Below are 71,691 nucleotides of genomic sequence, written 5' to 3'. Positions count from 1 at the left end.
CAATGTTACAGTACCCCTTTCTTCACAATGCTCCATGCCGCTGGTCACCACAATGCTCCATGACTTCTGTCATCACAATGCTCCATGTCCCTTGTCATTAAAATGCTCCATGGCCCCTGTCATCACAATGCTGCAGGATCCTTATAATCTCAATGCTCTATGGTCCTCGTCATCACAAATCTCCACGCATTTGTCATCACAATGCTCCATGACCCCTGTCATCCCAATGCTCCATAGCATTTTTTATCACAATGCTACATGACCACTTTTATCAAAATGTTCCATGACCACTTTAATCACAGTGCTCCATGACCACTTTCATCACAATGCCCCATGACCCCTGTAATCAAAATGCTCCATGGCCCTTGTCGCCACAATGCTCCAGGACCCGTCATCACAATTCTCCATGGCCCTTGTCATCACAATGCTCCATGGCGCTTGTCATCACAATGATCCAGAGCCTTAGTGCTTGAGTTGGGAGTAGTGTCATTGCCTCAGTTAGGGACACTGTCATTGCCTGAATTGGGAGTAGTGTCAGAGCCTTAGTTAGGGACAGCACCAGTGCTTGCGTTGGGAGTAGTGTCAGGGCCATAGTTAGGGACAGTGTCAGTGGCTGAGATGGGAATAGTGTCAGGGCCTTAGTTACGGACATTGTCAGTGCCTAAGTTGGGATTTTTGTCAGGGTCTTTATTATGGACAGTGTCAGGGCCTGAGTTAAGACTAGTGTCAAGGCCTTAATTTGGAAGAGTGTCAGTGTCTCAGTTTGGAGTAGTGTCAGACCATTAGTTAGGAACAGCGTCAGTGCCTGAGTTGGGAGTAGTGACATGGCCTAAGTTATGGACAGTGTCAGTGTCTGAGTTAGGAATAGTCTCAGGACCTTAGTTAGGGACAGTGTCAGTGACTGTGTTAGGAGTAGTGCCAGGGCCTAAGTTAGGAGTAGTCTGAGACCGGTAGTTAGGAACAGTGTCAGGGCCTGAGTTGTGAGTAGTTTCAGGGCCTTAGTTAGAGAAAGTGTCAGTGCCGGAGTTGGGAGTTATGTCAGGGCCTTAGTTAGGGACAGTGTCAGTGCCTGAGTTGGGAATAGTGTCAGGGCCTAGTTAGGCACAGGATCAGTGCCTGAGTTGGGAGTAGCTTCAGGGCCTTAGTTAGAGAAAGTGTCAGTGCCGGAGTTGGGAGTTATGTCAGGACCTTAGTTAGGGACAGTGTGAGTGCCTGAGTTGGGGGTAGTGTCAGGGCCTAGTTAGGGAGAGTGTCAGTGCCTGAGTTGGAAGTAGTGTCAGGGCATTAGGGACAGTGTCAGTGGCTGAGATGGGAGTAGTGTCAGGGTCTTAGTTAGGGAGAGTGTCAGTGCCTGAGTTGGAAATAGTCTCAGGGTCTTTTTCGGGGACAGCATCAGGGCATGAGTTAAAAGTAGTGTCAAGGCCTTAGTTAGGGAGAGTGTCAGTGCCTGTGTTGGGAGTAATATCAAGCCCTTCGTTAGGGACAGTGTCAGAGTGTGAGGTAGAAATAGTCTCAGGGCCTTAGTTAGGTAGCGTGTCAGTGCCTAAGTAAGTAGTAGTGTGAGGGCCTTAGTTAGGGACAGTGTCAATGCCTGTGTTTGGAGTAGTGTCAGAGACTTAGTAAGGGACAGCATCAGTGCCTGATTTGGGAGTAGTGTCAGAGCCTTAGTTAGGGACAGCGTCAGTGCGTGTGTTGGGAGTAGTGTGAGGGCCTTACTTAGGGATAGCGTCAGTGCCTGAGTTAGGAGTAGTGTGATGGCCGTACTTAGGGACAGTCACAGTGCCAGAGTTGGGGGTAGTGGCAGGTCTTTGTTAGGGACTGTGCAAGGGCCTGAGTTAAGAGTAGTGTCAAGTCCTTAGTTAGGGACAGTGTTAGTGCCTGAGTTGAGAGTAATGTCATGGCCTTAGTTAGGGACAATGTCAGTGCCTAGTTTGGGAGTAGTGTCAGGGCCTTAGTTAGGGACAGTGTCAGTGCCTGAGTTGGGAGTACTGTCAGGGCGTATTTCGGGACAGTCTCAATGCCTATTTTGGGAGTAGTGTCACGGCCTTAGTTAGTGACATTATCAGTGCCTGAGTAAGGAGTAGTGTCCGGGCCTTAGTTAGGGACAGTGTCAGTTGCTTAGTTAGGAGTAGCGTCACGGCCTAAGTTAGGGCCAGTGTCAGTGACTGAGTCAGGAGTAGAGTCAGGGCCTAAGTTAGGGACAGTGTCATTGCTTGAGATAGGAGTAGTGTCAGGGCCTTAGTTAGGGACATTGTCAGGGCATGGTTTAGGAGTTGTGTTAGGGCGTGAGCTATGAATAGTGTCAGGGTCTTAGTTAGTGACAGTGTCAGTGCTGAGTTTGGAGTAGTATCAGGGCCTTAGTTAGAGACAGTGTCAGGGCCTGAGTTAGGTGTATGTCAGGGCCTTAGTTAGGGACAGTGTCAGTGCCTGATTTAGGAGTAGTGTCAGAGGCTTTGTTAGGGACAGTGTCAGGGCCTGAGTTAAGAGTAGTGTCACAGCTTTAGTTAGGACCAGTGTCAGGGCCTTAGTTAAGTCCAACATCAGCGCCTATGATAGGAATCAGATCAGGACCTGTGTTACAGGTAATGTCAGGACCTTATTTAAGAACAGTGTCAGGGCCTGAGTCCTGACTTACTCCTTACTCTCCTCACGAAGGACTTTGGACACTACTGCTAATTCAGGCCCTGATAATGTCCCTAACTAAGGCCCTGACACTTTCCCTGGCTAAGGCCCTGAACTTTTCCTAAGTCAGGCCCTGATACTGTCCCTAACAATGGCCCTGACACTACACCTAACTGAGGCCCCGACATGATACCTAACAAAGGCTTTGTTGCTAGTCCCAACTAAAGCCCTAAAATTGGCCCTAAATAAGGCCTTGACACTAATCCTAACTCAGGCCCTAAAACTGTCCCTAACTAAGGCCCTGATAGTATGCCTAACTCAGGCCCTCATACGATTCCTAACAATGGCTCTGATGCTAGTCCAAACTAAGGCCCTGAAATTGGTCCTAACTAAGGCCTTGACACTAATCCTAACTCAGGCCCTAGCACTGTCCCTAACTAGGTCTCAGACAGTACACCTAAATCAGACTCTGACACTGTCCCTAAGCAAGGCCCTGACACTACTCCTAACTCAGTCCCTTACACGGTACCTAACAAAGTCTCTGATGCTAGGCCTAACTCAGGCCCTGAAACCGTCTGTAACTGAGGCCCTGCTGCCATCACTATCAAAAGTCCTGACATTATTCTGAGCTAATATCCTGACCTATGTCTTTCCAAGGTCCGGAAACTGTCCCAAAGTAAGCCCTGACGCTGTCCCTAAGTGAAGACCTGAGGCTGTCCCTAACTCAGGCCCTGAAGCTTTCCTGAACTGAAGCCTTGAAGCTGTGACGAATTCAGGCCCTGATCATGTACCTAACGAAGACCTTAATGCTGATCCAGCAAAGAGGCTGATGCTGCTCCAAAGTCATGCCCTGACAGTGTGCCCAGCTAAGGGCCTGATGCTAAGCCTCACTCAGGCCCTGTCGCTCTCCCAAAGTCAGGCCCTGACACTGTTACTAACTAAGGCCCTGACTCTACTCCTAATTCTGCCCCGTACATTGTATCTAACAAAGACTCTGATGCTAGTCGTAACTCAGGGCCTGACACTGTCTCTAACTAAGGGCTGCTGCCATCAACATCTAAAGTCCTGACATTATCCGGAGCTAATACCCTGATCCATGTCTTACCAAGGTCCTGAAACTGTTCCAAAGTAAGCCCTGACGCTGTCCCTAAGTGAGGCCCTGAAGCTTTCCCTAACTAACTCAGGCCTTGATGCTGTGACTAACTCAGACCCTGATCATGTCTTTAACTAAGACCCTAAGGCTGATCCAACAGAGGCCCTGATGCTGCTCCTAAGTCATGCCCTGATAGTGTCCCCCACTAAGTGTCTGATGCTAGGCCTCACTCAGACCCTTACGATCTCCCTAAGTCAGGCTCTGCTGCTGTCCCTACCTGAAGCCCTAACACTGGTTCTGAATAAGGCCCTGAGAGTCTCTGTAACAAAGGTCTTCACACTCTCCTTAGGTCATTTCCTGACACTATCCCTAGATGTTAAACTGACACGGCCACTAGATAATGTCCTGCCTCTTATGATAACTGAAGTCCTTAGGCTGTGCCTACCTCAGGCACTGAATTTAGTCCCAAGACCATGAAACTGTCCAGAACTGAGGCCTAGATGCTCGCCCTACATCCGGCCCTGACACTGTCCCTAACTAAGGCCCTAACACTATTGCTAACTGAGGATCTGACACTGGACCGATCAGAGGCCCGCTACTCTTAACTAACGCCTTGAAACTTTCCCTAACGTAGGCGATGCTACCATCAATATCTAAAGTCCTGACATTATCCTGAGCTAATATCCTGACCCACGTCTTACCAAGGTCCTGAAACTCTCCATCGTTAGCCCTGACAATGTCCCTAAGTGAGGCCCTGAGGCTGTCCCTCACAGAGTTCCTGATAATGTCTTTAACTAAACTCTAATGCTGATCTTACAGAGACCCTTATGTTGATCCTATGTCATGCCCTGACGCTGTCCGTAGCTAAGGCCCTGACTCTAGGCATCACTCAGGCCCTGTCGCTCTCCCTAAGTCAGGCTAAGACTCTGTCCCTACCTGAAGCCCTGACACTGGGCCTAAATTAGGCACTGATGCTCTAATTAGCTATGGTCCTGACACTATCCCTAGGTCATTTCCTGACACTATCCCTAGATCTTAACCTAAACTTGTCTTTAGCTATTGTCGAGCCTCTTATGCTAACTAAATCCCTGATGCTGTCTCTAACTAAGAGCCTGAAATTAGTCCCGAGGCCGTCAACCTGTCCCTGACTGAGGTTGGAGGCTCATCCTAACTGAGGCGCTGACACTGTCCCTAACTAAAGCCCTGACACTGTACTTTACAAGGGCTCTGATGCTAGTCCTAACTCAGGCCCTGACACTGTCTCTAAGTAAGGCTCAGAATTTGCCCCTAATATAGGCCCTGCTGTCAGCAATAACTAAAAACTGGACACTAGCCTGAGTTAATATCCTGACATATTTCTAACCAAGGTCCTGACACTGCCCCTAAGAAAGCCCTGTCGCTGTCCCTGTGTTAAGAACTGAGGCTGTCCCTAACTCAGTCCCTGAAGCTTTCCCTGAGGCCTTGAAGCTGTGACTAAGTCAGGCCCTGATCATATCTGTAACAAAGACGCTAAGGCTGATCCAACAGAGGCGCTGATTCTGTTCCTAAGTCATGCCCTGACAGTGTCCTCAGCTAAGGGCCTGACGCTAGGCCTCACTCAGGCCCTGTCACTCTCCCTAAGTCAGGCTCTGATGCTGTCCCTACCTGAAGCCCTGACACTGGTTCTAAATAAGGATCTGATACTCTCTGTAACTAAGGTTTTGACACTATGCTTAGGTCCTTTCCTGACACTATCCCTAGACCATAACCTGACCCTGTCCCTAGCAAATGTCGTGCCTCTTATGCTAACTACAGCCCTGCTGCTGTCCTTAACTAAGGGCCTAAAATTACTCTCGAGGCTGTGACCCTGTCCGTACCTAAGGCCTCGATGTTCGTCCTAATTCAGGACCTGACACTGTCCCTAACTAAGGCCCTGCTGCCGTCAATATCTGAAGTCCTGACACTATCCTGAGCTAATTTCTTGACCCATCTCTTACCAAGGTCCTGAAACTGTCCCTAAGGAAGCCCTGATGCTGTCTCTAAGTGAGGCCTTGAGGCTGTCCCTAACCGAGGCCCTGATAATATCTTTAACATAGCCCCTGAGGCTGATCCTACCGTGGCTCTTATGCTGCTCTTAAGTCATGCCCTGACACTGTCTCTAGCTAAGGCCCTGACGCTAGGCCTCACTCAGGCCCTGTCCCACTCCCTAAGTCAGGCTCCTAGGCTGTAACTACCCGAAGCCCTGACACTCACTGCTCCTAAATTAGGTCCTGATGTGTTAAGTAACTAAGGTCTTGACACTATCCCTAGGTCATTTCCTGACACACTCCCTAGAATTTAACCTAACCTTCTCTTTAGCTAATGTCGAGATTAGCTAAAGAGATTCTTTAGAACGAGATTCTTTCATCTTCTGAATATAGTTTTCTTCAAAACATGATTTTTATAGTGTTACTAACTTTAAACAAAATGTACTCAACTGCTGTGGAATATTCCTTCATAGGAGCGTGCATGGTTCACTTCTGCATCTGCTTGTGGTGGTGTTCAGGTTGCTTTCAGCTGTAGATCCCCTTATGCTAGCTAAATCCCTGATTCTGTCCCTAAATGAGGCCCTGAATTTAGGTCTGAGGCCGTGAACCTGTCCCTAACTGAGGCCTGGAGGCTCGTCCTAATGCAGGCCCTGACACTGTCCCTAACTAAGGCTCTGACACTACACCTAACTCAGTCACTGACACTGTACCTAACAAAGGCTCTGATGCTAGTCCTAACTTAGGCCCTGACACTGCCTCTAACTAAGGCCCTGCTGCCGTCAATATCTGAACACCTGATATTATCCTGAGCTAATAGCCTGACCCATGTCTTACCAAGGTCCTGAAACTTTCCCAAAGTAAGCCCTGACGCTGTCCCTAAGTGAGGCCTTGAGGCTATCCCTAACGGAGGCCCTGATAATAGCTTTAACGAAGACCCTAATGCTGATCCTACAGAGGCCTTTATGTTGCTCCTAAGTCATGCCCTGATACTGTCCCTTACTCAGGCCCAAAAGATAGGCCTCACTTAGGCCCTGTTGCTGTACCTTAGTTAGGCTCTGACGTTGTCCGTACATCAAGCCTTGTCGCTGGTCCTGATTAAGGCGCTCATGCTGCTGCTAACTAAGGCCCTGATGCTCTCAATAACTAAGGTCTTCTCGTTATCCTTTGGTCATTTCCTTTCACTATCTCTGGCCTGGGACCTGACTCTGTCCCGAGATAATCTCCTGCATCTTATGCTAACTGAAACCCTAATGCTCTCCCTAACTAAGGACCTGACTACTCCTAACTAAGGCCATGACACTAATTCTAACAAAGGCCCGGAATCTCTCCTTAATATAGGCCCTGCTGCCAGCAAGAACTAAAATCCTGACACTCTCCTGAGCTAATATCCTGACTCATTTCTAACCAAGGTCCTGACACTGTCCCTAAGAAAGCCCTGTCGCTGTCTTTAAGTAAAGACCTGAGGCTGTCTGTAACTCAGACCCTGAAGCTTTCCCTAACTGAGGCCTTGACGCTGTGACTAACTTGGGCTCCGGTCATGTCTTTAACTAAGAGCCTAAAGGTGATCCAACAAAGGCACTGATGCTGCTCCTAAGTCATTCCCTGACAGTGTCCCCAGCTAAGGGCCTGACATTAGGCCTCACTCAGGCCCTGTCGCTCTCCCTAAGTCAGGCCCTGATGCTGTGCCTACCTGAAGCCCTAACGCTGCTTCTGAATAAGTCCCTGAGAGTCTCAGTAACAAAGGTCTTCACACTATCCTTAGGTCATTTCTTGACACGATTCCAAGCCTTTACCCTAACCCTGTCCCGAGCTAATGTCCTACCTCTTATGCTAACTAAAGACCTTATGCTGTGCCTAATTCAGGCACTGAATTTAGTCCCAAGGCCGCTAGACTGTCCCTAACTCGGCTCGATGCCCTTATCGTCACAATGTTCCATGACCACTGTCGTCACAATGTTCCATGACCACTATCATCACAATGCCCCACGCCCTTGTCATCACAATGCTCCATAACCCCTGTCATCACAATGCTCCATGACCTTTGTCATCGCAATGTTACATGCCATTGTCATCACAATGCTCCATGCCCTTATCATCACAATGCTCCATGACCCCTTTTATCACAATGCTCCATGACCCTTGTCTAAAATGCTACATGTCTGTGAAATCACAAAGCTCCATGCCCCCTGTCATCACAAGTCTCCATGACTCTTGTACTCACAATGCTCCATGACACTTGTCATCACAATGCTCCATGATCCTTGTAATCAAAATGCTCCTTGACCCTTTCTTCACAATGTTACTGTACCCCTTTCTTCACAATGCTCCATGCCGCTGGTCACCACAAAGCTCCATGACTTCTGTCATCACAATGCTCCATGTCCCTTGTCATTAAAATGCTCCATGGCCCCTGTCATCACAATGCTGCAGGATCCTTATAATCTCAATGCTCTATGGTCCTCGTCATCACAAATCTACACGCATTTGTCATCACAATGCTCCATGACCCCTGTCATCCCAATGCTCCATAGCATTTTTTATCACAATGCTACATGACCACTTTTATCAAAATGTTCCATGACCACTTTAATCACAGTGCTCCATGACCACTTTCATCACAATGCCCCATGACCCCTGTAATCAAAATGCTCCATGGCCCTTGTCACCACAATGCTCCAGGACCCGTCATCACAATTCTCCATGGCCCTTGTTATCACAATGCTCCATGGCGCTTGTCATCACAATGATCCAGCGCCTTAGTGCTTGAGTTGGGAGTAGTGTCATTGCCTCAGTTAGGGACACTGTCATTGCCTGAATTGGGAGTAGTGTCAGAGCCTTAGTTAGGGACAGCACCAGTGCTTGCGTTGGGAGTAGTGTCAGGGCCATAGTTAGGGACAGTGTCAGTGGCTGAGATGGGAATAGTGTCAGGGCCTTAGTTACGGACATTGTCAGTGCCTAAGTTGGGATTTTTGTCAGGGTCTTTATTGTGGACAGTGTCAGGCCCTGAGTTAAGAGTAGTGTCAAGGCCTTAATTTGGAAGAGTGTCAGTGTCTCAGTTTGGAGTAGTGTCAGACCCTTAGTTAGAAACAGCGTCAGTGCCTGAGTTGGGAGTAGTGACATGGCCTAAGTTATGGACAGTGTCAGTGTCTGAGTTAGGAATAGTCTCAGGACCTTAGTTAGGGACAGTGTCAGTGACTGTGTTAGGAATAGTGTCAGGGCCTAAGTTAGGAGTAGTCTGAGACCGGTAGTTAGGAACAGTGTCAGGGCCTGAGTTGTGAGTAGTTTCAGGACCTTAGTTAGAGAAAGTGTCAGTGCCGGGTTTGGGAGTTATGTCAGGGCCTTAGTTAGGGACAGTGTCAGTGCCTGAGTTGGGAGTAGTGTCAGGGCCTAGTTAGGGACAGGGTCAGTGCATGAGTTGGGAGTAGTTTCAGGGCCTTAGTTAGAGAAAGTGTCAGTGCCGGAGTTGGGAGTTATGTCAGGGCCTTAGTTAGGTACAGGGTCAGTGCCTGAGTTGGGAGTAGTGTCAGGGCCTAGTTAGGGACAGTGTCAGTGCCTGAGTTGGAAGTAGTGTCAGGGCATTAGGGACAGTGTCAGTGGCTGAGATGGGAGTACTGTCAGGGTCTTAGTTAAGGAGAGTGTCAGTGCCTGAGTTGGGAATAGTGTCAGGGTCTTTTCTGGGGACAGCATCAGGGCATGAGTTAAAAGTAGTGTCAAGGCCTTAGTTAGGGAGAGTGTCAGTGCCTGTGTTGGGAGTAATATCAAGCCCTTCGTTAGGGACAGTGTCAGGGTCTGAGGTAGAAGTAGTCTCAGGGCCTTAGTTAGGTAGCGTGTCAGTGCCTAAGTAAGTAGTAGTGTGAGGGCCTTAGTTAGGGACAGTGTCAATGCCTGTGTTGGGAGTTGTGTCAGAGACTTAGTAAGGGACAACGTCAGTGCCTGCGTTGGGAGTAGTGTCAGGGCCTTACTTAGGGACAGCGTCAGTGCCTGAGTTAGGAGTAGTGTGATGGCCGTAGTTAGGGACACTCTCAGTGCCAGAGTTGGGGGTAGTGGCAGGCCTTTGTTAGGGACTGTGCCAGGGCCTGAGTTAAGAGTAGTGTCAAGTCCTTAGTTAGGGACAGTGTTAGTGCCTGAGTTGAGAGTAATGTCAGGGCCTTAGTTAGGGACAATGTCAGTGCCTAGTTTGGGAGTAGTGTCAGGGCCGTAGTTAGGGACAGTGTCAGTGCCTGAGTTGGGAGTACTGTCAGGGCGTATTTCGGGACAGTCTCAATGCCTATTTTGGGAGTAGTGTCACGGCCTTAGTGACATTATCAGTGCCTGAGTAGGGAGTAGTGTCCGGGCCTTAGTTAGGGACAGTGTCAGTTGCTTAGTTAGGAGTAGCGTCACAGCCTAAGTTAGGGCCAGTGTCAGTGCCTGAGTCAGGAGTAGAGTCAGGGCCTAAGTTAGGGACAGTGTCATTGCTTGAGATAGGAGTAGTGTCAGGGCCTTAGTTACGGACATTGTCATGGCATGATTTAGGAGTTGTGTTAGGGCGTGAGCTATGAATAGTGTCAGGGCCTTAGTTAGTGACAGTGTCAGTGCTGAGTTTGGAGTAGTATCAGGGCCTTAGTTAGAGACAGTGTCAGGGCCTGAGTTAGGTGTATGTCAGGGCCTTAGTTAGGGACAGCGTCAGTGCCTGATTTAGGAGTAGTGTCAGAGGCTTTGTTAGGGAGAGTGTCAGGGCCTGAGTTAAGAGTAGTGTCACAGCTTTAGTTAGGACCAGTGTCAGGGCCTTAGCTAAGTCAGTCCAACATCAGCGCCTATGATAGGAATCAGATCAGGACCTGTGTTACAGGTAATGTCAGGGCCTTATTTAAGAACAGTGTCAGGGCCTGAGTCCTGACTTACTCCTTACTCTCCTCACTAAGGACTTTGGACACTACTGCTAATTCAGGCCCTGATAATGTCCCTAACTAATTTCCTGACACTTTCCCTGGCTAAGGCCCTGAACTTCTCCTACGTCAGGCACTGATACTGTCCCTAACAATGGCCCTGACACTACACCTAACTGAGGCCCCGACATGATACCTTACAAAGGCTTTGTTGCTAGTCCAAACTAAAGCCCTAAAATTGGTCCTAAATAAGGCCTTGACACTAATCCTAACTCAGGCCCTAAAACTGTCCCTAACTAAGGCCCTGATAGTGTGCCTAACTCAGGCCCTCATACGATTCCTAACAATGGCTCTGATGCTAGTCCAAACTAAGGCCCTGAAATTGGTCCTAAATAAGGCCTTGACACTAATCCTAACTCAGGCCCTAGCACTGTCCCTAACTAGGCCTCAGACAGTACACTTAAATCAGACCCTGACACTGTCCCTAAGCAAGGCCCTGACACTACTCCTAACTCAGTCCCTTACACTGTACCTAACAAAGTCTCTGATGCTAGGCCTAACTCAGGCCCTGAAACCGTCTGTAACTGAGGCCCTGCTGCCATCACTATCAAAAGTCCTGACATTATTCTGAGCTAATATCCTGACCTATGTCTTTCCAAGGTCCGGAAACTGTCCCAAAGTAAGCCCTGACGCTGTCCCTAAGTGAAGACCTGAGGCTGTCCCTAACTCAGGCCCTGAAGCTTTCCTGAACTGAAGCCTTAAAGCTGTGACTAATTCAGGCCCTGATCATGTACCTAACGAAGACCTTAATGCTGATCCAGCAAAGAGGCTGATGCTGCTCCAAAGTCATGCCCTGACAGTGTGCCCAGCTAAGGGCCTGATGCTAAGCCTCACTCAGGCCCTGTCGCTCTCCCTAAGTCAGGCCCTGACACTGTCACTAACTAAGGCCCTGACTCTACTCCTAATTCAGTCCCGTACATTGTATCTAACAAAGACTCTGATGCTAGTCGTAACTCAGGGCCTGACACTGTCTCTAACTAAGGGCTGCTGCCATCAACATCTAAAGTCCTGACATTATCTGGAGCTAATACCCTGACCCATGTCTTACCAAGGTCCTGAAACTGTCCCAAAGTAAGCCCTGACGCTGTCCCTAAGTGAGGCCCTGAAGCTTTCCCTAACTAACTCAGGCCTTGATGCTGTGACTAACTCAGACCCTGATCATGTCTTTAACTAAGACCCGAAGGCTGATCCAACAGAGGCCCTGATGCTGCTCCTAAGTCATGCCCCGATAGTGTCCCCCACTAAGTGTCTGATGCTAGGCCTCACTCAGACCCTAACGCTCTCCCTAAGTCAGGCTCTGATGCTGTCCCTACCTGAAGCCCTAACACTGGTTCTGAATAAGGCCGTGAGAGTCTCCGTAACAAAGGTCTTCACACTATCCTTAGGTCATTTCCTGACACTATCCCTAGATGTTAAACTGACACGGCCACTAGCTAATGTCCTGCCTCTTATGCTAACTGAAGTCCTTAGGCTGTGCCTACCTCAGGCACTGAATTTAGTCCCAAGACCATGAAACTGTCCCGAACTAAGGCCTAGATGCTCGCCCTACATCCGGCCCTGACACTGTCCCTAACTAAGGCCCTAACACTATTGCTAACTGAGGATCTGACACTGGACCTATCAGAGGCCCGCTACTCCTAACTAACGCCTTGGAACTTTCCCTAACGTAGGCGCTGCTACCATCAATATCTAAAGTCCTGACATTATCCTGAGCTAATATCCTGACCCATGTCTTACCAAGGTCCTGAAACTCTCCCAACGTTAGCCCTGACACTGTCCCTAAGGGAGGCCCTGAGGCTGTCCCTCACAGAGGTCCTGATAATGTCTTTAACTAAACTCTAATGCTGATCTTACAGAGACCATTATGTTGATCCTATGTCATGCCCTGACGCTGTCCGTAGCTAAGGCCCTGACTCTAGGCATCACTCAGGCCCTGTCGCTCTCCCTAAGTCAGGCTAAGACTCTGTCCCTACCTGAAGCCCTGACACTGGGCCTAAATTAGGCACTGATGCTCTAATTAGCTATGGTCTTGACACTATCCCTAGGTCATTTCCTGACACTATCCCTAGATCTTAACCTAAACTTGTCTTTAGCTATTGTCGAGCCTCTTATGCTAACTAAATCTCTGATGCTGTCTCTAACTATGTGCCTGAAATTAGTCCCGAGGCCGTCAACCTGTCCCTAACTGAGGTTGGAGGCTCATCCTAACTGCGGCGCTGACACTGTCCCTAACTAAAGCCCTGACACCCTACTTTACAAGGGCTCTGATGCTAGTCCTAACTCAGGCCCTGAAACTGTCTCTAAGTAAGGCTCAGAATTTGCCCCTAATATAGGCCCTGCTGTCAGCAATAACTAAAAACTGGACACTAGCCTGTGTTAATATCCTGACATATTTCTAACCAAGGTCCTGACACTGTCCCTAAGAAAGCCCTGTCGCTGTCCCTATGTTAAGAAATGAGGCTGCCCCTAACTCAGGCCCTGAAGCTTTCCCTAACTGAGGCCTTGACGCTGTGACTAAGTCAGGCCCTGATCATATCTGTAACAAAGACGCTAAGTTTGATCCAACAGAGGCGCTGATTCTGTTCCTAAGTCATGCCCTGACAGTGTCCTCAGCTAAGGGCCTGACGCTAGGCCTCACTCAGACCCTGTCGCTCTCCCTAAGTCAGGCTCTGATGCTGTCCCTACCCGAAGCCCTGACACTGGTTCTAAATAAGGATCTGATAGTCTCAGTAACTAAGGTTTTGACACTATGCTTAGGTCCTTTCCTGACACTATCCCTAGACCATAACCTGACCCTGTCCCTAGCAAATGTCGTGCCTCTTATGCTAACTACAGCCCTGCTGCTGTCCTTAACTAAGGGCCTAAAATTACTCTCGAGGCTGTGACCCTGTCCGTACCTAAGGCCTCGATGTTCGTCCTAATTCAGGGCCTGACACTGTCCCTAACTAAGGCCCTGCTGTCGACAATATCTAAAGTCCTGACACTATCCTGAGCTAATTTCTTTTTTTTTTTAATTTTATTTGTTTATTTATTTATTTATTTATTTATTTATTTATGGCTCTGTTGCGTCTTGGTTTCTGTGTGATGGCTTTCTCTAGTTGCGGCAAGTGGGGACCACTCTTCATCGCGGTTCGCGGCCCTCTCACTATCGTGGCCTCTCCCGTTGCGGAGCACAGGCTCCAGACGCGCAGGCTCAGCAATTGTGGCTCACGGGCTTAGTCGCTCCGTGGCATGTGGGATCTTCCCAGACCAGGGGTCGAACCCGTGTCCCCTGCATTGGCAGGCAGATTCTCAACCACTGTGCCACCTGGGAAGCCCCTGAGCTAATTTCTTGACCCATCTCTTACCAAGGTCCTGAAACTGTCCCTAAGAAAGCCCTGATGCTGTCTCTAAGTGAGGCCTTGAGGCTGTCCCTACCAGAGGCCCTGATAATATCTTTAACATAGCCCCTGAGACTGATCCTACCGTGGCTCTTATGCTGCTCCTAAGTCATGCCCTGACACTGTCTCTAGCTAAGGCCCTGACGCTAGGCCTCACTCAGGCCCTGTCCCACTCCCTAAGTCAGGCTCTGACGTTGTTCCTATCCGAAGCCCTGACACTCACTGCTCCTAAATTAGGTCCTGATGTGCTAAATAACTAAGGTCTTGACACTATCCCTAGGTCATTTCCTGACACTCTCCCTAGACCTTAACCTAACCTTCTCTTTAGCTAATGTCGAGATTAGCTAAAGAGATTCTTTAGAACGAGATTCTTTCATCTTCTGAATAGAGTTTTCTTCAAAACATAATTTTTTTAGTGTTACTAACTTTAAACAAAATGTACTCAACTGCTGTGGAATATTCCTTCATAGGAGCGTGCATGGTTCTCTTCTGCATCTGCTTGTGGTGGTGTTCAGGTTGCTTTCAGCTGTCGATCCCCTTATGCTAGCTAATTCCCTGATTCTGTCCCTAAATGAGGCCCTGAATTTAGGTCCGAGGCCGTGAACGTGTGAACGTGTCCCTAACTGAGGCCTGGAAGCTCGTCTTAATGCAGGCCCTGACACTGTCCCTAACTAAGGCTCTGACACTACACCTAACTCAGTCACTGACACTGTACCTAACAAAGGCTCTGATGCTAGTCCTAACTTAGGCCCTGACACTGCCTCTAACTAAGGCCCTGCTGCCGTCAATATCTGAACACCTGATATTATCCTGAGCTAATAGCCTGACCCATGTCTTACCAAGGACCTGAAACCTTCCCAAAGTAAGCCCTGACGCTGTCCCTAAGTGAGGCCTTGAGGCTATCCCTAACGGAGGCCCTGATAATAGCTTTAACGAAGACCCTAATGCTGATCCTACAGAGGCCTTTATGCTGCTCCTAAGTCATGCCCTGATACTGTCCCTTACTCAGGCCCTAAAGATAGGCCTCACTTAGGCCCTGTTGCTGTACCTTAGTTAGGCTCTGACGCTGTCCGTACATCAAGCCCTGGCGCTGGTCCTGATTAAGGCGCTCATGCTGCTGCTAACTAAGGCCCTGATGCTCTCAATAACTAAGGTCTTCTCGTTATCCCTTGGTCATTTCCTTTCACTATCTCTGGCCTGGGACCTGACTCTGTCCCGAGATAATCTCCTGCATCTTATGCCAACTGAAACCCTAATGGTCTCCCTAACAAAGGCCCTGACTACTCCTAACTAAGGCCATGACACTGAATCTAACAAAGGCCCGGAATCTGTCCTTAATATAGGCCCTGCTGCCAGCAAGAACTAAAATCCTGACACTCTCCTGAGCTAATATCCTGACTCATTTCTAACCAAGGTCCTGACACTGTCCCTAAGAAAGCCCTGTCGCTGTCTTTAAGTGAAAACTTGAGGCTGTCTGTAACTCAGACCCTGAAGCTTTCCCTAACTGAGGCCTTGACGCTGTGACTAACTAGGGCTCCGGTCATGTCTTTAACTAAGAGCCTAAAGCTGATCCAAAAAAGGCACTGATGCTGCTCCTAAGTCATTCCCTGACAGTGTCCCCAGCTAAGGGCCTGACATTAGGCCTCACTCAGGCCCTGTCGCTCTCCCTAAGTCAGGCCCTGATGCTGTGCCTACCTGAAGCCCTAACGCTGCTTCTGAATAAGTCCCTGAAAGTCTCAGTAACAAAGGTCTTCACACTATCCTTAGGTCATTTCCTGACACGATTCCAAGCCTTTACCCTAACCCTGTCCCGAGCTAGTGTCCTACCTCTTATGCTAACTAAAGACCTTATGCTGTGCCTAATTCAGGCACTGAATTTAGTCCCAAGGCCACTAGACTGTCCCTAACTCGGCTCGATGCCCTTATCGTCACAATGTTCCATGACCACTGTCATCACAATGCTCCACGCCCTTGTCATCACAATGCTCCATAACCCCTGTCATCACAATGCTCCATGACCTTTGTCATCGCAATGCTACATGCCACTGTCATCACAATCCTCCATGCCCTTATCATCACAATGCTCCATGACCCCTTTAATGACAATGCTCCATGACCCTTGTCTAAAATGCTACATGTCTGTGAAATCACAAAGCTCCATGCCCCCTGTCCTCACAAGTCTCCATGACTCTTGTCATCACAATGCTCCATGACCCTTGTCATCACAATGCTCCATGATCCTTGTAATCAAAATGCTCCTTGACCCTTTCTTCACAATGTTACAGTACTCCTTTCTTCACAATGCTCCATGCCGCTGGTCTCCACAATGCTCCATGTCCCTTGTCATTAAAATGCTCCATGGCCCCTGTCATCACAATGCTGCAGGATCCTTATAATCTCAATGCTCCATGGTCCCCATCATCACAAATCTCCACGCATTTGTCATCACAATGCTCCATGACCCCTGTCATCCCAATGCTCCATAGCACTTTTCATCACAATGCTACATGACCACTTTTACCAAAATATTCCATGACCACTTTAATCACAGTGCTCCATGACCACTTTCATCACAATGCCCCATGACCCCTGTAATCAAAATGCTCCATGGCCCTTGTCACCACAATGCAGCAGGACCCATCATCCCAATTCTCCATGTCCCTTGTCATCACAATGCTCCATGGCGCTTGTCATCACAATGATCCAGAGCCTTAGTGCTTGAGTTGGGAGTAGTGTCATTGCCTCATTTAGGGACACTGTCATTGCCTGAATTGGGTGTAGTGTCAGAGCCTTAGTTAGGGACAGCGCCAGGGCGAGTTGGGAGTAGTGCCAGTGCCTTAGTTAGGGACAGCACCAGTGCTTGCGTTGGGAGTAGTGTCAGGGCCATAGTTATGGTCAGTGTCAGTGGCTGAGATTGGAATAGTGTCAGGGCCTTAGTTACGGACATTGTCAGTGCCTAAGTTGGGATTTTTGTCAGGGTCTTTATTGTGGACAGTGTCAGGCCCTGAGTTAAGAGTAGTGTCAAGGCCTTAATTTGGAAGAGTGTCAGTGTCTCAGTTTGGAGTAGTGTCAGACCCTTAGTTAGAAACAGCGTCAGTGCCTGAGTTGGGAGCAGTGACATGGCCTAAGTTATGGACAGTGTCAGTGTCTGAGTTAGGAATAGTCTCAGGACCTTAGTTAGGGACAGTGTCAGTGACTGTGTTAGGAATAGTGACAGGGCCTAAGTTAGGAGTAGTCTGAGACCGGTAGTTAGGAACAGTGTCAGGGCCTGAGATGTGAGTAATTTCAAGACCTTAGTTAGAGAAAGTGTCAGTGCCGGGTTTGGGAGTTATGTCAGGGCCTTAGTTGGGGACAGTGTCAGTGCCTGTGTTGGGAGTAGTGTCAGGGCCTAGTTAGGGACAGCGTCAGTGCCTGCGTTGGGAGTAGTGTCAGGGCCTTACTTAGGGACAGCGTCAGTGCCTGAGTTAGGAGTAGTGTGAAGGCCGTAGTTAGGGACACTCTCAGTGCCAGAGTTGGGGGTAGTGGCAGGCCTTTTTTAGGGACTGTGCCAGGGCCTGAGTTAAGAGTAGTGTCAAGTCCTTAGTTAGGGACAGTGTTAGTGCCGGAGTTGAGAGTAATGTCAGGGCCTTAGTTAGGGACAATGTCAGTGCCTAGTTTGGGAGTAGTGTCAGGGCCTTAGTTAGGGACAGTGTCAGTGCCTGAGTTGGGAGTACTGTCAGGGCGTATTTAGGGACAGTCTCAATGCCTATTTTGGGAGTAGTGTCACGGCCTTAGTGACATTATCAGTGCCTGAGTAGGGAGTAGTGTCCGGGCCTTAGTTAGGGACAGTGTCAGTTGCTTAGTTAGGAGTAGCGTCACGGCCTAAGTTAGGGCCAGTGTCAGTGCCTGAGTCAGGAGTAGAGTCAGGGCCTAAGTTAGGGACAGTGTCATTGCTTGAGATAGGAGTAGTGTCAGGGCCTTAGTTACGGACATTGTCATGCCATGATTTAGGAGTTGTGTTAGGGCGTGAGCTATGAATAGTGTCAGGGCCTTAGTTAGTGACAGTGTCAGTGCTGAGTTTGGAGTAGTATCAGGGCCTTAGTTAGAGACAGTGTCAGGGCCTGAGTTAGGTGTATGTCAGGGCCTTAGTTAGGGACAGCGTCAGTGCCTGATTTAGGAGTAGTGTCAGAGGCTTTGTTAGGGAGAGTGTCAGGGCCTGAGTTAAGAGTAGTGTCACAGCTTTAGTTAGGACCAGTGTCAGGGCCTTAGTTAAGTCAGTCCAACATCAGCGCCTATGATAGGAGTCAGATCAGGACCTGTGTTACAGGTAATGTCAGGGCCTTATTTAAGAACAGTGTCAGGGCCTGAGTCCTGACTTACTCCTTACTCTCCTCACTAAAGACGTTGGACACTACTGCTAATTCAGGCCCTGATAATGTCCCTAACTAATTCCCTGACACTTTCCCTGGCTAAGGCCCTGAACTTCTCCTACGTCAGGCACTGATACTGTCCCTAACAATGGCCCTGACACTACACCTAACTGAGGCCCCGACATGATACCTTACAAAGGCTTTGTTGCTAGTCCAAACTAAAGCCCTAAAATTGGTCCTAAATAAGGCCTTGACACTAATCCTAACTCAGGCCCTAAAACTGTCCCTAACTAAGGCCCTGATAGTATGCCTAACTCAGGCCCTCATACGATTCCTAACAATGGCTCTGATGCTAGTCCAAACTAAGGCCCTGAAATTGGTCCTAACTAAGGCCTTGACACTAATCCTAACTCAGGCCCTAGCACTGTCCCTAACTAGGTCTCAGACAGTACACTTAAATCAGACCCTGACACTGTCCCTAAGCAAGGCCCTGACACTACTCCTAACTCAGTCCCTTACACTGTACCTAACAAAGTCTCTGATGCTAGGCCTAACTCAGGCCCTGAAACCGTCTGTAACGAAGGCCCTGCTGCCATCACTATCAAAAGTCCTGACATTATTCTGAGCTAATATCCTGACCTATGTCTTTCCAAGTTCCGGAAACTGTCCCAAAGTAAGCCCTGACGCTGTCCCTAAGTGAAGACCTGAGGCTGTCCCTAACTCAGGCCCTGAAGCTTTCCTGAACTGAAGCCTTGAAGCTGTGACTAATTCAGGCCCTGATCAGGTACCTAACGAAGACCTTAATGCTGATCCAGCAAAGAGGCTGATGCTGCTCCAAAGTCATGCCCTGTCAGTGTGCCCAGCTAAGGGCCTGATGCTAAGCCTCACTCAGGCCCTGTCGCTCTCCCTAAGTCAGGCCCTGACACTGTCACTAACTAAGGCCTTGACTCTACTCCTAATTCAGTCCCGTACATTGTATCTAACAAAGACTCTGATGCTAGTCGTAACTCAGGGCCTGACACTGTCTCTAAGGGCTGCTGCCATCAACATCTAAAGTCCTGACATTATCTGGAGCTAATACCCTGACCCATGTCTTACCAAGGTCCTGAAACTGTCCCAAAGTAAGCCCTGACGCTGTCCCTAAGTGAGGCCCTGAAGCTTTCCCTAACTAACTCAGGCCTTGATGCTGTGACTAACTCAGACCCTGATCATGTCTTTAACTAAGACCCTAAGGCTGATCCAACAGAGGCCCTGATGCTGCTCCTAAGTCATGCCCCGATAGTGTCCCCCACTAAGTGTCTGATGCTAGGCCTCACTCAGACCCTAACGCTCTCCCTAAGTCAGGCTCTGATGCTGTCCCTACCTGAAGCCCTAACACTGGTTCTGAATAAGGCCGTGAGAGTCTCTGTAACAAAGGTCTTCACACTATCCTTAGGTCATTTCCTGACACTATCCCTAGATGTTAAACTGACACGGCCACTAGATAATGTCCTGCCTCTTATGCTAACTGAAGTCCTTAGGCTGTGCCTACCTCAGGCACTGAATTTAGTCCCAAGACCATGAAACTGTCCCGAACTAAGGCCTAGATGCTCGCCCTACATCCGGCCCTGACACTGTCCCTAACTAAGGCCCTAACACTATTGCTAACTGAGGATCTGACACTGGACCTATCAGAGGCCCGCTACTCCTAACTAACGCCTTGGAACTTTCCCTAACGTAGGCGCTGCTACCATCAATATCTAAAGTCCTGACATTATCCTGAGCTAATATCCTGACCCATGTCTTACCAAGGTCCTGAAACTCTCCCAACGTTTGCCCTGACACTGTCCCTAAGTGAGGCCCTGAGGCTGTCCCTCACAGAGGTCCTTATAATGTCTTTAAATAAACTCTAATGCTGACCTTACAGAGACCATTATGTTGATCCTATGTCATGCCCTGACACTGTCCGTAGCTAAGGCCCTGACTCTAGGCATCACTCAGGCCCTGTCGCTCTCCCTAAGTCAGGCTAAGACTCTGTCCCTACCTGAAGCCCTGACACTTGGCCTAAATTAGGCACTGATGCTCTAATTAGCTATGGTCTTGACACTATCCCTAGGTCATTTCCTGACACTATCCCTAGATCTTAACCTAAACTTGCCTTTAGCTATTGTCGAGCCTCTTATGCTAACTAAATCTCTGATGCTGTCTCTAACTAAGAGCCTGAAACTAGTCCCGATGCCGTCCACCTGTCCCTAACTGAGATTGGAGGCTCATCCTAACTGAGGCGCTGACACTGTCCCTAACTAAAGCCCTGACACTGTACTTTACAAGGGCTCTGATGCTAGTCCTAACTCAGGCCCTGACACTGTCTCTAAGTAAGGCTCAGAATTTGCCCCTAATATAGGCCCTGCTGTCAGCAATAACTAAAAACTGGACACTAGCCTGAGTTAATATCCTGACATATTTCTAACCAAGGTCCTGACACTGTCCCTAAGAAAGCCCTGTCGCTGTCCCTATGTTAAGAACTGAGGCTGCCCCTAACTCAGGCCCTGAAGCTTTCCCTAACTGAGGCCTTGATGCTGTGACTAAGTCAGGCCCTGATCATATCTGTAACAAAGACGCTAAGGTTGATCCAACAGAGGGGCTGATTCTGTTCCTAAGTCATGCCCTGACAGTGTCCTCAGCTACGGGCCTGACGCTAGGACTCACTCAGGCCCTGTCGCTCTCCCTAAGTCAGGCTCTGATGCTGTCCCTACCTGAAGCCCTGACACTGGTTGTAAATAAGGATCTGATAGTCTCAGTAACTAAGGTTTTGACACTATGCTTAGGTCCTTTCCTGACACTATCCCTAGACCATAACCTGACCCTGTCCCTAGCAAATGTCGTGCCTCTTATGCTAACTACAGCCCTGCTGCTGTCCTTAACTAAGGGCCTAAAATTACTCTCGAGGCTGTGACCCTGTCCGTACCTAAGGCCTCGATGTTCGTCCTAATTCAGGACCTGACACTGTCCCTAACTAAGGCCCTGCTGTCGACAATATCTAAAGTCCTGACACTATCCTGAGCTAATTTCTTTTTTTTTTTAATTTTATTTATTTATTTATTTATTTATTTATTTATTTATTTATGTATGTATGTATTTATGGCTCTGTTGGGTCTTGGTTTCTGTGTGAGGGCTTTCTCTAGTTGCGGCAAGTGGGGACCACTCTTCATCGCGGTTCGCGGGCCTCTCACTATCGTGGCCTCTCCCGTTGCGGAGCACAGGCTCCAGACGCGCAGGCTCAGCAATTGTGTCTCACGGGCTTAGTCGCTCCGCGGCATGTGGGATCTTCCCAGACCAGGGCTCGAACCCGTGTCCCCTGCATTGGCAGGCAGATTCTCCACCACTGCGCCACCTGGGAAGCCCCTGAGCTAATTTCTTGACCCATCTCTTACCAAGGTCCTGAAACTGTCCCTACGAAAGCCCTGATGCTGTCTCTAAGTGAGGCCTTGAGGCTGTCCCTAAAAGAGGCCCTGATAATATCTTTAACATACACCCTGAGGCTGATCCTACCGTGGCTCTTATGCTGCTCCTAAGTCATGCCCTGACACTGTCTCTAGCTAAGGCCCTGACGCTAGGCCTCACTCAGGCCCTGTCCCACTCCCTAAGTCAGGCTTTGACGTTGTTCCTATCCGAAGCCCTGACACTCACTGCTCCTAAATTAGGTCCTGATGTGCTAAATAACTAAGGTCTTGACACTATCCCTAGGTCATTTCCTGACACTCTCAATAGACCTTAACCTAACCTTCTCTTTAGCTAATGTCGAGATTAGCTAAAGAGATTCTTTAGAACGAGATTCTTTCATCTTCTGAATAGAGTTTTCTTCAAAACATAATTTTTATAGTGTTACTAACTTTAAACAAAATGTACTCAACTGCTGTGGAATATTCCTTCATAGGAGCGTGCATGGTTCTCTTCTGCATCTGCTTGTGGTGGTGTTCAGGTTGCTTTCAGCTGTAGATCCCCTTATGCTAGCTAATTCCCTGATTCTGTCCCTAAATGAGGCCCTGAATTTAGGTCCGAGGCCGTGAACGTGTGAACGTGTCCCTAACTGAGGCCTGGAAGCTCGTCCTAATGCAGGCCCTGACACTGTCCCTAACTAAGGCTCTGACACTACACCTAACTCAGTCACTGACACTGTACCTAACAAAGGCTCTGATGCTAGTCCTAACTTAGGCCCTGACACTGCCTCTAACTAAGGCCCTGCTGCCATCAATATCTGAACACCTGATATTATCCTGAGCTAATAGCCTGACCCATGTCTTACCAAGGACCTGAAACTTTCCCAAAGTAAGCCCTGACGCTGTCCCTAAGTGAGGCCTTGAGGCTATCCCTAACGGAGGCCCTGATAATAGCTTTAACGAAGACCCTAATGCTGATCCTACAGAGGCCTTTATGCTGCTCCTAAGTCATGCCCTGATACTGTCCCTTACTCAGGCCCTAAAGATAGGCCTCACTTAGGCCCTGTTGCTGTACCTTAGTTAGGCTCTGACGCTGTCCGTACATCAAGCCCTGGCGCTGGTCCTGATTAAGGCGCTCATGCTGCTGCTAACTAAGGCCCTGATGCTCTCAATAACTAAGGTCTTCTCGTTATCCCTTGGTCATTTCCTTTCACTATCTCTGGCCTGGGACCTGACTCTGTCCCGAGATAATCTCCTGCATCTTATGCCAACTGAAACCCTAATGCTCTCCCTAACAAAGGCCCTGACTACTCCTAACTAAGGCCATGACACTGAATCTAACAAAGGCCCGGAATCTGTCCTTAATATAGGCCCTGCTGCCAGCAAGAACTAAAATCCTGACACTCTCCTGAGCTAATATCCTGACTCATTTCTAACCAAGGTCCTGACACTGTCCCTAAGAAAGCCCTGTCGCTGTCTTTAAGTGAAAACTTGAGGCTGTCTGTAACTCAGACCCTGAATCTTTCCCTAACTGAGGCCTTGACGCTGTGACTAACTAGGGCTCCGGTCATGTCTTTAACTAAGTGCCTAAAGCTGATCCAAAAAAGGCACTGATGCTGCTCCTAAGTCATTCCCTGATAGTGTCCCCAGCTAAGGGCCTGACATTAGGCCTCACTCAGGCCCTGTCGCTCTCCCTAAGTCAGGCCCTGATGCTGTGCCTACCTGAAGCCCTAACGCTGCTTCTGAATAAGTCCCTGAAAGTCTCAGTAACAAAGGTCTTCACACTATCCTTAGGTCATTTCCTGACACGATTCCAAGCCTTTACCCTAACCCTGTCCCGAGCTAGTGTCCTACCTCTTATGCTAACTAAAGACCTTATGCTGTGCCTAATTCAGGCACTGAATTTAGTCCCAAGGCCACTAGACTGTCCCTAACTCGGCTCGATTCCCTTATCGTCACAATGTTCCATGACCACTGTCATCACAATGCTCCACGCCCTTGTCATCACAATGCTCCATAACCCCTGTCATCACAATGCTCCATGACCTTTGTCATCGCAATGCTACATGCCACTGTCATCACAATGCTCCATGCCCTTATCATCACAATGCTCCATGACCCCTTTCATGACAATGCTCCATGACCCTTGTCTAAAATGCTACATGTCTGTGAAATCACAAAGCTCCATGCCCCCTGTCCTCACAAGTCTCCATGACTCTTGTCATCACAATGCTCCATGACCCTTGTCATCACAATGCTCCATGATCCTTGTAATCAAAATGCTCCTCGACCCTTTCTTCACAATGTTACAGTACTCCTTTCTTCACAATGCTCCATGCCGCTGGTCTCCACAATGCTCCATGACTTCTGTCATCACAATGCTCCATGTCCCTTGTCATTAAAATGCTCCATGGCCCCTGTCATCGCAATGCTGCAGGATCCTTATAATCTCAATGCTCCATGGTCCCCATCATCACAAACCTCCACACATTTGTCATCACAATGCTCCATGACCCCTGTCATCCCAATGCTCCATAGCACTTTTCATCACAATGCTACATGACCACTTTTACCAAAATATTCCATGACCACTTTAATCACAGTGCTCCATGAACACTTTCATCACAATGCCCCATGACCCCTGTAATCAAAATGCTCCATGGCCCTTGTCACCACAATGCAGCAGGACCCATCATCCCAATTCTCCATGGCCCTTGTCATCACAATGCTCCATGGCGCTTGTCATCACAATGATCCAGAGCCTTAGTGCTTGAGTTGGGAGTAGTGTCATTGCCTCAGTTAGGGACACTGTCATTGCCTGAATTGGGAGTAGTGTCAGAGCCTTAGTTAGGGACAGCGCCAGGGCGAGTTGGGAGTAGTGCCAGTGCCTTAGTTAGGGACAGCACCAGTGCTTGCGTTGGGAGTAGTGTCAGGGCCATAGTTAGGGACAGTGTCAGTGGCTGAGATGGGAATAGTGTCAGGGCCTTAGTTACGGACATTGTCAGTGCCTAAGTTGGGATTTTTGTCAGGGTCTTTATTGTGGACAGTGTCAGGCCCTGAGTTAAGAGTAGTGTCAAGGCCTTAATTTGGAAGAGTGTCAGTGTCTCAGTTTGGAGTAGTGTCAGACCCTTAGTTAGAAACAGCGTCAGTGCCTGAGTTGGGAGTAGTGACATGGCCTAAGTTATGGACAGTGTCAGTGTCTGAGTTAGGAATAGTCTCAGGACCTTAGTTAGGGACAGTGTCAGTTAATGTGTTAGGAATAGTGTCAGGGCCTAAGTTAGGAGTAGTCTGAGACCGGTGGTTAGGAACAGTGTCAGGGCCTGAGTTGGGAGTAGTTTCAGGGCCTTAGTTAGAGAAAGTGTCAGTGCCGGGTTTGGGAGTTATGTCAGGGCCTTAGTTAGGGACAGTGTGAGTGCCTGAGTTGGGAGTAGTGTCAGGGCCTAGTTAGGGACAGGGTCAGTGTCTGAGTTGGGAGTAGTTTCAGGGCCTTAGTTAGAGAAAGTGTCAGTGCCGGAGTTGGGAGTTATGTCAGGGCCTTAGTTAGGGAGAGGGTCAGTGCCTGAGTTGGGAGTAGTGTCAGGGCCTAGTTAGGGACAGTGTCAGTGCCTGAGTTGGAAGTAGTGTCAGGGCATTAGGGACAGTGTCAGTGGCTGAGATGGGAGTAGTGTCAGGGTCTTAGTTAGGGAGAGTGTCAGTGCCTGAGTTGGGAATAGTGTCAGGGTCTTTTCTGGGGACAGCATCAGGGCATGAGTTAAAAGTAGTGTCAAGGCCTTAGTTAGGGAGAGTGTCAGTGCCTGTGTTGGGAGTAATATCAAGCCCTTCTTTAGGGACAGTGTCAGGGTCTGAGGTAGAAGTAGTCTCAGGGCCTTAGTTAGGTAGCGTGTCAGTGCCTAAGTAAGTAGTAGTGTGAGGGCCTAAGTTAGGGACAGTGTCAATGCCTGTGTTGGGAGTTGTGTCAGAGACTTAGTAAGGGACAGCGTCAGTGCCTGCGTTTGGAGTAGTGTCAGGGCCTTACTTAGGGACAGCGTCAGTGCCTGAGTTAGGAGTAGTGTGATGGCCGTAGTTAGGGACACTCTCAGTGCCAGAGTTGGGGGTAGTGGCAGGCCTTTGTTAGGGACTGTGCCAGGGCCTGAGTTAAGAGTAGTGTCAAGGCCTTAATTTGGAAGAGTGTCAGTGTCTCAGTTTGGAGTAGTGTCAGACCCTTAGTTAGAAACAGCGTCAGTGCCTGAGTTGGGAGTAGTGACATGGCCTAAGTTATGGACAGTGTCAGTGTCTGAGTTAGGAATAGTCTCAGGACCTTAGTTAGGGACAGTGTCAGTGACTGTGTTAGGAATAGTGTCAGGGCCTAAGTTAGGAGTAGTCTGAGACCGGTAGTTAGGAACAGTGTCAGAGCCTGAGTTGTGAGTAGTTTCAGGACCTTAGTTAGAGAAAGTGTCAGTGCCGCGTTTGGGAGTTATGTCAGGGCCTTAGTTAGGGACAGTGTCAGTGCCTGAGTTGGGAGTAGTGTCAGGGCCTAGTTAGGGACAGGGTCAGTGTCTGAGTTGGGAGTAGTTTCAGGGCCTTAGTTAGAGAAAGTGTCAGTGCCGGAGTTCGGAGTTATGTCAGGGCCTTAGTTAGGGACAGGGTCAGTGCCTGAGTTGGGAGTAGTGTCAGGGCCTAGTTAGGGACAGTGTCAGTGCCTGAGTTGGAAGTAGTGTCAGGGCATTAGGGACAGTGTCAGTGGCTGAGATGGGAGTAGTGTCAGGGTCTTAGTTAGGGAGAGTGTCAGTGCCTGATTTGGGAATAGTGTCAGGGTCTTTTCTGGGGACAGCATCAGGGCATGAGTTAAAAGTAGTGTCAAGGCCTTAGTTAGGGAGAGTGTCAGTGCCTGTGTTGGGAGTAATATCAAGCCCTTCGTTAGGGACAGTGTCAGGGTCTGAGGTAGAAGTAGTCTCAGGGCCTTAGTTAGGTAGCGTGTCAGTGCCTAAGTAAGTAGTAGTGTGAGGGCCTTAGGTAGGGACAGTGTCAATGCCTGTGTTGGGAGTTGTGTCAGAGACTTAGTAAGGGACAGCGTCAGTGCCTGCGTTGGGAGTAGTGTCAGGGCCTTACTTAGGGACAGCGTCAGTGCCTGAGTTAGGAGTAGTGTGATGGCCGTAGTTAGGGACACTCTCAGTGCCAGAGTTGGGGGTAGTGGCAGACCTTTGTTAGGGACTGTGCCAGGGCCTGAGTTAAGAGTAGTGTCAAGTCCTTAGTTAGGGACAGTGTTAGTGCCTGAGTTGAGAGTAATGTCAGGGCCTTAGTTAGGGACAATGTCAGTGCCTAGTTTGGGAGTAGTGTCAGGGCCGTAGTTAGGGACAGTGTCAGTGCCTGAGTTGGGAGTACTGTCAGGGCGTATTTCGGGACAGTCTCAATGCCTATTTTGGGAGTAGTGTCACGGCCTTAGTGACATTATCAGTGCCTGAGTAGGGAGTAGTGTCCGGGCCTTAGTTAGGGACAGTGTCAGTTGCTTAGTTAGGAGTAGCGTCACGGCCTAAGTTAGGGCCAGTGTCAGTGCCTGAGTCAGGAGTAGAGTCAGGGCCTAAGTTAGGGACAGTGTCATTGCTTGAGATAGGAGTAGTGTCAGGGCCTTAGTTACGGACATTGTCATGCCATGATTTAGGAGTTGTGTTAGGGCGTGAGCTATGAATAGTGTCAGGGCCTTAGTTAGTGACAGTGTCAGTGCTGAGTTTGGAGTAGTATCAGGGCCTTAGATAGAGACAGTGTCAGGGCCTGAGTTAGGTGTATGTCAGGGCCTTAGTTAGGGACAGCGTCAGTGCCTGATTTAGGAGTAGTGTCAGAGGCTTTGTTAGGGACAGTGTCAGGGCCTGAGTTAAGAGTACTGTCACAGCTTTAGTTAGGACCAGTGTCAGGGCCTTAGTTAAGTCAGTCCAACATCAGCGCCTATGATAGGAATCAGATCAGGACCTGTGTTACAGGTAATGTCAGGGCCTTATTTAAGAACAGTGTCAGGGCCTGAGTCCTGACTTACTCCTTACTCTCCTCACTAAGGACTTTGGACACTACTGCTAATTCAGGCCCTGATAATGTCCCTAACTAATTCCCTGACACTTTCCCTGGCTAAGGCCCTGAACTTCTCCTACGTCAGGCACTGATACTGTCCCTAACAATGGCCCTGACACTACACCTAACTGAGGCCCCGACATGATACCTTACAAAGGCTTTGTTGCTAGTCCAAACTAAAGCCCTAAAATTGGTCCTAAATAAGGCCTTGACACTAATCCTAACTCAGGCCCTAAAACTGTCCCTAACTAAGGCCCTGATAGTGTGCCTAACTCAGGCCCTCATACGATTCCTATCAATGGCTCTGATGCTAGTCCAAACTAAGGCCCTGAAATTGGTCCTAAATAAGGCCTTGACACTAATCCTAACTCAGGCCCTAGCACTGTCCCTAACTAGGTCTCAGACAGTACACTTAAATCAGACCCTGACACTGTCCCTAAGCAAGGCCCTGACACTACTCCTAACTCAGTCCCTTACACTGTACCTAACAAAGTCTCTGATGCTAGGCCTAACTCAGGCCCTGAAACCGTCTGTAACGAAGGCCCTGCTGCCATCACTATCAACAGTCCTGACATTATTCTGAGCTAATATCCTGACCTATGTCTTTCCAAGGTCCGGAAACTGTCCCAAAGTAAGCCCTGACGCTGTCCCTAAGTGAAGACCTGAGGCTGTCCCTAACTCAGACCCTGAAGCTTTCCTGAACTGAAGCCTTGAAGCTGTGACTAATTCAGGCCCTGATCAGGTACCTAACGAAGACCTTAATGCTGATCCAGCAAAGAGGCTGATGCTGCTCCAAAGTCATGCCCTGACAGTGTGCCCAGCTAAGGGCCTGATGCTAAGCCTCACTCAGGCCCTGTCGCTCTCCCTAAGTCAGGCCCTGACACTGTCACTAACTAAGGCCCTGACTCTACTCCTAATTCAGTCCCGTACATTGTATCTAACAAAGACTCTGATGCTAGTCGTAACTCAGGGCCTGACACTGTCTCTAACTAAGGGCTGCTGCCATCAACATCTAAAGTCCTGACATTATCTGGAGCTAATACCCTGACCCATGTCTTACCAAGGTCCTGAAACTGTCCCAAAGTAAGCCCTGACGCTGTCCCTAAGTGAGGCCCTGAAGCTTTCCCTAACTAACTCAGGCCTTGATGCTGTGACTAACTCAGACCCTGATCATGTCTTTAACTAAGACCCTAAGGCTGATCCAACAGAGGCCCTGATGCTGCTCCTAAGTCATGCCCCGATAGTGTCCCCCACTAAGTGTCTGATGCTAGGCCTCACTCAGACCCTAACGCTCTCCCTAAGTCAGGCTCTGATGCTGTCCCTACCTGAAGCCCTAACACTGGTTCTGAATAAGGCCCTGAGAGTCTCCGTAACAAAGGTCTTCACACTATCCTTAGGTCATTTCCTGACACTATCCCTAGATGTTAAACTGACACGGCCACTAGATAATGTCCTGCCTCTTATGCTAACTGAAGTCCTTAGGCTGTGCCTACCTCAGGCACTGAATTTAGTCCCAAGACCATGAAACTGTCCCGAACTAAGGCCTAGATGCTCGCCCTACATCCGGCCCTGACACTGTCCCTAACTAAGGCCCTAACACTATTGCTAACTGAGGATCTGACACTGGACCTATCAGAGGCCCGCTACTCCTAACTAACGCCTTGGAACTTTCCCTAACGTAGGCGCTGCTACCATCAATATCTAAAGTCCTGACATTATCCTGAGCTAATATCCTGACCCATGTCTTACCAAGGTCCTGAAACTCTCCCAACGTTAGCCCTGACACTGTCCCTAAGTGAGGCCCTGAGGCTGTCCCTCACAGAGGTCCTGATAATGTCTTTAACTAAACTCTAATGCTGATCTTACAGAGACCATTATGTTGATCCTATGTCATGCCCTGACGCTGTCCGTAGCTAAGGCCCTGACTCTAGGCATCACTCAGGCCCTGTCGCTCTCCCTAAGTCAGGCTAAGACTCTGTCCCTACCTGAAGCCCTGACACTGGGCCTAAATTAGGCACTGATGCTCTAATTAGCTATGGTCTTGACACTATCCCTAGGTCATTTCCTGACACTATCCCTAGATCTTAACCTATACTTGTCTTTAGCTATTGTCGAGCCTCTTATGCTAACTAAATCTCTGATGCTGTCTCTAACTATGTGCCTGAAATTAGTCCCGAGGCCGTCAACCTGTCCCTAACTGTGGTTGGAGGCTCATCCTAACTGAGGCGCTGACACTGTCCCTAACTAAAGCCCTGACACCGTACTTTACAAGGACTCTGATGCTAGTGCTAACTCAGGCCCTGACACTGTCTCTAAGTAAGGCTCAGAATTTGCCCCTAATATAGGCCCTGCTGTCAGCAATAACTCAAAACTGGACACTAGCCTGTGTTAATATCCTGACATATTTCTAACCAAGGTCCTGACACTGTCCCTAAGAAAGCCCTGTCGCTGTCCCTATGTTAAGAACTGAGGCTGCCCCTAACTCAGGCCCTGAAGCTTTCCCTAACTGAGGCCTTGACGTTGTGACTAAGTCAGGCCCTGATCATATCTGTAACAAAGACGCTAAGTTTGATCCAACAGGGGCGCTGATTCTGTTCCTAAGTCATGCCCTGACAGTGTCCTCAGCTAAGGGCCTGACGCTAGGCCTCACTCAGGCCCTGTCGCTCTCCCTAAGTCAGGCTCTGATGCTGTCCCTACCTGAAGCCCTGACACTGGTTCTATATAAGGATCTGATAGTCTCAGTAACTAAGGTTTTGACACTATGCTTAGGTCCTTTCCTGACACTATCCCTAGACCATAACCTGACCCTGTCCCTAGCAAATGTCGTGCCTCTTATGCTAACTACAGCCCTGCTGCTGTCCTTAACTAAGGGCCTAAAATTACTCTCGAGGCTGTGACCCTGTCCGTACCTAAGGCCTCGATGTTCGTCCTAATTCAGGGCCTGACACTGTCCCTAACTAAGGCCCTGCTGTCGACAATATCTAAAGTCCTGACACTATCCTGAGCTAATTTCTTTTTTTTTTTTAATTTTATTTATTTATTTATTTATTTATTTATTTATTTATGGCTCTGTTGGGTCTTGGTTTCTGTGTGAGGGCTTTCTCTAGTTGCGGCAAGTGGGGACCACTCTTCATCGCGGTTCGCGGGCCTCTCACTATCGTGGCCTCTCCCGTTGCGGAGCACAGGCTCCAGACGCGCAGGCTCAGCAATTGTGGCTCACGGGCTTAGTCGCTCCGCGGCATGTGGGATCTTCCCAGACCAGGGCTCGAACCCGTGTCCCCTGCATTGGCAGGCAGATTCTCAACCACTGCGCCACCTGGGAAGCCCCTGAGCTAATTTCTTGACCCATCTCTTACCAAGGTCCTGAAACTGTCCCCAAGAATGCCCTGATGCTGTCTTTAAGTGAGGCCTTGAGGCTGTCCCTACCAGAGGCCCTGATAATATCTTTAACATAGCCCCTGAGGCTGATCCTTCCGTGGCTCTTATGCTGCTCCTAAGTCATGCCCTGACACTGTCTCTAGCTAAGGCCCTGACGCTAGGCCTCACTCAGGCCCTGTCTCACTTCCTAAGTCAGGCTCTGACGCTGTTCCTACCCGAAGCCCTGACACTCACTGCTCCTAAATTAGGTCCTGATGTGCTAAGTAACTAAGGTCTTGACACTATCCCTAGGTCATTTCCTGACACTCTCCCTAGACCTTAACCTAACCTTCTCTTTAGCTAATGTCGAGATTAGCTAAAGAGATTCTTTAGAACGAGATTCTTTCATCTTCTGAATAGAGTTTTCTTCAAAACATAATTTTTATAGTGTTACTAACTTTAAACAAAATGTACTCAACTGCTGTGGAATATTCCTTCATAGGAGCGTGCATGGTTCACTTCTGCATCTGCTTGTGGTGGTGTTCAGGTTGCTTTCAGCTGGAGATCCCCTTATGCTAGCTAAATCCCTGATTCTGTCCCTAAATGAGGCCCTGAATTCAGGTCCGAGGCCGTGAACCTGTCCCTAACTGAGGCCTGGAAGCTCGTCCTAATGCAGGCCCTGACACTGTCCCTAACTAAGGCTCTGACACTACACCTAACTCAGTCACTGACACTGTACCTAACAAAGGCTCTGATGCTAGTCCTAACTTAGGCCCTGACACTGCCTCTAACTAAGGCCCTGCTGCCGTCAATATCTGAACACCTGATATTATCCTGAGCTAATAGCCTGACCCATGTCTTACCAAGGTCCTGAAACTTTCCCAAAGTAAGCCCTGACGCTGTCCCTAAGTGAGGCCTTGAGGCTATCCCTAACGGAGGCCCTGATAATAGCTTTAACGAAGACCCTAATGCTGATCCTACAGAGGCCTTTATGCTGCTCCTAAGTCATGCCCTGATACTGTCCCTTACTCAGGCCCTAAAGATAGGCCCCACTTAGGCCCTGTTGCTGTACCTTAGTTAGGCTCTGACGCTGTCCGTACATCAAGCCCTGGCGCTGGTCCTGATTAAGGCGCTCATGCTGCTGCTAACTAAGGCCCTGATGCTCTCAATAACTAAGGTCTTCTCGTTATCCCTTGGTCATTTCCTTTCACTATCTCTGGCCTGGGACCTGACTCTGTCCCGAGATAATCTCCTGCATCTTATGCTAACTGAAACCCTAATGCTCTCCCTAACTAAGGCCCTGTCTACTCCTAACTAAGGCCATGACACTGAATCTAACAAAGGCCCGGAATCTGTCCTTAATATAGGCCCTGCTGCCAGCAAGAAGTAAAATCCTGACACTCTCCTGACCTAATATCCTGACTCATTTCTAACCAAGGTCCTGACACTGTCCCTAAGAAAGCCCTGTCGCTGTCTTTAAGTGAAAACTTGAGGCTGTCTGTAACTCAGACCCTGAATCTTTCCCTAACTGAGGCCTTGATGCTGTGACTAACTAGGGCTCCGGTCATGTCTTTAACTAAGAGCCTAAAGCTGATCCAAAAAAGGCACTGATGCTGCTCCTAAATCATTCCCTGACAGTGTCCCCAGCTAAGGGCCTGACATTAGGCCTCACTCAGGCCCTGTCGCTCTCCCTAAGTCAGGCCCTGATGCTGTGCCTACCTGAAGCCCTAACGCTGCTTCTGAATAAGTCCCTGAAAGTCTCAGTAACAAAGGTCTTCACACTATCCTTAGGTCATTTCCTGACACGATTCCAAGCCTTTACCCTAACCCTATCCCGAGCTAATGTCCTACCTCTTATGCTAACTAAAGACCTTATGCTGTGCCTAATTCAGGCACTGAATTTATTCCCAAGGCCGCTAGACTGTCCCTAACTCGGCTCGATGCCCTTATCGTCACAATGTTCCATGACCACTGTCATCACAATGCTCCACGCCCTTGTCATCACAATGCTCCATAACCCCTGTCATCACAATGCTCCATGACCTTTGTCATCGCAATGCTCCATGCCACTGTCATCACAATGCTCCATGACCCCTTTCATGACCATGCTCCATGACCATTTTCTAAAATGCTACATGTCTGTGAAATCACAAAGCTCCATGCCCCCTGTCCTCACAAGTCTCCATGACTCTTGTCATCACAATGCTCCATGACCCTTGTCATCACAATGCTCCATGATCCTTGTAATCAAAATGCTCCTTGACCCTTTCTTCAAATTGTTACAGTACTCCTTTCTTCACAATGCTCCATGCCGCTGGTCACCACAATGCTCCATGACTTCTGTCATCACAATGCTCCATGTCCCTTGTCATTAAAATGTTCCATGGCCCCTGTCATCACAATGCTGCAGGATCCTTATAATCTCAATGCTCCATGGTCCCCATCATCACAAATCTCCACGCATTTGTCATCACAATGCTCCATGACCCCTGTCATCCCAATGCTCCATGTCCCTTGTCATTAAAATGCTCCATGACCCCTGTCATACCAATGCTCCATAGCACTTTTCATCACAATGCTACATGACCACTTTTACCAAAATATTCCATGACCACTTTAATCACTGTGCTCAATGACCACTTTCATCACAATGCCCCATGACCCCTGTAATCAAAATGCTCCATGGCCCTTGTCACCACAATGCACCAGGACCCGTCATCCCAATTCTCCATGGCCCTTGTCATCACAATGCTCCATGGCGCTTGTCATCACAATGATCCAGAGCCTTAGTGCTTGAGTTGGGAGTAGTGTCATTGCCTCAGTTAGGGACACTGTCATTGCCTGAATTGGGAGTAGTGTCAGAGCCTTAGTTAGGGACAGCGCCAGGGCGAGTTGGGAGTAGTGCCAGTGCCTTAGTTAGGGACAGCACCAGTGCTTGCGTTGGGAGTAGTGTCAGGGCCATAGTTAGGGACAGTGTCAGTGGCTGAGATGGGAATAGTGTCAGGGCCTTAGTTACGGACATTGTCAGTGCCTAAGTTGGGATTTTTGTCAGGGTCTTTATTGTGGACAGTGTCAGGCCCTGAGTTAAGAGTAGTGTCAAGGCCTTAATTTGGAAGAGTGTCAGTGTCTCAGTTTGGAGTAGTGTCAGACCCTTAGTTAGAAACAGCGTCAGTGCCTGAGTTGGGAGTAGTGACATGGCCTAAGTTATGGACAGTGTCAGTGTCTGAGTTAGGAATAGTCTCAGGACCTTAGTTAGGGACAGTGTCAGTGACTGTGTTAGGAACAGTGTCAGGGCCTGAGTTGTGAGTAGTTTCAGGACCTTAGTTAGAGAAAGTGTCAGTGCCTGGTTTGGGAGTTATGTCAGGGCCTTAGTTAGGGACAGTGTCAGTGCCTGAGTTGGGAGTAGTGTCAGGGCCTAGTTAGGGACAGGGTCAGTGTCTGAGTTGGGAGTAGTTTCAGGGCCTTAGTTAGAGAAAGTGTCAGTGCCAGAGTTGGGAGTTATGTCAGGGCCTTAGTTAGGGACAGGGTCAGTGCCTGAGTTGGGAGTAGTGTCAGGGCCTAGTTAGGGACTGTGTCAGTGCCTGAGTTGGAATTAGTGTCAGGGCATTAGGGACAGTGTCAGTGGCTGAGATGGGAGTAGTGTCAGGGTTTTAGTTAGGGAGAGTGTCAGTGCCTGAGTTGGGAATAGTGTCAGGGTCTTTTCTGGGGACAGCATCAGGGCATGAGTTAAAAGTAGTGTCAAGGCCTTAGTTAGGGAGAGTGTCAGTGCCTGTGTTGAGAGTAATATCAAGCCCTTCGTTAGGGACAGTGTCAGGGTCTGAGGTAGAAGTAGTCTCAGGGCCTTAGTTAGGTAGCGTGTCAGTGCCTAAGTAAGTAGTAGTGTGAGGGCCTTAGTTAGGACAGTGTCAATGCCTGTGTTGGGAGTTGTGTCAGAGACTTAGTAAGGGACAGCGTCAGTGCCTGCGTTGGGAGTAGTGTCAGGGCCTTACTTAGGGACAGCGTCAGTGCCTGAGTTAGGAGTAGTGTGATGGCCGTAGTTAGGGACACTCTCAGTGCCAGAATTGGGGGTAGTGGCAGGCCTTTGTTAGGGACTGTGCCAGGGCCTGAGTTAAGAGTAGTGTCAAGTCCTTAGTTAGGGACAGTGTCAGTGCCTGAGTTGGGATTACTGTCAGGGCGTATTTAGGGACAGTCTCAATGCCTATTTTGGGAGTAGTGTCACGGCCTTAGTGACATTATCAGTGCCTGAGTAGGGAGTAGTGTCCGGGCCTTAGTTAGGGACAGTGTCAGTTGCTTAGTTAGGAGTAGCGTCACGGCCTAAGTTAGGGCCAGTGTCAGTGCCTGAGTCAGGAGTAGAGTCAGGGCCTAAGTTAGGGACAGTGTCATTGCTTGAGATAGGAGTAGTGTCAAGGCCTTAGTTACGGACATTGTCATGGCATGATTTAGGAGTTGTGTTAGGGCGTGAGCTATGAATAGTGTCAGGGCCTTAGTTAGTGACAGTGTCAGTGCTGAGTTTGGAGTAGTATCAGGGCCTTAGTTAGAGACAGTGTCAGGGCCTGAGTTAGGTGTATGTTAGGGCCTTAGTTAGGGACAGCGTCAGTGCCTGATTTAGGAGTAGTGTCAGAGGCTTTGTTAGGGACAGTGTCAGGGCCTGAGTTAAGAGTAGTGTCACAGCTTTAGTTAGGACCAGTGTCAGGGCCTTAGTTATGTCAGTCCAACATCAGTGCCTATGATAGGAATCAGATCAGGACCTGTGTTACAGGTAATGTCAGGGCCTTATTTAAGAACAGTGTCAGGGCCTGAGTCCTGACTTACTCCTTACTCTCCTCACTAAGGACTTAGGACACTACTGCTAATTCAGGCCCTGATAATGTCCCTAACTAATTCCCTGACACTTTCAATGGCTAAGGCCCTGAACTTCTCCTACGTCAGGCACTGATACTGTCCCTAACAATGGCCCTGACACTACACCTAACTGAGGCCCCGACATGATACCTTACAAAGGCTTTGTTGCTAGTCCAAACTAAAGCCCTAAAATTGGTCCTAAATAAGGCCTTGACACTAATCCTAACTCAGGCCCTAGCACTGTCCCTAACTAGGTCTCAGACAGTACACTTAAATCAGACCCTGACACTGTCCCTAAGCAAGGCCCTGACACTACTCCTAACTCAGTCCCTTACACTGTACCTAACAAAGTCTCTGATGCTAGGCCTAACTCAGGCCCTGAAACCGTCTGTAACGAAGGCCCTGCTGCCATCACTATCAAAAGTCCTGACATTATTCTGAGCTAATATCCTGACCTATGTCTTTCCAAGGTCCGGAAACTGTCCCAAAGTAAGCCCTGACGCTGTCCCTAAGTGAAGACCTGAGGCTGTCCCTAACTCAGGCCCTGAAGCTTTCCTGAACTGAAGCCTTGAAGCTGTGACTAATTCAGGCCCTGATCATGTACCTAACGAAGACCTTAATGCTGATCCAGCAAAGAGGCTGCTGCTGCTCAAAAGTCATGCCCTGACAGTGTGCCCAGCTAAGGGCCTGATGCTAAGCCTCACTCAGGCCCTGTCGCTCTCCCTAAGTCAGGCCCTGACACTGTCACTAACTAAGGCCCTGACTCTACTCCTAATTCAGTCCCGTACATTGTATCTAACAAAGACTCTGATGCTAGTCGTAACTCAGGGCCTGACACTGTCTCTAACTAAGGGCTGCTGCCATCAACATCTAAAGTCCTGACATTATCTGGAGCTAATACCCTGACCCATGTCTTACCAAGGTCCTGAAACTGTCCCAAAGTAAGCCCTGACGCTGTCCCTAAGTGAGGCCCTGAAGCTTTCCCTAACTAACTCAGGCCTTGATGCTGTGACTAACTCAGACCCTGATCATGTCTTTAACTAAGACCCTAAGGCTGATCCAACAGAGGCCCTAATGCTGCTCCTAAGTCATGCCCTGATAGTGTCCCCCACTAAGTGTCTGATGCTAGGCCTCACTCAGACCCTAACGCTCTCCCTAAGTCAGGCTCTGATGCTGTCCCTACCTGAAGCCCTAACACTGGTTCTGAATAAGGCCCTGAGAGTCTCCGTAACAAAGGTCTTCACACTATCCTTAGGTCATTTCCTGACACTATCCCTAGATGTTAAACTGACACGGCCACTAGATAATGTCCTGCCTCTTATGCTAACTGAAGTCCTTAGGCTGTGCCTACCTCAGGCACTGAATTTAGTCCCAAGACCATGAAACTGTCCCGAACTAAGGCCTAGATGCTCGCCCTACATCCGGCCCTGACACTGTCCCTAACTAAGGCCCTAACACTATTGCTAACTGAGGATCTGACACTGGACCTATCAGAGGCCCGCTACTCCTAACTAACGCCTTGAAACTTTCCCTAACGTAGGCGCTGCTACCATCAATATCTAAAGTCCTGACATTTTCCTGAGCTAATATCCTGACCCATGTCTTACCAAGGTCCTGAAACTCTCCCAACGTTAGCCCTGACACTGTCCCTAAGTGAGGCCCTGAGGCTGTCCCTCACAGAGGTCCTGATAATGTCTTTAACTAAACTCTAATGCTGATCTTACAGAGACCATTATGTTGATCCTATGTCATGCCCTGAGGCTGTCCGTAGCTAAGGCCCTGACTCTAGGCATCACTCAGGCCCTGTCGCTCTCCGTAAGTCAGGCTAAGACTCTGTCCCTACCTGAAGCCCTGACACTGGGCCTAAAATAGGCACTGATGCTCTAATTAGCTATGGTCTTGACACTATCCCTAGGTCATTTCCTGACACTATCCCTAGATCTTAACCTAAACTTGTCTTTAGCTATTGTCGAGCCTCTTATGCTAACTAAATCTCTGATGTTGTCTCTAACTATGTGCCTGAAATTAGTCCCGAGGCCGTCAACCTGTCCCTAACTGAGGTTGGAGGCTCATCCTAACTGAGGCGCTGACACTGTCCCTAACTAAAGCCCTGACACCGTACTTTACAAGGGCTCTGATGCTAGTCCTAACTCAGGCCCTGACACTGTCTCTAAGTAAGGCTCAGAATTTGCCCCTAATATAGGCCCTGCTGTCAGCAATAACTCAAAACTGGACACTAGCCTGAGTTAATATCCTGACATATTTCTAACCAAGGTCCTGACACTGTCCCTAAGAAAGCCCTGTTGCTGTCCCTATGTTAAGAACTGAGGCTGCCCCTAACTCAGGCCCTGAAGATTTCCCTAACTGAGGCCTTGAAGCTGTGACTAAGTCAGGCCCTGATCATATCTGTAACAAAGACGCTAAGGCTGATCCAACAGAGGCGCTGATTCTGTTCCTAAGACATGCCCTGACAGTGTCCTCAGCTAAGGGCCTGACGCTAGGCCTCACTCAGGCCCTGTCGCTCTCCCTAAGTCAGGCTCTGATGCTGTCCCTACCCAAAGCCCTGACACTGGTTGTAAATAAGGATCTGATAGTCTCAGTAACTAAGGTTTTGACACTATGCTTAGGTCCTTTCCTGACACTATCCCTAGACCATAACCTGACCCTGTCCCTAGCAAATGTCGTGCCTCTTATGCTAACTACAGCCCTGCTGCTGTCCTTAACTAAGGGCCTAAAATTACTCTCGAGGCTGTGACCCTGTCCGTACCTAAGGCCTCGATGTTCGTCCTAATTCAGGGCCTGACACTGTCCCTAACTAAGGCCCTGCTGTCGACAATATCTAAAGGCCTGACACTATCCTGAGCTAATTTCTTTTTTTTTTTAATTTTATTTATTTATTTATTTATTTATTTATGTATTTATGGCTCTGTTGGGTCTTGGTTTCTGTGTGAGGGCTTTCTCTAGTTGCGGCAAGTGGGGACCACTCTTCATCGCGGTTCGCGGCCCTCTCACTATCGTGGCCTCTCCCGTTGTGGAGCACAGGCTCCAGACGCGCAGGCTCAGCAATTGTGGCTCACGGGCTTAGTCGCTCCGCGGCATGTGGGATCTTCCCAGACCAGGGCTCGAACCCGTGTCCCCTGCATTGGCAGGCAGATTCTCAACCACTGCGCCACCTGGGAAGCCCCTGAGCTAATTTCTTGACCCATCTCTTACCAAGGTCCTGAAACTGTCCCCAAGAATGCCCTGATGCTGTCTTTAAGTGAGGCCTTGAGGCTGTCCCTAACAGAGGCCCTGATAATATCTTTAACATAGCCCCTGAGGCTGATCCTTCCCTGGCTCTTATGCTGCTCCTAAGTCATGCCCTGACACTGTCTCTAGCTAAGGCCCTGACGCTAGCCCTCACTCAGGCCCTGTCTCACTTCCTAAGTCAGGCTCTGACGCTGTTCCTACCCGAAGCCCTGACACTCACTGCTCCTAAATTAGGTCCTGATGTGCTAAGTAACTAAGGTCTTGACACTATCCCTAGGTCATTTCCTGACACTCTCCCTAGACCTTAACCTAACCTTCTCTTTAGCTAATGTCGAGATTAGCTAAAGAGATTCTTTAGAACGAGATTCTTTCATCTTCTGAATAGAGTTTTCTTCAAAACATAATTTTTATAGTGTTACTAACTTTAAACAAAATGTACTCAACTGCTGTGGAATATTCCTTCATAGGAGCGTGCATGGTTCACTTCTGCATCTGCTTGTGGTGGTGTTCAGGTTGCTTTCAGCTGGAGATCCCCTTATGCTAGCTAAATCCCTGATTCTGTCCCTAAATGAGGCCCTGAATTTAGGTCCGAGGCCGTGAACCTGTCCCTAACTGAGGCCTGGAAGCTCGTCCTAATGCAGGCCCTGACACTGTCCCTAACTAAGGCTCTGACACTACACCTAACTCAGTCACTGACACTGTACCTAACAAAGGCTCTGATGCTAGTCCTAACTTAGGCCCTGACACTGCCTCTAACTAAGGCCCTGCTGCCGTCAATATCTGAACACCTGATATTATCCTGAGCTAATAGCCTGACCCATGTCTTACCAAGGTCCTGAAACTTTCCCAAAGTAAGCCCTGACGCTGTCCCTAAGTGAGGCCTTGAGGCTATCCCTAACGGAGGCCCTGATAATAGCTTTAACGAAGACCCTAATGCTGATCCTACAGAGGCCTTTATGCTGCTCCTAAGTCATGCCCTGATACTGTCCCTTACTCAGGCCCTAAGGATAGGCCCCACTTAGGCCCTGTTGCTGTACCTTAGTTAGGCTCTGACGCTGTCCGTACATCAAGCCCTGGCGCTGGTCCTGATTAAGGCGCTCATGCTGCTGCTAACTAAGGCCCTGATGCTCTCAATAACTAAGGTCTTCTCGTTATCCCTTGGTCATTTCCTTTCACTATCTCTGGCCTGGGACCTGACTCTGTCCCGAGATAATCTCCTGCATCTTATGCCAACTGAAACCCTAATGCTCTCCCTAACTAAGGCCCTGTCTACTCCTAACTAAGGCCATGACACTGAATCTAACAAAGGCCCGGAATCTGTCCTTAATATAGGCCCTGCTGCCAGCAAGAACTAAAATCCTGACACTCTCCTGACCTAATATCCTGACTCATTTCTAACCAAGGTCCTGACACTGTCCCTAAGAAAGCCCTGTCGCTGTCTTTAAGTGAAAACTTGAGGCTGTCTGTAACTCAGACCCTGAAGCTTTCCCTAACTGAGGCCTTGAGGCTGTGACTAACTAGGGCTCTGGTCATGTCTTTAATTAAGAGCCTAAAGCTGATCCAAAAAAGGCACTGATGCTGCTCCTAAGTCATTCCCTGACAGTGTCCCCAGCTAAGGGCCTGACATTAGGCCTCACTCAGGCCCTGTCGCTCTCCCTAAGTCAGGCCCTGATGCTGTGCCTACCTGAAGCCCTAACGCTGCTTCTGAATAAGTCCCTGAAAGTCTCAGTAACAAAGGTCTTCACACTATCCTTAGGTCATTTCCTGACACGATTCCAAGCCTTTACCCTAACCCTGTCCCGAGCTAATGTCCTACCTCTTATGCTAACTAAAGACCTTATGCTGTGCCTAATTCAGGCACTGAATTTACTCCCAAGGCCGCTAGACTGTCCCTAACTCGGCTCGATGCCCTTATCGTCACAATGTTCCATGACCACTGTCATCACAATGCTCCACGCCCTTGTCATCACAATGCTCCATAACCCCTGTCATCACAATGCTCCATGACCTTTGTCATCGCAATGCTACATGCCACTGTCATCACAATGCTCCATGCCCTTATCATCACAATGCTCCATGACCCCTTTCATGACCATGCTCCATGACCCTTTTCTAAAATGCTACATGTCTGTGAAATCACAAAGCTCCATGCCCCCTGTCCTCACAAGTCTCCATGTCTCTTGTCATCACAATGCTCCATGACCCTTGTCATCACAATGCTCCATGATCCTTGTAATCAAAATGCTCCTTGACCCTTTCTTCACAATGTTACAGTACTCCTTTCTTCACAATGCTCCATGCCGCTGGTCACCACAATGCTCCATGACTTCTGTCATCACAATGCTCCATGTCCCTTGTCATTAAAATGCCCCATGACCCCTGTCATCCCAATGCTCCATAGCACTTTTCATCACAATGCTACATGACCACTTTTACCAAAATATTCCATGACCACTTTCATCCCAATGCCCCATGACCCCTGTAATCAAAATGCTCCATGGCCCTTGTCACCACAATGCACCAGGACCCGTCATCCCAATTCTCCATGGCCCTTGTCATCACAATGCTCCATGGCCCTTGTCATCACAATGATCCAGAGCCTTAGTGCTTGAGTTGGGAGTAGTGTCATTGCCTCAGTTAGGGACACTGTCATTGCCTGAATTGGGAGTAGTGTCAGAGCCTTAGTTAGGGACAGCGCCAGGGCGAGTTGGGAGTAGTGCCAGTGCCTTAGTTAGGGACAGCACCAGTGCTTGCGTTGGGAGTAGTGTCAGGGCCATAGTTAGGGACAGTGTCAGTGGCTGAGATGGGATTAGTGTCAGGGCCTTAGTTACGGACATTCTCAGTGCCTAAGTTGGGATTTTTGTCAGGGTCTTTATTGTGGACAGTGTCAGGCCCTGAGTTAAGAGTAGTGTCAAGACCTTAATTTGGAAGAGTGTCAGTGTCTCAGTTTGGAGTAGTGTCAGACCCTTAGTTAGAAACAGCGTCAGTGCCTGAGTTGGGAGTAGTGACATGGCCTAAGTTATGGACAGTGTCAGTGTCTGAGTTAGGAATAGTCTCAGGACCTTAGTTAGGGACAGTGTCAGTTAATGTGTTAGGAATAGTGTCAGGGCCTAAGTTAGGAGTAGTCTGAGACCGGTAGTTAGGAACAGTGTCAGGGCCTGAGTTGTGAGTAGTTTCAGGGCCTTAGTTAGAGAAAGTGTCAGTGCCGGGTTTGGGAGTTATGTCAGGGCCTTAGTTAGGGACAGTGTCAGTGCCTGAGTTGGGAGTAGTGTCAGGGCCTAGTTAGGGACAGGGTCAGTGTCTGAGTTGGGAGTAGTTTCAGGGCCTTAGTTAGAGAAAGTGTCAGTGCCGGAGTTGGGAGTTATGTCAGGGCCTTAGTTAGGGACAGGGTCAGTGCCTGAGTTGGGAGTAGTGTCAGGGCCTAGTTAGGGACAGTGTCAGTGCCTGAGTTGGAAGTAGTGTCAGGGCATTAGGGACAGTGTCAGTGGCTGAGATGGGAGTAGTGTCAGGGTCTTAGTTAGGGAGAGTGTCAGTGCCTGAGTTGGGAATAGTGTCAGGGTCTTTTCTGGGGACAGCATCAGGGCATGAGTTAAAAGTAGTGTCAAGGCCTTAGTTAGGGAGAGTGTCAGTGCCTGTGTTGGGAGTAATATCAAGCCCTTCGTTAGGGACAGTGTCAGGGTCTGAGGTAGAAGTAGTCTCAGGGCCTTAGTTAGGTAGCGTGTCAGTGCCTAAGTAAGTAGTAGTGTGAGGGCCTTAGGTAGGGACAGTGTCAATGCCTGTGTTGGGAGTTGTGTCAGAGACTTAGTAAGGGACAGCGTCAGTGCCTGCGTTGGGAGTAGTGTCAGGGCCTTACTTAGGGACAGCGTCAGTGCCTGAGTTAGGAGTAGTGTGATGGCCGTAGTTAGGGACACTCTCAGTGCCAGAGTTGGGGGTAGTGGCAGGCCTTTGTTAGGGACTGTGCCAGGGCCTGAGTTAAGAGTAGTGTCAAGTCCTTAGTTAGGGACAGTGTTAGTGCCTGAGTTGAGAGTAATGTCAGGGCCTTAGTTAGGGACAATGTCAGTGCCTAGTTTGGGAGTAGTGTCAGGGCCTTAGTTAGGGACAGTGTCAGTGCCTGAGTTGGGAGTACTGTCAGGGCGTATTTAGGGACAGTCTCAATGCCTATTTTGGGAGTAGTGTCACGGCCTTAGTGACATTATCAGTGCCTGAGTAGGGAGTAGTGTCCGGGCCTTAGTTAGGGACAGTGTCAGTTGCTTAGTTAGGAGTAGCGTCACAGCCTAAGTTAGGGCCAGTGTCAGTGCCTGAGTCAGGAGTAGAGTCAGGGCCTAAGTTAGGGACAGTGTCATTGCTTGAGATAGGAGTAGTGTCAGGGCCTTAGTTACGGACATTGTCATGCCATGATTTAGGAGTTGTGTTAGGGCGTGAGCTATGAATAGTGTCAGGGCCTTAGTTAGTGACAGTGTCAGTGCTGAGTTTGGAGTAGTATCAGGGCCTTAGTTAGAGACAGTGTCAGGGCCTGAGTTAGGTGTATGTCAGGGCCTTAGTTAGGGACAGCGTCAGTGCCTGATTTAGGAGTAGTGTCACAGGCTTTGTTAGGGACAGTGTCAGGGCCTGAGTTAAGAGTAGTGTCACAGCTTTAGTTAGGACCAGTGTCAGGGCCTTAGTTAAGTCAGTCCAACATCAGCGCCTATGATAGGAATCAGATCAGGACCTGTGTTACAGGTAATGTCAGGGCCTTATTTAAGAACAGTGTCAGGGCCTGAGTCCTGACTTACTCCTTACTCTCCTCACTAAGGACTTTGGACACTACTGCTAATTCAGGCCCTGATAATGTCCCTAACTAATTTCCTGACACTTTCCCTGGCTAAGGCCCTGAACTTCTCCTACGTCAGGCACTGATACTGTCCCTAACAATGGCCCTGACACTACACCTAACTGAGGCCCCGACATGATACCTTACAAAGGCTTTGTTGCTAGTCCAAACTAAAGCCCTAAAATTGGTCCTAAATAAGGCCTTGACACTAATCCTAACTCAGGCCCTAAAACTGTCCCTAACTAAGGCCCTGACAGTGTGCCTAACTCAGGCCCTCATACGATTCCTAACAATGGCTCTGATGCTAGTCCAAACTAAGGCCCTGAAATTGGTCCTAAATAAGGCCTTGACACTAATCCTAACTCAGGCCCTAGCACTGTCCCTAACTAGGTCTCAGACAGTACACTGAAATCAGACCCTGACACTGTCCCTAAGCAAGGCCCTGACACTACTCCTAACTCAGTCCCTTACACTGTACCTAACAAAGTCTCTGATGCTAGGCCTAACTCAGGCCCTGAAACCGTCTGTAACGAAGGCCCTGCTGCCATCACTATCAAAAGTCCTGACATTATTCTGAGCTAATATCCTGACCTTTGTCTTTCCAAGGTCCTGAAACTGTCCCAAAGTAAGCCCTGACGCTGTCCCTAAGTGAAGACCTGAGGCTGTCCCTAACTCAGGCCCTGAAGCTTTCCTGAACTGAAGCCTTGAAGCTGTGACTAATTCAGGCCCTGATCATGTACCTAACGAATACCTTAATGCTGATCCAGCAAAGAGGCTGATGCTGCTCCAAAGTCATGCCCTGACAGTGTGCCCAGCTAAGGGCCTGATGCTAAGCCTCACTCAGGCCCTGTCGCTCTCCCTAAGTCAGGCCCTGACACTGTCACTAACTAAGGCCCTGACTCTACTCCTAATTCAGTCCCGTACATTGTATCTAACAAAGACTCTGATGCTAGTCGTAACTCAGGGCCTGACACTGTCTCTAACTAAGGGCTGCTGCCATCAACATCTAAAGTCCTGACATTATCTGGAGCTAATACCCTGACCCATGTCTTACCAAGGTCCTGAAACTGTCCCAAAGTAAGCCCTGACGCTGTCCCTAAGTGAGGCCCTGAAGCTTTCCCTAACTAACTCAGGCCTTGATGCTGTGACTAAATCAGACCCTGATCATGTCTTTAACTAAGACCCTAAGGCTGATCCAACAGAGGCCCTGATGCTGCTCCTAAGTCATGCCCTGATAGTGTCCCCCACTAAGTGTCTGATGCTAGGCCTCACTCAGACCCTAACGCTCTCCTTAAGTCAGGCTCTGATGCTGTCCCTACCTGAAGCCCTAACACTGGTTCTGAATAAGGCCCTGAGAGTCTCCGTAACAAAGGTCTTCACACTATCCTTAGGTCATTTCCTGACACTATCCCTAGACCATAACCTGACCCTGTCCCTAGCAAATGTCGTGCCTCTTATGCTAACTACAGCCCTGCTGCTGTCCTTAACTAAGGGCCTAAAATTACTCTCGAGGCTGTGACCCTGTCCGTACCTAAGGCCTCGATGTTCGTCCTAATTCAGGGCCTGACACTGTCCCTAACTAAGGCCCTGCTGTCGACAATATCTAAAGGCCTGACACTATCCTGAGCTAATTTCTTTTTTTTTTTAATTTTATTTATTTATTTATTTATTTATTTATGTATTTATGGCTCTGTTGGGTCTTGGTTTCTGTGTGAGGGCTTTCTCTAGTTGCGGCAAGTGGGGACCACTCTTCATCGCGGTTCGCGGCCCTCTCACTATCGTGGCCTCTCCCGTTGTGGAGCACAGGCTCCAGACGCGCAGGCTCAGCAATTGTGGCTCACGGGCTTAGTCGCTCCGCGGCATGTGGGATCTTCCCAGACCAGGGCTCGAACCCGTGTCCCCTGCATTGGCAGGCAGATTCTCAACCACTGCGCCACCTGGGAAGCCCCTGAGCTAATTTCTTGACCCATCTCTTACCAAGGTCCTGAAACTGTCCCCAAGAATGCCCTGATGCTGTCTTTAAGTGAGGCCTTGAGGCTGTCCCTAACAGAGGCCCTGATAATATCTTTAACATAGCCCCTGAGGCTGATCCTTCCCTGGCTCTTATGCTGCTCCTAAGTCATGCCCTGACACTGTCTCTAGCTAAGGCCCTGACGCTAGGCCTCACTCAGGCCCTGTCTCACTTCCTAAGTCAGGCTCTGACGCTGTTCCTACCCGAAGCCCTGACACTCACTGCTCCTAAATTAGGTCCTGATGTGCTAAGTAACTAAGGTCTTGACACTATCCCTAGGTCATTTCCTGACACTCTCCCTAGACCTTAACCTAACCTTCTCTTTAGCTAATGTCGAGATTAGCTAAAGAGATTCTTTAGAACGAGATTCTTTCATCTTCTGAATAGAGTTTTCTTCAAAACATAATTTTTATAGTGTTACTAACTTTAAACAAAATGTACTCAACTGCTGTGGAATATTCCTTCATAGGAGCGTGCATGGTTCACTTCTGCATCTGCTTGTGGTGGTGTTCAGGTTGCTTTCAGCTGGAGATCCCCTTATGCTAGCTAAATCCCTGATTCTGTCCCTAAATGAGGCCCTGAATTTAGGTCCGAGGCCGTGAACCTGTCCCTAACTGAGGCCTGGAAGCTCGTCCTAATGCAGGCCCTGACACTGTCCCTAACTAAGGCTCTGACACTACACCTAACTCAGTCACTGACACTGTACCTAACAAAGGCTCTGATGCTAGTCCTAACTTAGGCCCTGACACTGCCTCTAACTAAGGCCCTGCTGCCGTCAATATCTGAACACCTGATATTATCCTGAGCTAATAGCCTGACCCATGTCTTACCAAGGTCCTGAAACTTTCCCAAAGTAAGCCCTGACGCTGTCCCTAAGTGAGGCCTTGAGGCTATCCCTAACGGAGGCCCTGATAATAGCTTTAACGAAGACCCTAATGCTGATCCTACAGAGGCCTTTATGCTGCTCCTAAGTCATGCCCTGATACTGTCCCTTACTCAGGCCCTAAGGATAGGCCCCACTTAGGCCCTGTTGCTGTACCTTAGTTAGGCTCTGACGCTGTCCGTACATCAAGCCCTGGCGCTGGTCCTGATTAAGGCGCTCATGCTGCTGCTAACTAAGGCCCTGATGCTCTCAATAACTAAGGTCTTCTCGTTATCCCTTGGTCATTTCCTTTCACTATCTCTGGCCTGGGACCTGACTCTGTCCCGAGATAATCTCCTGCATCTTATGCCAACTGAAACCCTAATGCTCTCCCTAACTAAGGCCCTGTCTACTCCTAACTAAGGCCATGACACTGAATCTAACAAAGGCCCGGAATCTGTCCTTAATATAGGCCCTGCTGCCAGCAAGAACTAAAATCCTGACACTCTCCTGACCTAATATCCTGACTCATTTCTAACCAAGGTCCTGACACTGTCCCTAAGAAAGCCCTGTCGCTGTCTTTAAGTGAAAACTTGAGGCTGTCTGTAACTCAGACCCTGAAGCTTTCCCTAACTGAGGCCTTGAGGCTGTGACTAACTAGGGCTCTGGTCATGTCTTTAATTAAGAGCCTAAAGCTGATCCAAAAAAGGCACTGATGCTGCTCCTAAGTCATTCCCTGACAGTGTCCCCAGCTAAGGGCCTGACATTAGGCCTCACTCAGGCCCTGTCGCTCTCCCTAAGTCAGGCCCTGATGCTGTGCCTACCTGAAGCCCTAACGCTGCTTCTGAATAAGTCCCTGAAAGTCTCAGTAACAAAGGTCTTCACACTATCCTTAGGTCATTTCCTGACACGATTCCAAGCCTTTACCCTAACCCTGTCCCGAGCTAATGTCCTACCTCTTATGCTAACTAAAGACCTTATGCTGTGCCTAATTCAGGCACTGAATTTACTCCCAAGGCCGCTAGACTGTCCCTAACTCGGCTCGATGCCCTTATCGTCACAATGTTCCATGACCACTGTCATCACAATGCTCCACGCCCTTGTCATCACAATGCTCCATAACCCCTGTCATCACAATGCTCCATGACCTTTGTCATTGCAATGCTACATGCCACTGTCATCACAATGCTCCATGCCCTTATCATCACAATGCTCCATGACCCCTTTCATGACCATGCTCCATGACCCTTTTCTAAAATGCTACATGTCTGTGAAATCACAAAGCTCCATGCCCCCTGTCCTCACAAGTCTCCATGACTCTTGTCATCACAATGCTCCATGACCCTTGTCATCACAATGCTCCATGATCCTTGTAATCAAAATGCTCCTTGACCCTTTCTTCACAATGTTACAGTACTCCTTTCTTCACAATGCTCCATGCCGCTGGTCACCACAATGCTCCATGACTTCTGTCATCACAATGCTCCATGTCCCTTGTCATTAAAATGCCCCATGACCCCTGTCATCCCAATGCTCCATAGCACTTTTCATCACAATGCTACATGACCACTTTTACCAAAATATTCCATGACCACTTTCATCCCAATGCCCCATGACCCCTGTAATCAAAATGCTCCATGGCCATTGTCACCACAATGCACCAGGACCCGTCATCCCAATTCTCCATGGCCCTTGTCATCACAATGCTCCATGGCCCTTGTCATCACAATGATCCAGAGCCTTAGTGCTTGAGTTGGGAGTAGTGTCATTGCCTCAGTTAGGGACACTGTCATTGCCTGAATTGGGAGTAGTGTCAGAGCCTTAGTTAGGGACAGCGCCAGGGCGAGTTGGGAGTAGTGCCAGTGCCTTAGTTAGGGACAGCACCAGTGCTTGCGTTGGGAGTAGTGTCAGGGCCATAGTTAGGGACAGTGTCAGTGGCTGAGATGGGATTAGTGTCAGGGCCTTAGTTACGGACATTCTCAGTGCCTAAGTTGGGATTTTTGTCAGGGTCTTTATTGTGGACAGTGTCAGGCCCTGAGTTAAGAGTAGTGTCAAGACCTTAATTTGGAAGAGTGTCAGTGTCTCAGTTTGGAGTAGTGTCAGACCCTTAGTTAGAAACAGCGTCAGTGCCTGAGTTGGGAGTAGTGACATGGCCTAAGTTATGGACAGTGTCAGTGTCTGAGTTAGGAATAGTCTCAGGACCTTAGTTAGGGACAGTGTCAGTTAATGTGTTAGGAATAGTGTCAGGGCCTAAGTTAGGAGTAGTCTGAGACCGGTAGTTAGGAACAGTGTCAGGGCCTGAGTTGTGAGTAGTTTCAGGGCCTTAGTTAGAGAAAGTGTCAGTGCCGGGTTTGGGAGTTATGTCAGGGCCTTAGTTAGGGACAGTGTCAGTGCCTGAGTTGGGAGTAGTGTCAGGGCCTAGTTAGGGACAGGGTCAGTGTCTGAGTTGGGAGTAGTTTCAGGGCCTTAGTTAGAGAAAGTGTCAGTGCCGGAGTTGGGAGTTATGTCAGGGCCTTAGTTAGGGACAGGGTCAGTGCCTGAGTTGGGAGTAGTGTCAGGGCCTAGTTAGGGACAGTGTCAGTGCCTGAGTTGGAAGTAGTGTCAGGGCATTAGGGACAGTGTCAGTGGCTGAGATGGGAGTAGTGTCAGGGTCTTAGTTAGGGAGAGTGTCAGTGCCTGAGTTGGGAATAGTGTCAGGGTCTTTTCTGGGGACAGCATCAGGGCATGAGTTAAAAGTAGTGTCAAGGCCTTAGTTAGGGAGAGTGTCAGTGCCTGTGTTGGGAGTAATATCAAGCCCTTCGTTAGGGACAGTGTCAGGGTCTGAGGTAGAAGTAGTCTCAGGGCCTTAGTTAGGTAGCGTGTCAGTGCCTAAGTAAGTAGTAGTGTGAGGGCCTTAGGTAGGGACAGTGTCAATGCCTGTGTTGGGAGTTGTGTCAGAGACTTAGTAAGGGACAGCGTCAGTGCCTGCGTTGGGAGTAGTGTCAGGGCCTTACTTAGGGACAGCGTCAGTGCCTGAGTTAGGAGTAGTGTGATGGCCGTAGTTAGGGACACTCTCAGTGCCAGAGTTGGGGGTAGTGGCAGGCCTTTGTTAGGGACTGTGCCAGGGCCTGAGTTAAGAGTAGTGTCAAGTCCTTAGTTAGGGACAGTGTTAGTGCCTGAGTTGAGAGTAATGTCAGGGCCTTAGTTAGGGACAATGTCAGTGCCTAGTTTGGGAGTAGTGTCAGGGCCTTAGTTAGGGACAGTGTCAGTGCCTGAGTTGGGAGTACTGTCAGGGCGTATTTAGGGACAGTCTCAATGCCTATTTTGGGAGTAGTGTCACGGCCTTAGTGACATTATCAGTGCCTGAGTAGGGAGTAGTGTCCGGGCCTTAGTTAGGGACAGTGTCAGTTGCTTAGTTAGGAGTAGCGTCACGGCCTAAGTTAGGGCCAGTGTCAGTGCCTGAGTCAGGAGTAGAGTCAGGGCCTAAGTTAGGGACAGTGTCATTGCTTGAGATAGGAGTAGTGTCAGGGCCTTAGTTACGGACATTGTCATGGCATGATTTAGGAGTTGTGTTAGGGCGTGAGCTATGAATAGTGTCAGGGCCTTAGTTAGTGACAGTGTCAGTGCTGAGTTTGGAGTAGTATCAGGGCCTTAGTTAGAGACAGTGTCAGGGCCTGAGTTAGGTGTATGTCAGGGCCTTAGTTAGGGACAGCGTCAGTGCCTGATTTAGGAGTAGTGTCACAGGCTTTGTTAGGGACAGTGTCAGGGCCTGAGTTAAGAGTAGTGTCACAGCTTTAGTTAGGACCAGTGTCAGGGCCTTAGTTAAGTCAGTCCAACATCAGCGCCTATGATAGGAATCAGATCAGGACCTGTGTTACAGGTAATGTCAGGGCCTTATTTAAGAACAGTGTCAGGGCCTGAGTCCTGACTTACTCCTTACTCTCCTCACTAAGGACTTTGGACACTACTGCTAATTCAGGCCCTGATAATGTCCCTAACTAATTTCCTGACACTTTCCCTGGCTAAGGCCCTGAACTTCTCCTACGTCAGGCACTGATACTGTCCCTAACAATGGCCCTGACACTACACCTAACTGAGGCCCCGACATGATACCTTACAAAGGCTTTGTTGCTAGTCCAAACTAAAGCCCTAAAATTGGTCCTAAATAAGGCCTTGACACTAATCCTAACTCAGGCCCTAAAACTGTCCCTAACTAAGGCCCTGATAGTGTGCCTAACTCAGGCCCTCATACGATTCCTAACAATGGCTCTGATGCTAGTCTAAACTAAGGCCCTGAAATTGGTCCTAAATAAGGCCTTGACACTAATCCTAACTCAGGCCCTAGCACTGTCCCTAACTAGGTCTCAGACAGTACACTGAAATCAGACCCTGACACTGTCCCTAAGCAAGGCCCTGACACTACTCCTAACTCAGTCCCTTACACTGTACCTAACAAAGTCTCTGATGCTAGGCCTAACTCAGGCCCTGAAACCGTCTGTAACGAAGGCCCTGCTGCCATCACTATCAAAAGTCCTGACATTATTCTGAGCTAATATCCTGACCTATGTCTTTCCAAGGTCCTGAAACTGTCCCAAAGTAAGCCCTGACGCTGTCCCTAAGTGAAGACCTGAGGCTGTCCCTAACTCAGGCCCTGAAGCTTTCCTGAACTGAAGCCTTGAAGCTGTGACTAATTCAGGCCCTGATCATGTACCTAACGAAGACCTTAATGCTGATCCAGCAAAGAGGCTGATGCTGCTCCAAAGTCATGCCCTGACAGTGTGCCCAGCTAAGGGCCTGATGCTAAGCCTCACTCAGGCCCTGTCGCTCTCCCTAAGTCAGGCCCTGACACTGTCACTAACTAAGGCCCTGACTCTACTCCTAATTCAGTCCCGTACATTGTATCTAACAAAGACTCTGATGCTAGTCGTAACTCAGGGCCTGACACTGTCTCTAACTAAGGGCTGCTGCCATCAACATCTAAAGTCCTGACATTATCTGGAGCTAATACCCTGACCCATGTCTTACCAAGGTCCTGAAACTGTCCCAAAGTAAGCCCTGACGCTGTCCCTAAGTGAGGCCCTGAAGCTTTCCCTAACTAACTCAGGCCTTGATGCTGTGACTAACTCAGACCCTGATCATGTCTTTAACTAAGACCCTAAGGCTGATCCAACAGAGGCCCTGATGCTGCTCCTAAGTCATGCCCTGATAGTGTCCCCCACTAAGTGTCTGATGCTAGGCCTCACTCAGACCCTAACGCTCTCCTTAAGTCAGGCTCTGATGCTGTCCCTACCTGAAGCCCTAACACTGGTTCTGAATAAGGCCCTGAGAGTCTCCGTAACAAAGGTCTTCACACTATCCTTTGGTCATTTCCTGACACTATCCCTAGATGTTAAACTGACACGGCCACTAGATAATGTCCTGCCTCTTATGCTAACTGAAGTCCTTAGGCTGTGCCTACCTCAGGCACTGAATTTAGTCCCAAGACCATGAAACTGTCCCGAACTAAGGCCTAGATGCTCGCCCTACATCCGGCCCTGACACTGTCCCTAACTAAGGCCCTAACACTATTGCTAACTGAGGATCTGACACTGGACCTATCAGAGGCCCGCTACTCCTAACTAACGCCTTGGAACTTTCCCTCACGTAGGCGCTGCTACCATCAATATCTAAAGTCCTGACATTATCCTGAGCTAATATCCTGACCCATGTCTTACCAAGGTCCTGAAACTCTCCCAACGTTAGCCCTGACACTGTCCCTAAGTGAGGCCCTGAGGCTGTCCCTCACAGAGGTCCTGATAATGTCTTTAACTAAACTCTAATGCTGATCTTACAGAGACACTTATGTTGATCCTATGTCATGCCCTGACGCTGTCCGTAGCTAAGGCCCTGACTCTAGGCATCACTCAGGCCCTGTCGCTCTCCCTAAGTCAGGCTAAGACTCTGTCCCTACCTGAAGCCCTGACACTGGGCCTAAATTAGGCACTGATGCTCTAATTAGCTATGGTCTTGACACTATCCCTAGGTCATTTCCTGACACTATCCCTAGATCTTAACCTAAACTTGTCTTTAGCTATTGTCGAGCCTCTTATGCTAACTAAATCTCTGATGTTGTCTCTAACTATGTGCCTGAAATTAGTCCCGAGACCGTCAACCTGTCCCTAACTGAGGTTGGAGGCTCATCCTAACTGAGGCGCTGACACTGTCCCTAACTAAAGCCCTGACACCGTACTTTACAAGGGCTCTGATGCTAGTCCTAACTCAGGCCCTGACACTGTCTCTAAGTAAGGCTCAGAATTTGCCCCTAATATAGGCCCTGCTGTCAGCAATAACTCAAAACTGGACACTAGCCTGAGTTAATATCCTGACATATTTCTAACCAAGGTCCTGACACTGTCCCTAAGAAAGCCCTGTCGCTGTCCAATGTTAAGAACTGAGGCTGCCCCTAACTCAGGCCCTGAAGCTTTCCCTAACTGAGGCCTTGAAGCTGTGACTAAGTCAGGCCCTGATCATATCTGTAACAAAGACGCTAAGGCTGATCCAACAGAGGCGCTGATTCTGTTCCTAAGACATGCCCTGACAGTGTCCTCAGCTAAGGGCCTGACGCTAGGCCTCACTCAGGCCCTGTCGCTCTCCCTAAGTCAGGCTCTGATGCTGTCCCTACCTGAAGCCCTGACACTGGTTGTAAATAAGGATCTGATAGTCTCAATAACTAAGGTTTTGACACTATGCTTAGGTCCTTTCCTGACACTATCCCTAGACCATAACCTGACCCTGTCCCTAGCAAATGTCGTGCCTCTTATGCTAACTACAGCCCTGCTGCTGTCCTTAACTAAGGGCCTAAAATTACTCTCGAGGCTGTGACCCTGTCCGTACCTAAGGCCTCGATGTTCGTCCTAATTCAGGGCCTGACACTGTCCCTAACTAAGGCCCTGCTGTCGACAATATCTAAAGGCCTGACACTATCCTGAGCTAATTTCTTTTTTTTTTAATTTTATTTATTTATTTATTTATTTATTTATGTATTTATGGCTCTGTTGGGTCTTGGTTTCTGTGTGAGGGCTTTCTCTAGTTGCGGCAAGTGGGGACCACTCTTCATCGCGGTTCGCGGCCCTCTCACTATCGTGGCCTCTCCCGTTGTGGAGCACAGGCTCCAGACGCGCAGGCTCAGCAATTGTGGCTCACGGGCTTAGTCGCTCCGCGGCATGTGGGATCTTCCCAGACCAGGGCTCGAACCCGTGTCCCCTGCATTGGCAGGCAGATTCTCAACCACTGCGCCACCTGGGAAGCCCCTGAGCTAATTTCTTGACCCATCTCTTACCAAGGTCCTGAAACTGTCCCCAAGAATGCCCTGATGCTGTCTTTAAGTGAGGCCTTGAGGCTGTCCCTAACAGAGGCCCTGATAATATCTTTAACATAGCACCTGAGGCTGATCCTTCCCTGGCTCTTATGCTGCTCCTAAGTCATGCCCTGACACTGTCTCTAGCTAAGGCCCTGACGCTAGGCCTCACTCAGGCCCTGTCTCACTTCCTAAGTCAGGCTCTGACGCTGTTCCTACCCGAAGCCCTGACACTCACTGCTCCTAAATTAGGTCCTGATGTGCTAAGTAACTAAGGTCTTGACACTATCCCTAGGTCATTTCCTGACACTCTCCCTAGACCTTAACCTAACCTTCTCTTTAGCTAATGTCGAGATTAGCTAAAAAGATTCTTTAGAACGAGATTCTTTCATCTTCTGAATAGAGTTTTCTTCAAAACATAATTTTTATAGTGTTACTAACTTTAAACAAAATGTACTCAACTGCTGTGGAATATTCCTTCATAGGAGCGTGCATGGTTCACTTCTGCATCTGCTTGTGGTGGTGTTCAGGTTGCTTTCAGCTGGAGATCCCCTTATGCTAGCTAAATCCCTGATTCTGTCCCTAAATGAGGCCCTGAATTTAGGTCCGAGGCCGTGAACCTGTCCCTAACTGAGGCCTGGAAGCTCGTCCTAATGCAGGCCCTGACACTGTCCCTAACTAAGGCTCTGACACTACACCTAACTCAGTCACTGACACTGTACCTAACAAAGGCTCTGATGCTAGTCCTAACTTAGGCCCTGACACTGCCTCTAACTAAGGCCCTGCTGCCGTCAATATCTGAACACCTGATATTATCCTGAGCTAATAGCCTGACCCATGTCTTACCAAGGTCCTGAAACTTTCCCAAAGTAAGCCCTGACGCTGTCCCTAAGTGAGGCCTTGAGGCTCTCCCTAAGGGAGGCCCTGATAATAGCTTTAACGAAGACCCTAATGCTGATCCTACAGAGGCCTTTATGCTGCTCCTAAGTCATGCCCTGATACTGTCCCTTACTCAGGCCCTAAAGATAGGCCCCACTTAGGCCCTGTTGCTGTACCTTAGTTAGGCTCTGACGCTGTCCGTACATCAAGCCCTGGCGCTGGTCCTGATTAAGGCGCTCATGCTGCTGCTAACTAAGGCCCTGATGCTCTCAATAACTAAGGTCTTCTCGTTATCCCTTGGTCATTTCCTTTCACTATCTCTGGCCTGGGACCTGACTCTGTCCCGAGATAATCTCCTGCATCTTATGCCAACTGAAACCCTAATGCTTTCCCTAACTAAGGCCCTGTCTACTCCTAACTAAGGCCATGACACTGAATCTAACAAAGGCCCGGAATCTGTCCTTAATATAGGCCCTGCTGCCAGCAAGAACTAAAATCCTGACACTCTCCTGACCTAATATCCTGACTCATTTCTAACCAAGGTCCTGACACAGTCCCTAAGAAAGCCCTGTCGCTGTCTTTAAGTGAAAACTTGAGGCTGTCTGTAACTCAGACCCTGAAGCTTTCCCTAACTGAGGCCTTGACGCTGTGACTAACTAGGGCTCTGGTCATGTCTTTAATTAAGAGCCTAAAGCTGATCCAAAAAAGGCACTGATGCTGCTCCTAAGTCATTCCCTGACAGTGTCCCCAGCTAAGGGCCTGACATTAGGCCTCACTCAGGCCCTGTCGCTCTCCCTAAGTCAGGCCCTGATGCTGTGCCTACCTGAAGCCCTAACGCTGCTTCTGAATAAGTCCCTGAAAGTCTCAGTAACAAAGGTCTTCACACTATCCTTAGGTCATTTCCTGACACGATTCCAAGCCTTTACCCTAACCCTGTCCCGAGCTAATGTCCTACCTCTTATGCTAACTAAAGACCTTATGCTGTGCCTAATTCAGGCACTGAATTTACTCCCAAGGCCGCTAGACTGTCCCTAACTCGGCTCGATGCCCTTATCGTCACAATGTTCCATGACCACTGTCATCACAATGCTCCACGCCCTTGTCATCACAATGCTCCATAACCCCTGTCATCACAATGCTCCATGACCTTTGTCATCGCAATGCTACATGCCACTGTCATCACAATGCTCCATGCCCTTATCATCACAATGCTCCATGACCCCTTTCATGACCATGCTCCATGACCCTTTTCTAAAATGCTACATGTCTGTGAAATCACAAAGCTCCATGCCCCCTGTCCTCACAAGTCTCCATGACTCTTGTCATCACAATGCTCCATGACCCTTGTCATCACAATGCTCCATGATCCTTGTAATCAAAATGCTCCTTGACCCTTTCTTCACAATGTTACAGTACTCCTTTCTTCACAATGCTCCATGCCGCTGGTCACCACAATGCTCCATGACTTCTGTCATCACAATGCTCCATGTCCCTTGTCATTAAAATGCCCCATGACCCCTGTCATCCCAATGCTCCATAGCACTTTTCATCACAATGCTACATGACCACTTTTACCAAAATATTCCATGACCACTTTCATCCCAATGCCCCATGACCCCTGTAATCAAAATGCTCCATGGCCCTTGTCACCACAATGCACCAGGACCCGTCATCCCAATTCTCCATGGCCCTTGTCATCACAATGCTCCATGGCCCTTGTCATCACAATGATCCAGAGCCTTAGTGCTTGAGTTGGGAGTAGTGTCATTGCCTCAGTTAGGGACACTGTCATTGCCTGAATTGGGAGTAGTGTCAGAGCCTTAGTTAGGGACAGCGCCAGGGCGAGTTGGGAGTAGTGCCAGTGCCTTAGTTAGGGACAGCACCAGTGCTTGCGTTGGGAGTAGTGTCAGGGCCATAGTTAGGGACAGTGTCAGTGGCTGAGATGGGATTAGTGTCAGGGCCTTAGTTACGGACATTCTCAGTGCCTAAGTTGGGATTTTTGTCAGGGTCTTTATTGTGGACAGTGTCAGGCCCTGAGTTAAGAGTAGTGTCAAGACCTTAATTTGGAAGAGTGTCAGTGTCTCAGTTTGGAGTAGTGTCAGACCCTTAGTTAGAAACAGCGTCAGTGCCTGAGTTGGGAGTAGTGACATGGCCTAAGTTATGGACAGTGTCAGTGTCTGAGTTAGGAATAGTCTCAGGACCTTAGTTAGGGACAGTGTCAGTTAATGTGTTAGGAATAGTGTCAGGGCCTAAGTTAGGAGTAGTCTGAGACTGGTAGTTAGGAACAGTGTCAGGGCCTGAGTTGTGAGTAGTTTCAGGGCCTTAGTTAGAGAAAGTGTCAGTGCCGGGTTTGGGAGTTATGTCAGGGCCTTAGTTAGGGACAGTGTCAGTGCCTGAGTTGGGAGTAGTGTCAGGGCCTAGTTAGGGACAGGGTCAGTGTCTGAGTTGGGAGTAGTTTCAGGGCCTTAGTTAGAGAAAGTGTCAGTGCCGGAGTTGGGAGTTATGTCAGGGCCTTAGTTAGGGACAGGGTCAGTGCCTGAGTTTGGAGTAGTGTCAGGGCCTAGTTAGGGACAGTGTCAGTGCCTGAGTTGGAAGTAGTGTCAGGGCATTAGGGACAGTGTCAGTGGCTGAGATGGGAGTAGTGTCAGGGTCTTAGTTAGGGAGAGTGTCAGTGCCTGAGTTGGGAATAGTGTCAGGGTCTTTTCTGGGGACAGCATCAGGGCATGAGTTAAAAGTAGTGTCAAGGCCTTAGTTAGGGAGAGTGTCAGTGCCTGTGTTGGGAGTAATATCAAGCCCTTCGTTAGGGACAGTGTCAGGGTCTGAGATAGAAGTAGTCTCAGGGCCTTAGTTAGGTAGCGTGTCAGTGCCTAAGTAAGTAGTAGTGTGAGGGCCTTAGGTAGGGACAGTGTCAATGCCTGTGTTGGGAGTTGTGTCAGAGACTTAGTAAGGGACAGCGTCAGTGCCTGCGTTGGGAGTAGTGTCAGGGCCTTACTTAGGGACAGCGTCAGTGCCTGAGTTAGGAGTAGTGTGATGGCCGTAGTTAGGGACACTCTCAGTGCCAGAGTTGGGGGTAGTGGCAGGCCTTTGTTAGGGACTGTGCCAGGGCCTGAGTTAAGAGTAGTGTCAAGTCCTTAGTTAGGGACAGTGTTAGTGCCTGAGTTGAGAGTAATGTCAGGGCCTTAGTTAGGGACAATGTCAGTGCCTAGTTTGGGAGTAGTGTCAGGGCCTTAGTTAGGGACAGTGTCAGTGCCTGAGTTGGGAGTACTGTCAGGGCGTATTTAGGGACAGTCTCAATGCCTATTTTGGGAGTAGTGTCACGGCCTTAGTGACATTATCAGTGCCTGAGTAGGGAGTAGTGTTCGGGCCTTAGTTAGGGACAGTGTCAGTTGCTTAGTTAGGAGTAGCGTCACGGCCTAAGTTAGGGCCAGTGTCAGTGCCTGAGTCAGGAGTAGAGTCAGGGCCTAAGTTAGGGACTGTGTCATTGCTTGAGATAGGAGTAGTGTCAGGGCCTTAGTTACGGACATTGTCATGGCATGATTTAGGAGTTGTGTTAGGGCGTGAGCTATGAATAGTGTCAGGGCCTTAGTTAGTGACAGTGTCAGTGCTGAGTTTGGAGTAGTATCAGGGCCTTAGTTAGAGACAGTGTCAGGGCCTGAGTTAGGTGTATGTCAGGGCCTTAGTTAGGGACAGCGTCAGTGCCTGATTTAGGAGTAGTGTCAGAGGCTTTGTTAGGGACAGTGTCAGGGCCTGAGTTAAGAGTAGTGTCACAGCTTTAGTTAGGACCAGTGTCAGGGCCTTAGTTAAGTCAGTCCAACATCAGCGCCTATGATAGGAATCAGATCAGGACCTGTGTTACAGGTAATGTCAGGGCCTTATTTAAGAACAGTGTCAGGGCCTGAGTCCTGACTTACTCCTTACTCTCCTCACTAAGGACTTTGGACACTACTGCTAATTCAGGCCCTGATAATGTCCCTAACTAATTTCCTGACACTTTCCCTGGCTAAGGCCCTGAACTTCTCCTACGTCAGGCACTGATACTGTCCCTAACAATGGCCCTGACACTACACCTAACTGAGGCCCCGACATGATACCTTACAAAGGCTTTGTTGCTAGTCCAAACTAAAGCCCTAAAATTGGTCCTAAATAAGGCCTTGACACTAATCCTAACTCAGGCCCTAAAACTGTCCCTAACTAAGGCCCTGATAGTGTGCCTAACTCAGGCCCTCATACGATTCCTAACAATGGCTCTGATGCTAGTCCAAACTAAGGCCCTGAAATTGGTCCTAAATAAGGCCTTGACACTAATCCTAACTCAGGCCCTAGCACTGTCCCTAACTAGGTCTCAGACAGTACACTGAAATCAGACCCTGACACTGTCCCTAAGCAAGGCCCTGACACTACTCCTAACTCAGTCCCTTACACTGTACCTAACAAAGTCTCTGATGCTAGGCCTAACTCAGGCCCTGAAACCGTCTGTAACGAAGGCCCTGCTGCCATCACTATCAAAAGTCCTGACATTATTCTGAGCTAATATCCTGACCTATGTCCTTCCAAGGTCCTGAAACTGTCCCAAAGTAAGCCCTGACGCTGTCCCTAAGTGAAGACCTGAGGCTGTCCCTAACTCAGGCCCTGAAGCTTTCCTGAACTGAAGCCTTGAAGCTGTGACTAATTCAGGCCCTGATCATGTAGCCTGATGCTGCTCCAAAGTCATGCCCTGACAGTGTGCCCAGCTAAGGGCCTGATGCTAAGCCTCACTCAGGCCCTGTCGCTCTCCCTAAGTCAGGCCCTGACACTGTCACTAACTAAGGCCCTGACTCTACTCCTAATTCAGTCCTGTACATTGTATCTAACAAAGACTCTGATGCTAGTCGTAACTCAGGGCCTGACACTGTCTCTAACTAAGGGCTGCTGCCATCAACATCTAAAGTCCAGACATTATCTGGAGCTAATACCCTGACCCATGTCTTACCAAGGTCCTGAAACTGTCCCAAAGTAAGCCCTGACGCTGTCCCTAAGTGAGGCCCTGAAGCTTTCCCTAACTAACTCAGGCCTTGATGCTGTGACTAACTCAGACCCTGATCATGTCTTTAACTAAGACCCTAAGGCTGATCCAACAGAGGCCCTGATGCTGCTCCTAAGTCATGCCCTGATAGTGTCCCCCACTAAGTGTCTGATGCTAGGCCTCACTCAGACCCTAACGCTCTCCCTAAGTCAGGCTCTGATGCTGTCCCTACCTGAAGCCCTAACACTGGTTCTGAATAAGGCCCTGAGAGTCTCCGTAACAAAGGTCTTCACACTATCCTTAGGTCATTTCCTGACACTATCCCTAGATGTTAAACTGACACGGCCACTAGATAATGTCCTGCCTCTTATGCTAACTGAAGTCCTTAGGCTATGCCTACCTCAGGCACTGAATTTAGTCCCAAGACCATGAAACTGTCCCGAACTAAGGCCTAGATGCTCGCCCTACATCCGGCCCTGACACTGTCCCTAACTAAGGCCCTAACACTATTGCTAACTGAGGATCTGACACTGGACCTATCAGAGGCCCGCTACTCCTAACTAACGCCTTGGAACTTTCCCTCACGTAGGCGCTGCTACCATCAATATCTAAAGTCCTGACATTATCCTGAGCTAATATCCTGACCCATGTCTTACCAAGGTCCTGAAACTCTCCCAACGTTAGCCCTGACACTGGACTTAAGTGAGGCCCTGAGGCTGTCCCTCACAGAGGTCCTGATAATGTCTTTAACTAAACTCTAATGCTGATCTTACAGAGACACTTATGTTGATCCTATGTCATGCCCTGATGCTGTCCGTAGCTAAGGCCCTGACTCTAGGCATCACTCAGGCCCTGTCGCTCTCCCTAAGTCAGGCTAAGACTCTGTCCCCACCTGAAGCCCTGACACTGGGCCTAAATTAGGCACTGATGCTCTAATTAGCTATGGTCTTGACACTATCCCTAGGTCATTTCCTGACACTATCCCTAGATCTTAACCTAAACTTGTCTTTAGCTATTGTCGAGCCTCTTATGCTAACTAAATCTCTGATGCTGTCTCTAAGTATGTGCCTGAAATTAGTCCCGAGGCCGTCAACCTGTCCCTAACTGAGGTTGGAGGCTCATCCTAACTGAGGCGCTGACACTGTCCCTAACTAAAGCCCTGACACCGTACTTTACAAGGGCTCTGATGCTAGTCCTAACTCAGGCCCTGACACTGTCTCTAAGTAAGGCTCAGAATTTGCCCCTAATATAGGCCCTGCTGTCAGCAATAACTAAAAACTGGACACTAGCCTGAGTTAATATCCTGACATATTTCTAACCAAGGTCCTGACACTGTCCCTAAGAAAGCCCTGTCGCTGTCCCTATGTTAAGAACTGAGGCTGCCCCTAACTCAGGCCCTGAAGCTTTCCCTAACTGAGGCCTTGACGCTGTGACTAAGTCAGGCCCTGATCATATCTGTAACAAAGACGATAAGGCTGATCCAACAGAGGCGCTGATTCTGTTCCTAAGACATGCCCTGACAGTGTCCTCAGCTAAGGGCCTGACGCTAGGCCTCACTCAGACCCTGTCGCTCTCCCTAAGTCAGGCTCTGATGCTGTCCCTACCCGAAGCCCTGACACTGGTTCTAAATAAGGATCTGATAGTCTCAGTAACTAAGGTTTTGACACTATGCTTAGGTCCTTTCCTGACACTATCCCTAGACCATAACCTGACCCTGTCCCTAGCAAATGTCGTGCCTCTTATGCTAACTACAGCCCTGCTGCTGTCCTTAACTAAGGGCCTAAAATTACTCTCGAGGCTGTGACCCTGTCCGTACCTAAGGCCTCGATGTTCGTCCTAATTCAGGGCCTGACACTGTCCCTAACTAAGGCCCTGCTGTCGACAATATCTAAAGGCCTGACACTATCCTGAGCTAATTTCTTTTTTTTTTTTAATTTTATTTATTTATTTATTTGTTTATTTATTTATTTATGGCTCTGTTGGGTCTTGGTTTCTGTGTGAGGGCTTTCTCTAGTTGCGGCAAGTGTGGACCACTCTTCATCGCGGTTCGCGGCCCTCTCACTATCGTGGCCTCTCCCGTTGCGGAGCACAGGCTCCAGACGCGCAGGCTCAGCATTTGTGGCTCACGGGCTTAGTCGCTCGGCGGCATGTGGGATCTTCCCAGACCAGGGGTCGAACCCGTGTCCCCTGCATTGGCAGGCAGATTCTCAACCACTGCGCCACCTGGGAAGCCCCTGAGCTAATTTCTTGACCCATCTCTTACCAAGGTCCTGAAACTGTCCCTAAGAAAGCCCTGATGCTGTCTCTAAGTGAGGCCTTGAGGCTGTCCCTACCAGAGGCCCTGATAATATCTTTAACATAGCCCCTGAGGCTGATCCTTCCGTGGCTCTTATGCTGCTCCTAAGTCATGCCCTGACACTGTCTCTAGCTAAGGCCCTGACGCTAGGCCTCACTCAGGCCCTGTCTCACTTCCTAAGTCAAGCTCTGACGCTGTTCCTACCCGAAGCCCTGACACTCACTGCTCCTAAATTAGGTCCTGATGTGCTAAGTAACTAAGGTCTTGACACTATCCCTAGTTCATTTCCTGACACTCTCCCTAGACCTTAACCTAACCTTCTCTTTAGCTAATGTCGAGATTAGCTAAAGAGATTCTTTAGAACGAGATTCTTTCATCTTCTGAACAGAGTTTTCTTCAAAACATAATTTTTATAGTGTTACTAACTTTAAACAAAATGTACTCAACTGCTGTGGAATATTCCTTCATAGGAGCGTGCATGGTTCACTTCTGCATCTGCTTGTGGTGGTGTTCAGGTTGCTTTCAGCTGTAGATCCCCTTATGCTAGCTAAATCCCTGATTCTGTCCCTAAATGAGGCCCTGAATTTAGGTCCGAGGCCGTGAACCTGTCCCTAACTGAGGCCTGGAAGCTCGTCCTAATGCAGGCCCTGACACTGTCCCTAACTAAGGCTCTGACACTACACCTAACTCAGTCACTGACACTGTACCTAACAAAGGCTCTGATGCTAGTCCTAACTTAGGCCCTGACACTGCCTCTAACTAAGGCCCTGCTGCCGTCAATATCTGAACACCTGATATTATCCTGAGCTAATAGCCTGACCCATGTCTTACCAAGGTCCTGAAACTTTCCCAAAGTAAGCCCTGACGCTGTCCCTAAGTGAGGCCTTGAGGCTATCCCTAAGGGAGGCCCTGATAATAGCTTTAACGAAGACCCTAATGCTGATCCTACAGAGGCCTTTATGCTGCTCCTAAGTCATGCCCTGATACTGTCCCTTACTCAGGCCCTAAAGATAGGCCCCACTTAGGCCCTGTTGCTGTACCTTAGTTAGGCTCTGACGCTGTCCGTACATCAAGCCCTGGCGCTGGTCCTGATTAAGGCGCTCATGCTGCTGCTAACTAAGGCCCTGATGCTCTCAATAACTAAGGTCTTCTCGTTATCCCTTGGTCATTTCCTTTCACTATCTCTGGCCTGGGACCTGACTCTGTCCCGAGATAATCTCCTTCATCTTATGCTAACTGAAACCCTAATGCTCTCCCTAACTAAGGCCCTGACTACTCCTAACTAAGGCCATGACACTGAATCTAACAAAGGCCCGGAATCTGTCCTTAATATAGGCCCTGCTGCCAGCAAGAACTAAAATCCTGACACTCTCCTGAGCTAATATCCTGACTCATTTCTAACCAAGGTCCTGACACTGTCCCTAAGAAAGCCCTGTCGCTGTCTTTAAGTGAAAACTTGAGGCTGTCTGTAACTCAGACCCTGAAGCTTTCCCTAACTGAGGCCTTGACGCTGTGACTAAGTAGCGCTCCGGTCATGTCTTTAACTAAGAGCCTAAAGCTGATCCAACAAAGGCACTGATGCTGCTCCTAAATCATTCCCTGACAGTGTCCCCAGCTAAGGGCCTGACATTAGGCTTCACTCAGGCCCTGTCGCTCTCCCTAAGTCAGGCCCTGATGCTGTGCCTACCTGAAGCCCTAACACTGCTTCTGAATAAGTCCCTGAGAGTATCAGTAACAAAGGTCTTCACACTATCCTTAGGTCATTTCCTGACACGATTCCAAGCCTTTACCCTAACCCTGTCCCGAGCTAATGTCCTACCTCTTATGCTAACTAAAGACCTTATGCTGTGCCTAATTCAGGCACTGAATTTACTCCCAAGGCCGCTAGACTGTCCCTAACTCGGCTCGATGCCCTTATCGTCACAATGTTCCATGACCACTGTCATCACAATGCTCCACGCCCTTGTCATCACAATGCTCCATAACCCCTGTCATCACAATGCTCCATGACCTTTGTCATCGCAATGCTACATGCCACTGTCATCAAAATGCTCCATGCCCTTATCATCACAATGCTCCATGACCCCTTTCATGACCATGCTCCATGACCCTTTTCTAAAATGCTACATGTCTGTGAAATCACAAAGCTCCATGCCCCCTGTCCTCACAAGTCTCCATGACTCTTGTCATCACAATGCTCCATGACCCTTGTCATCACAATGCTCCATGATCCTTGTAATCAAAATGCTCCTTGACCCTTTCTTCACAATGTTACAGTACTCCTTTCTTCACAATGCTCCATGCCGCTGGTCACCACAATGCTCCATGACTTCTGTCATCACAATGCTCCATGTCCCTTGTCATTAAAATGCTCCATGACCCCTGTCATCCCAATGCTCCATAGCACTTTTCATCACAATGCTACATGACCACTTTTACCAAAATATTCCATGACCACTTTAATCACAGTGTTCCATGACCACTTTCATCACAATGCCCCATGACCCCTGTAATCAAAATGCTCCATGGCCCTTGTCACCACAATGCACCAGGACCCGTCATCCCAATTCTCCATGGCCCTTGTCATCACAATGCTCCATGGCGCTTGTCATCACAATGATCCAGAGCCTTAGTGCTTGAGTTGGGAGTAGTGTCATTGCCTCAGTTAGGGACACTGTCATTGCCTGAATTGGGAGTAGTGTCAGAGCCTTAGTTAGGGACAGCGCCAGGGCGAGTTGGGAGTAGTGCCAGTGCCTTAGTTAGGGACAGCACCAGTGCTTGCGTTCTGAGTAGTGTCAGGGCCATTGTTAGGGACAGTGTCAGTGGCTGAGATGGGAATAGTGTCAGGGCCTTAGTTACGGACATTGTCAGTGCCTAAGTTGGGATTTTTGTCAGGGTCTTTATTGTGGACAGTGTCAGGCCCTGAGTTAAGAGTAGTGTCAAGGCCTTAATTTGGAAGAGTGTCAGTGTCTCAGTTTGGAGTAGTGTCAGACCCTTAGTTAGAAACAGCGTCAGTGCCTGAGTTGGGAGTAGTGACATGGCCTAAGTTATGGACAGTGTCAGTGTCTGAGTTAGGAATAGTCTCAGGACCTTAGTTAGGGACAGTGTCAGTTAATGTGTTAGGAATAGTGTCAGGGCCTAAGTTAGGAGTAGTCTGAGACCGGTAGTTAGGAACAGTGTCAGGGCCTGAGTTGTGAGTAGTTTCAGGGCCTTAGTTAGAGAAAGTGTCAGTGCCGGGTTTGGGAGTTATGTCAGGGCCTTAGTTAGGGACAGTGTCAGTGCCTGAGTTGGGAGTAGTGTCAGGGCCTAGTTAGGGACAGGGTCAGTGTCTGAGTTGGGAGTAGTTTCAGGGCCTTAGTTAGAGAAAGTGTCAGTGCCGGAGTTGGGAGTTATGTCAGGGCCTTAGTTAGGGACAGGGTCAGTGCCTGAGTTGGGAGTAGTGTCAGGGCCTAGTTAGGGACTGTGTCAGTGCCTGAGTTGGAAGTAGTGTCAGGGCATTAGGGACAGTGTCAGTGGCTGAGATGGGAGTAGTGTCAGGGTCTTAGTTAGGGAGAGTGTCAGTGCCTGAGTTGGGAATAGTCTCAGGGTCTTTTTTGGGGACAGCATCAGGGCATGAGTTAAAAGTAGTGTCAAGGCCTTAGTTAGGGAGAGTGTCAGTGCCTGTGTTGGGAGTAATATCAAGCCCTTCGTTAGGGACAGTGTCAGGGTCTGAGGTAGAAGTAGTCTCAGGGCCTTAGTTAGGTAGCGTGTCAGTGCCTAAGTAAGTAGTAGTGTGAGGGCCTTAGTTAGGGACAGTGTCAATGCCTGTGTAGGGAGTAGTGTCAGAGACTTAGTAAGGGACAGCGTCAGTGCCTGCGTTGGGAGTAGTGTCAGGGCCTTACTTAGGGACAGCGTCAGTGCCTGAGTTAGGAGTAGTGTGATGGTCGTAGTTAGGGACACTCTCAGTGCTAGAGTTGGGGGTAGTGGCAGGCCTTTGTTAGGGACTGTGCCAGGGCCTGAGTTAAGAGTAGTGTCAAGTCCTTAGTTAGGGACAGTGTTAGTGCCTGAGTTGAGAGTAATGTCAGGGCCTTAGTTAGGGACAATGTCAGTGCCTAGTTTGGGAGTAGTGTCAGGGCCTTAGTTAGGGACAGTGTCAGTGCCTGAGTTGGGAGTACTGTCAGGGCGTATTTAGGGACAGTCTCAATGCCTATTTTGGGAGTAGTGTCACGGCCTTAGTGACATTATCAGTGCCTGAGTAGGGAGTAGTGTCCGGGCCTTAGTTAGGGACAGTGTCAGTTGCTTAGTTAGGAGTAGCGTCACAGCCTAAGTTAGGGCCAGTGTCAGTGCCTGAGTCAGGAGTAGAGTCAGGGCCTAAGTTAGGGACAGTGTCATTGCTTGAGATAGTAGTAGTGTCAGGGCCTTAGTTACGGACATTGTCATGGCATGATTTAGCAGTTGTGTTAGGGCGTGAGCTATGAATAGTGTCAGGGCCTTAGTTAGTGACAGTGTCAGTGCTGAGTTTGGAGTAGTATCAGGGCCTTAGTTAGAGACAGTGTCAGGGCCTGAGTTAGGTGTATGTCAGGGCCTTAGTTAGGGACAGCGTCAGTGCCTGATTTAGGAGTAGTGTCAGAGGCTTTGTTAGGGACAGTGTCAGGGCCTGAGTTAAGAGTAGTGTCACAGCTTTAGTTAGGACCAGTGTCAGGGCCTTAGTTAAGTCAGTCCAATATCAGCGCCTATGATAGGAATCAGATCAGGACCTGTGTTACAGGTAATGTCAGGGCCTTATTTAAGAACAGTGTCAGGGCCTGAGTCCTGACTTACTCCTTACTCTCCTCACTAAGGACTTTGGACACTACTGCTAATTCAGGCCCTGATAATGTCCCTAACTAATTCCCTGACACTTTCCCTGGCTAAGGCCCTGAACTTCTCCTACGTCAGGCACTGATACTGTCCCTAACAATGGCCCTGACACTACACCTAACTGAGGCCCCGACATGATACCTTACAAAGGCTTTGTTGCTAGTCCAAACTAAAGCCCTAAAATTGGTCCTAAATAAGGCCTTGACACTAATCCTAACTCAGGCCCTAAAACTGTCCCTAACTAAGGCCCTGATAGTATGCCTAACTCAGGTCCTCATACGATTCCTAACAATGGCTCTGATGCTAGTCCAAACTAAGGCGCTGAAATTGGTCCTAAATAAGGCCTTGACACTAATCCTAACTCAGGCCCTAACACTGTCCCTAACTAGGTCTCAGACAGTACACTTAAATCAGACCCTGACACTGTCCCTAAGCAAGGCCCTGACACTACTCCTAACTCAGTCCCTTACACTGTACCTAACAAAGTCTCTGATGCTAGGCCTAACTCAGGCCCTGAAACCGTCTGTAACGAAGGCCCTGCTGCCATCACTATCAAAAGTCCTGACATTATTCTGAGCTAATATCCTGACCTATGTCTTTCCAAGGTCCTGAAACTGTCCCAAAGTAAGCCCTGACGCTGTCCCTAAGTGAAGACCTGAGGCTGTCCCTAACTCAGGCCCTGAAGCTTTCCTTAACTGAAGCCTTGAAGCTGTGACTAATTCAGGCCCTGATCATGTACCTAACGAAGACCTTAATGCTGATCCAGCAAAGAGGCTGATGCTGCTCCAAAGTCATGCCCTGACAGTGTGCCCAGCTAAGGGCCTGATGCTAAGCCTCACTCAGGCCCTGTCGCTCTCCCTAAGTCAGGCCCTGACACTGTCACTAACTAAGGCCCTGACTCTACTCCTAATTCAGTCCCGTACATTGTATCTAACAAAGACTCTGATGCTAGTCGTAACTCAGGGCCTGACACTGTCTCTAACTAAGGGCTGCTGCCATCAACATCTAAAGTCCTGACATTATCTGGAGCTAATACCCTGACCCATGTCTTACCAAGGTCCTGAAACTGTCCCAAAGTAAGCCCTGACGCTGTCCCTAAGTGAGGCCCTGAAGCTTTCCCTAACTAACTCAGGCCTTGATGCTGTGGCTAACTCAGACCCTGATCATGTCTTTAACTAAGACCCTAAGGCTGATCCAACAGAGGCCCTGATGCTGCTCCTAAGTCATGCCCCGATAGTGTCCCCCACTAAGTGTCTGATGCTAGGCCTCACTCAGACCCTAACGCTCTCCCTAAGTCAGGCTCTGATGCTGTCCCTACCTGAAGCCCTAACACTGGTTCTGAATAAGGCCCTGAGAGTCTCCGTAACAAAGGTCTTCACACTATCCTTAGGTCATTTCCTGACACTATCCCTAGATGTTAACCTGACACGGCCACTAGATAATGTCCTGCCTCTTATGCTAACTGAAGTCCTTAGGCTGTGCCTACCTCAGGCACTGAATTTAGTCCCAAGACCATGAAACTGTCCCGAACTAAGGCCTAGATGCTCGCCCTACATCCGGCCCTGACACTGTCCCTAACTAAGGCCCTAACACTATTGCTAACTGAGGATCTGACACTGGACCTATCAGAGGCCCGCTACTCCTAACTAACGCCTTGGAACTTTCCCTAACGTAGGCGCTGCTACCATCAATATCTAAAGTCCTGACATTATCCTGAGCTAATATCCTGACCCATGTCTTACCAAGGTCCTGAAACTCTCCCAACGTTAGCCCTGACACTGGCCTTAAGTGAGGCCCTGAGGCTGTCCCTCACAGAGGTCCTGATAATGTCTTTAACTAAACTCTAATGCTGATCTTACAGAGACCATTATGTTGATCCTATGTCATGCCCTGACGCTGTCCGTAGCTAAGGCCCTGACTCTAGGCATCACTCAGGCCCTGTCGCTCTCCCTAAGTCAGGCTAAGACTCTGTCCCCACCTGAAGCCCTGACACTTGGCCTAAATTAGGCACTGATGCTCTAATTAGCTATGGTCTTGACACTATCCCTAGGTCATTTCCTGACACTATCCCTAGATCTTAACCTAAACTTGTCTTTAGCTATTGTCGAGCCTCTTATGCTAACTACATCCCTGATGCTGTCTCTAACTAAGAGCCTGAAATTAGTCCCGAGGCCGTCAACCTGTCCCTAACTGAGGTTGGAGGCTCATCCTAACTGAGGCGCTGACACTGTCCCTAACTAAAGCCCTGACACTGTACTTTACAAGGGCTCTGATGCTAGTCCTAACTCAGGCCCTGACACTGTCTCTAAGTAAGGCTCAGAATTTGCCCCTAATATAGGCCCTGCTGTCAGCAATAACTCAAAACTGGACACTAGCCTGAGTTAATATCCTGACATATTTCTAACCAAGGTCCTGACACTGTCCCTAAGAAAGCCCTGTCGCTGTCCCTATGTTACGAACTGAGGCTGCCCCTAACTCAGGCCCTGAAGCTTTCCCTAACTGAGGCCTTGAAGCTGTGACTAAGTCAGGCCCTGATCATATCTGTAACAAAGACGCTAAGGTTGATCCAACAGAGGCGCTGATTCTGTTCCTAAGTCATGCCCTGACAGTGTCCTCAGCTAAGGGCCTGACGCTAGGCCTCACTCAGGCCCTGTCGCTCTCCCTAAGTCAGGCTCTGATGCTGTCCCTACCTGAAGCCCTGACACTGGTTGTAAATAAGGATCTGATAGTCTCAGTAACTAAGGTTTTGACACTATGCTTAGGTCCTTTCCTGACACTATTCCTAGACCATAACCTGACCCTGTCCCTAGCAAATGTCGTGCCTCTTATGCTAACTACAGCCCTGCTGCTGTCCTTAACTAAGGGCCTAAAATTACTCTCGAGGCTGTGACCCTGTCCGTCCCTAAGGCCTCGATGTTCGTCCTAATTCAGGGCCTGACACTGTCCCTAACTAAAGCCCTGCTGTCGACAATATCTAAAGTCCTGACACTATCCTGAGCTAATTTTTTTTTTTTTTTTAATTTTATTTATTTATTTATTTATTTATTTATTTATTTATTTATTTATTTATTTATGTATTTATGGCTCTGTTGGGTCTTGGTTTCTGTGTGAGGGCTTTCTCTAGTTGCGGCAAGTGGGGACCACTCTTCATCGCGGTTCGCGGCCCTCTCACTATCGTGGCCTCTCCCGTTGCGGAGCACAGGCTCCAGACGCGCAGGCTCAGCAGTTGTGGCTCACGGGCTTAGTCGCTCGGCGGCATGTGGGATCTTCCCAGACCAGGGGTCGAACCCGTGTCCCCTGCATTGGCAGGCAGATTCTCAACCCCTGCGCCACCTGGGAAGCCCCTGAGCTAATTTCTTGACCCATCTCTTACCAAGGTCCTGAAACTGTCCCTAAGAAAGCCCTGATGCTGTCTCTAAGTGAGGCCTTGAGGCTGTCCCTACCAGAGGCCCTGATAATATCTTTAACATAGCCCCTGAGGCTGATCCTACCGTGGCTCTTATGCTGCTCCTAAGTCATGCCCTGACACTGTCCCTAGCTAAGGCCCTGACGCTAGGCCTCACTCAGGCCCTGTCTCACTTCCTAAGTCAGGCTCTGACGCTGTTCCTACCCGAAGCCCTGACACTCACTGCTCCTAAATTAGGTCCTGATGTGCTAAGTAACTAAGGTCTTGACACTATCCCTAGGTCATTTCCTGACACTCTCCCTAGACCTTAACCTATCCTTCTCTTTAGCTAATGTCGAGATTAGCTAAAGAGATTCTTTAGAACGAGATTCTTTCATCTTCTGAACAGAGTTTTCTTCAAAACATAATTTTTATAGTGTTACTAACTTTAAACAAAATGTACTCAACTGCTGTGGAATATTCCTTCATAGGAGCGTGCATGGTTCACTTCTGCATCTGCTTGTGGTGGTGTTCAGGTTGCTTTCAGCTGGAGATCCCCTTATGCTAGCTAAATCCCTGATTCTGTCCCTAAATGAGGCCCTGAATTTAGGTCCGAGGCCGTGAACCTGTCCCTAACTGAGGCCTGGAAGCTCGTCCTAATGCAGGCCCTGACACTGTCCCTAACTAAGGCTCTGACACTACACCTAACTCAGTCACTGACACTGTACCTAACAAAGGCTCTGATGCTAGTCCTAACTTAGGCCCTGACACTGCCTCTAACTAAGGCCCTGCTGCCGTCAATATCTGAACACCTGATATTATCCTGAGCTAATAGCCTGACCCATGTCTTACCAAGGTCCTGAAACTTTCCCAAAGTAAGCCCTGACGCTGTCCCTAAGTGAGGCCTTGAGGCTATCCCTAACGGAGGCCCTGATAATAGCTTTAACGAAGACCCTAATGCTGATCCTACAGAGGCCTTTATGCTGCTCCTAAGTCATGCCCTGATACTGT

Source organism: Balaenoptera physalus (assembly GCF_965194825.1).
Source record: "Balaenoptera physalus genome assembly, contig: HAP1_SCAFFOLD_386, whole genome shotgun sequence".
NCBI classification, from domain to species: Eukaryota; Metazoa; Chordata; class Mammalia; order Artiodactyla; family Balaenopteridae; genus Balaenoptera; species Balaenoptera physalus.
Note: the sequence above shows the minus strand (reverse complement) of the source record.